Here is a 72,089-nt window from a genome sequence, read left to right as displayed (position 1 = left end):
TCAATAACCCTTGTTCTAATTCTGTTCATAATCTCACCTCCCATCCCCTGTCTATAGATGAAAAGAAATGCTTAGACCTACAACTTAAATACATCCCCCCTCCCCCTAACCCCCCCTGTGGAACTCATTATCAAATCCCATGATGCCTTGGCAAGGAGACTACAACTCAAAATGTTTTTTCAATCTTCTATATCCAACAAAACCCCCCCTTACAAAACCTCTAACCCCTCTTGGATACCCCCCTCTTTAGATCCTACACTAGAGGGGATCACATCCACTAAAGGGTATCACATCCCTTAACCTCATAAATCTAAAAGATACTCTTGCACACTACAAAACTTCCCATTCAAAATTTCCCAAATATGTCAAGCGTGCCCTTAAAACCCTTTCAGCGTACTACACAATAGTCATTAAACTGGCGGAGAAAAATCTAGGCCTTACCATCCTATCATGGGAATGGTATGAACAAGAATCCCTAAGGCAACTCAATGATCTCTCCACATACTAGCCCCTCACCCCACCACCACATAATTACCTCGCCTCCTTACTCCACTCCATCACCCTCAAATACAGTCTCCTCACCCCGGATGAAGCCACCTTTATCCTCATGCCACTCCATAAAACCTTCAAACCCTATACTATACAATTTATTCCTAAGTTACACAAACCCGTACTTGTAGCCCGTCCTATTTGCTCTTACCGGGGGTATTTGTTTGAAAATGCTTCCAAATGGCTACGCTTCCAACTTTATCATGTCCTCCTTTCACAAAAACAAAGCCTTAAAGACTCACTATCCCTCATCATCGATCTCCACTCCAAGACCTTTCCCCCCCCCCATTGTCTTCTTTTTACCTTCGATGTAACCTCCCTCTACCCCAGCATCCCTATGACTGAGGGACTCATAGCCCTCAGAAGCACCATTACTAATTTCTTTGACACCCCAAAACCAGAATTCATCATCTCACTTGCCACTCTTATTCTATCACACCATTATCTTTGCTTCAAAGATAAAGTGTGGAAGCAAATTAAAGGCACCTCAATGGGATCCAATTTCGCAGTGGTTTATGCTTTCCTTTTTCTCTTCCACCTAGAAAACCACCCTTTCCTTATCTCTAGCCCAAACGTAGCATATTACAAGAGATACATAGATGATGCCTTCGAGGTCAGGACAAGCACTCGTAAATCACTTACCAAAGCTCTCGCTTCTTACGCCTTCCCTTTACAAGAACATATAGTGATCTCTCCCATCATATCCACTTTTGAAGCCACCATACTAGATGTCCACTTCCACAAGGGACATATCAACTTGTATGGTATCTTGGATTCAAATTGTTATCAAAAACCTTTCAACTCTTACCAATATATACCTTGGATCTCTTGGCACCCTCTCCACCAAAAATTAGCCTTTATCAAGACAAAACTACGACGCTATATTATTAGGAAAAGCAATCCCGAGGTTTTCTATCATTTGAGAGACCTCTTCTTCCTAAGGCTCCTTCATAGAGGCTACCCAAGAAACTTCCTCCTTAAGGTCTTTGGATTGATCACTTACAAGGAACGAACCACTCTCCTAGCCAAAACCCCATCTCTGAAAAATCCTCCCCCTAACATCCTCAAACTCCCTTTTTCACCAGAAACTCGTAGGCTAAACCCTACCCTAATAATTGGTAAGCATATCTATACGGCTTGCAGCCTCTCCCCCACCCTTGCTCATCTTGACCAACCCATCATATGTTGGACCAATGGCCAAAACTTAGGCACTCTTCTAACTAAATAAAAAAGCAAGATTTAAACCAAATTCTACAAATGGATACTCTTTATACCCTACCCTAACTCTTACCGCTCGTTTTGCAGGATGGTTCTCAAAAGCCCAAAGCTCATCGGCAACATAGACTCCTATCCAAAAAACCCCCCCTCCTTTTTTGATCTTACAGTTCAAATTTTGTCCCCTTGGAACTGTACTCCTGGAACACCATTTTTGTGAATCAAACTACTCCCCCTTGCTCCTTTATACTCTCAAATCACCCCCCCCCCCCCCCCCCGAAGTGCACCTTACACCCACTTTTGTTCACTATAGACCAGGTTCTGGATAACAAACTCCTTTGGACTCTAATTCAACAATTTTCTTTGCGTTATTCTTAAACCCCTCCCTACCCTCTATCCCCTCATTTGTTGCTATTTTAGTTCTCCCAAAAAAATTTAACCCCTCCGATACACTTTTTGCTAACTTGACAGCCCTCAATATCACTCCACCAATGCACTTTTAGAGATACAACCCCCTTATTTTGGACTCGACGTCTTCCCCCCCCCCCTAAAATTCAATCCCTTACTACTTATCCTTGGGAAACTCTACACCTCTTTCTACCTCTAGTTAGGTAGGCAAACTCATAGCCCCTGCAAAGTACCCCCCCCCCTCCTATATAAAGAGCATCGTCTCCCCCCCCCCCTTTTCTCCTATTCCTGATCCTCCTTCTACCACTGATGAGCTCCTCAAAGGAGCAAAACGTGTTTGGTACCCCATAGCCCACCCCCACCTCCCTTCTTCCCTTCCTTTTGCTCCAGATCATAGTGCTTTGCACGCTTAAGTATAATTGCAAATTGCAAATTAAGTTTTTTTGAACATAAAAGTTTTGGGCACTTCTTCATCCCGAAACCCTCTCCATCGTTTCCTCTTAGCCCGTTATTTGATTACCCTTGCTCTTTACCCTTACGAAACCTTTGCTCCAACAATTTTAGAAGTCGCCCACCCTTACGAAACTTTTGCTTCGATTATCTTAGATGTCATCGTCCTTTTGTATTATCTTTGAATTTCGCCCGACTTGCGACTTCCCATTTACCCTCCCTTTGTCTTAGCTTTAAGTGCTCTTAGCTTTATTATCTTAAACCTTTCGGAAGTATGTCCTGAAAATTATCATAAACCTTTCGTAACTATGTCCTGAAAACCCACTTGTGACCCATGCTTTGAAAGCCTCAATAGTTGAGTACAAACATTGTACTCCCTCTATTTTAATCCTCAAGCAGCTTTGAAAGCCTTAATAGCTAGGTACGTACTCCCTCTGATATACACCTTAAGCGACCTTCTGCTTCACTTAACGGGCATTTATTTCTCTCAAGGCCTTTGGATTCACCACCCTTATAGCTTAGACTGCTCCCTCGTACCAAGCTCTGTCACCCTTTCACAAACCCCACTACGGGATCTTACCCAAGCTCAACACCCTCGATCCGCAACACAGGATTACCTACAGGTTACTTTCCATAAACCTCCCCTGATCCACTTTTAGCGCGTCACCCTACAGACTTGCCTGCTTTAGTTTTCTGCTCGTTAATAAACCTCGCACAAGCTGCTTACTTCCAACGATTCAGACTCTATACCCTACACTGCATATCATACGCACCCGCCTACAGCTTCGCTCTCCACTTTTGCACGCTACCTCCAACTTTTATCCCCTTTCCTTCTTCACAACCCTCCCACACACGCTCCCTATACACAGAGCCTGCATCTGCATACCCGCATCTGCTCAACACACTCCACCTATAGCAATTAAACTGCTCAACATGCTTCGCCTGTAGTAATAAGGTTTCTTAAGTTTTACCCTGCGCCAGTCAAAGTGACGTGATTTCACCCCTTCGACCCCCTGTGCTACAACACACTCTTCACAAGCGGCAGACAACCTCTTCACAATCTGCAACTCGGCGCCAAGCAGCCTCACACAGAGAAACCTCTCACTAAGCCGCCACAACTACCAAACGTCGGCCACCTCTTACAAAGCCTCAACTGCCAAACGTCGACCACCGTGGAGCGCTTGATCCCATAAGCACTGGCCCTCAACATCGATATGGTGCAACCTATTGTGGGTCACCCTCCTCAGTCCGTAAACTTTTCATCAATTTTCATTCACCGTCGTCATCGGAGTTTTCGAAGCAAAACAACCGACTAAGAGTGCCCACGATACACCCTCGTCACCCTCGTCATCAAAGTCGGCTCCCATTGGGCCCCTGTTTTTATTAAGGCTACAACCCTCCGACATTTTGGGAAACCTCTTCATGGATGCACACCACAATAACAGAGAAGGCCTCAAAAATAGCATGGATTCGCCAACCAATAAAAATACACCTAACCTCGATGACGGCTCTATCCCGGTAGATACCCCACCGGTCAACGACTCACCCAATAACGACAAACACTTCATGGAGACTACCCTTTCACTAGACCACATCACGCTCGACCCCTACAAAATTATGGATGACGAATTCGAGCAACTTTCAGAAGAATCTTTTGACTTCTCCCCCAACCCTCATCAAGCCGATCTTAGGGTAGAAGATTCACCCGTTCGCCTAGTCCCAAACCCCGGCACGGAGCCCTTCCCACCATACTCAAACCCTCCAAAGAAGACCCAATCCAAACTTCATATTACCCTCTCCACCATCAAAACCACACCCTCTTTACCTAATACTATGAATCCTTCCCTCTACCAACCTTCTTCACCCAAGGCGCTCCAAACCCCCCCTCGCCCAAACCCTTCCCTTACTCCCTTTCAAAACCCAAAGAGTTCAATGATATCATTAATCTCTCTCTTCTTGAATTTACCAAGCTACACAAAAAGCTAATCAAAGCTTCTTCCTACACCACACACCTAACGGAACTACACAAGAATAATTCCAATCCCAATAGCCTCAACATGAAACCCCCTCGTTTGCAACTAGAAGATACCCAAGCTCAAGCCCTTCTTAACGCCAAGTTCATCACCCTCACTATCCAATATCAACTAGATTGCACCCTTTCCCTAATCCAAGCTCAAAAACTCCTTGTTCAAAACCTCCAAACGATAGTGGGCAACTACCACCTTGAAGTAGAAAGCCGCCTCACCGACCTCGTTGACAAGCTTGCCTCTATTACTTTACCCCTTTTAGCCTCGGGAGATTGGATCGAATATCTAACCAAATGGAAAGACACCTCCCTCCAACTCTTCCTCTCTAAAATGCAATCCCTTATAGTTAACTCCCATTTGGCCTCCACCAAAGAAGAAGAAGCTTTTAAAATGAGAAAATGCACCATCTCCACCATGAAAGAAACTATCACTCACCTCCCTAAGGAGCAAACCATCAAGGAGCTCATTGAACGGGAAGTTCGCAAACATTTCCAATCTCTCCCTCTCATTAAACCCTCTATCACCACACCCACCACCACTCACACCCATCTCACCAAGTCACCCAAAAACCATGATCCAGCCAAAGCTCCCTTTTACCCCCCTAGAACCTCTCTTTCCTCATCCTCCCACCTTACATACCCTCCCACATACCCCACCAAAACCTTTAAAAAAACCGCCAATGCCTACACAATCCCAACCCTCCTCAAAAAACAAAAACCACCTCACTCTCCTCCCCATTCCCCGCCCTCCAAAAAACCTTTCTTTTACTCCCCTCCTAATAAGCGTACGGCAAACCCAAAATACCCCCTCAATTGCATTCACAACCTCTTCACACCAATTATCCTTTATTCCTCCAATCCTAAACAAAAACCAAAGCCTTTCCCCTATAACAAACTAACCACAACAATCGTTCTCATAATGTCGACGACAACACCAATTGCCACAATAACAACACCAATAGCAATGACGAGAACTACAACGACAACACCAATCACGATGAGGACAACTACAACAACACCAATCACGATGATGAAAACTACAACAACAACCACATGCGTACCCACAAATATTTGGGAAAAGGGAAAGGAAGGACGGATTAGGGCCTTCTTGTCCTACCTCTTGGTTACAGTTGCTTTTCAAAAAGCCCCCCCTCCTCCCTTATCTTTGGATTAACACTCAACACTCTCTCCCTTCCATCTCTATGTCACCACCTTCTATCCTATCCTTTTTCAACGGAGCTCCCCCCATCCCTCTTAGGAAACTTCCCACGGATAGAGGAAGGAAGAGACATAGATTTTGGCTTCCACTCATTAACCCACACGCCTACAAACTTACAGTTTTTGGTAAGCTCACTTCATGCACCTTGGTCAATAACCCTTGTTCTAATTTTGTTCATAATCTCACCTCCCATCCCCTCTCTATCGATGAGAAGAAATGCTTAGGCCTAGGATTTAAATAGATCCCCCCTCCCCCTAACCCCCCTGTGGAACTCATTATCAAATCCCATGACGCCTTGGCAAGGAGACTACAATTCAAAATGTTTTTTCAATATTCTATGTCCAACAAAACCCCCCCCTTTACAAAATCTCTAACCCCTCTTGGATACCCCCCTCTTTAGATCCTACACTAGAGGGAATCACATCCCTTAACCTCATAAATCTAAAAGATACACTTGCACACTACAAAACTTCCCACTCAAAATTTTTCAAATTTGTCAAGCTTGCCCTTAAAACCCTTTCAAAACGGACTACACAATAGTCATTCAACCAGCGGATAAAAATCTAGGCCTTACCATCCTATCACGGGGATGGTATGAACAAGAAGCCCTAAGGCAACTCAATGACCTCTCCACATACCAACCCCTCACCCCACCACCACATAATTACCTCGCCTCCTTACTCCACTCCATCACCCTCAAATACAGTCTCCTCACCCGGATGAATCCACCTTTATCCTCACGCCACTCCATAAACCCTTCAAACCCTATCCTATACAATTTCTCCCTAAGTTACACAAACCCGTACCTGTAGCCCGTCCTATTTGCTCTTACCGGGGCTATTGTTTTGAAAATGTTTCCAAATGGCTACACTTCCAACTTTATCATGTCCTCCTTTCACAAAAACAACACCTTAAAGACTCACTATCCCTCATCATCAATCTCCACTCCAAGACCTTCCCCCCCCATTGTCTCCTTTTTACCTTTGATGTAACCTCCCTCTACCCAAGCATCCCTATGACTGAAGGACTCATAGCCCTCAGAAGCACCATTACTAATTTCTTCGACACCCCAAAAACAGAATTCATCATCTCACTTGCCACCCTTATTCTATCACACCATTATCTTTGCTTCAAAGAGAAAGTGTGGAAGCAAATTAAAGGCACCGCAATGGGATCCAATTTCGCAGTGGTTTATGCTTGACTTTTTCTCTGCCACCTAGAAAACCACCCTTTCCTTATCTCTAGCCCGAACCTAGCATATTACAAGAGATACATAGATGATGCCTTCGAGGTCTGGACTAGCACTCGTAAAGCAGTTACCAAAGCTCTCGCTTCTTACGCCTTCCCTTTACAAGAACATATAGTGACCTCTCCCATCATATCCAATTTTGAAGCCACCATCCTAGATGTCCACTTCCACAAGAGACATACTTTCAACTTGTATTGTATCTTGGATTCAAATTATTACCAAAAACCTCTCAACTCTTACCAATATATACCTTGGATCTCTTGGCACCCTCTCCACAAATTAGTCTTTATCAAGACAGAACTACGACGCTATATTATTAGGGAAAGCAATCCCGAGGGTTTCTATCATTTGAGAGACCTCTTCTTCCTAAGGCTCCTTCATAAAGGCTACCCAAGAAACTTCCTCCTTAAGGTCTTTGGATTGATCACTTACAAGGAACGAACCACTCTCCTAGCCAAAACCCCATCTCCAAAAAATCCTCCCCCTAACATCCTCAAACTCCCTTTTTCACCATAAACTCGTAGGCTAAACCCTACCCTAATAATTGGTAAGCATATCTATACGGCTTGCAGCCTCTCCCCCACCCTTGCTCATCTTGACCACCCCATCATATGTTGGATCAATGGCCAAAACTTAGGCACTCTTCTAACTAAATCAAAAAACAAGATTTAAACCAAATTCTACAAATGGATACTCTTTATACCCTACCCTAACTCTTACCGCTCGTTTTGCAGGATGATTCTCAAAAGCCCAAAGCTCATCGGCAACATAGACTCCTATCCAAAAAACTCCCCTTCATTTTTTTATCTTACATTCCAAATTTTGTCCCCTTGGAATTGTACTCTTGGAACACCATTTTTGGGAATCAAACTACTCCGCCTTGCTCCTTTATACTCTCAAATCACCCCCCCCCGAAGTGCACCTTACACATAATTTTGTTCACTATACACCAGGTTCTGGATCACAAACTCCTTTGGACTCTAACTCAACAATTTTCTTTGCCTTATTCTTAAACCCCTCCCTACCCTCTATCCCCTCCTTTGTTGCTATTTTAGTTCCCCCAAAAAAAATTAACCCCTCCAATACACATTTTGCTAACTTGACAGCCCGAAATATCACTCCACCAATGCACTTTTAAAGATACAACCCCCTTATTTTGGACTCGACGTCCCCCCCCCCCCCCCCCCCCCCCCTTTTGCTATTCATAATCCTCGTTCGACCACTGATGAGCTCCTCAAAGGAGCGAAACGCGTTTGGTACCCCATAACCCAACCCCACCTCCCTTCTTCCCTTTCTTTTGCTCCAGATCATAGTGCTTCGCACGCTTAAGTATAATTGCAAATTGCAAATTAAACTTTGCAAAAGTCTTCTAGGTGGTTGTCATAGAGTTCTCCAACGTGTATAGTTGATGATGCAAAGGTTTATAAATATACAAATTGATGTCAAAGAGACATGCTAAAGCTACCATGCTAGCATGATGGACCCTTTGTTTCTATATTATTGAAGAAGGTGTGTTGGACTTGAAAATCTACCATCTGCTACCTCTTCAAGGATGCTAAAAACTATATCCCTTTTTATGAAACTCTCTTTAATATATACATGGATCTCAAATATCTTATTGATCTTAGATTTCCTAGCATTTCACCTGATCTCATGTTTATATAGATTTGAGATTAACATAAAACTCAAAGCTAACTTGGTTCAATCAATCGGTAGTCTCATGGTGGTACATAGTAATTTCTAACTTCAATCTGCTCCAAAGTATTGATAAAGAAGAACTATTTGAGCAATTTTCAAAACATTTCCTTAGCTACAGCAAACTCTCATGTTGATTATGATGAAGGTGAAGACCACTCCTCTACACTCTCCTAAAGAGATTTGAGAAAATATAATTACTAATAGAAATTTTCAAGAACTTGTTCTTGCCAAGTTTCTAGCACCAAAAGGTATAAAGCTCTATAGTTCTCAAGATGCATAGAGAAAATATGTACACACCTTCAAGAATCATTCAAACTCACAATGATACAAGTATACTTAAATTAAATGATCAAATCACATCAAAAGGCTCAATCAAGGATGAGCCTACTTAGTTAGGCACAACCAAAAGAATGGAGGTGATTGCTACAAAAGAAATAGATCTAGATACAAATATGCCAATAACACTACAAGAGGTACTTCACATTAGCGATGCTTGCAGTGCGACGCTTAAAAGTGAAAATTCATGGCGTCACTATCATCGTCGCTATGGGCGTCGCTATTTTATTTGTTAAATAACGACGCCTATAGCGATGGCGAGACAGGGGTAAAAAATAAACCGCGACCCCAAAGAGTAAACACTAGTTACACAACAATATGTATATTCCCATCAGAATCTGACACCTATTAACTCACACACTAACCATATTCAATTAGCCGCGAATCACCACATGTTCAATTAGGTTAGATTTAAGATTAGATTTTGGATTGAGTTTTTATATTAGAGTCTACCTTCGAAATTATAGTTTAAAAATTAGAGTTAGACAAACGGTGATCCCTCTCTTCCTCTCTACGGATGCGACCTTAAGTTGGAAAGATTTCAACGGCATGATACTCAGATTGGAAGCCAACATGTAATGTGATAAGTAATCCCTCGAACAAAGATCTACTATGAAAAGATGTAAAGATGTTGTGAAATGCTACAGCTAGAGAAGAGGCAAAGGGGTTTTGTCCACTACAAGAACTATCATGTAGAGATGGGTGTGTAGATTTCTCTTACCCACAAATATAGGCATTGACCAATAAAGACAAGATTATAAGCAGGTGGTTCTGATCTCCGTGCACCTATAGACCAAGGTTTGTGGGGATTGGACATTACTAGAGAATGTGAGGTAGTTTACAATGTGAACAAAGAGAGAGAGAGAGAGAGAGAGATAGAGAGAGATAAAAGACGGAGGATGCCAATAGAAGATTAAATTTATGTCCAGGTTATAAGGTTTTTACCCTCATTATGAGTAGTGACAAGGATGTGGGGCCGTCCAACCGAAACACTTATCTCTCCAACAAGGATCTTATGTCCTTGTAATCAATGCAGGCATGCTTTGCGATGGACAAGATGTGTTTCTTTGCAGCACGTTTACGAATTTGGTGAGTTCGATCCATCAATTATAGATCGAGTTATTTCCAATTGTAACTCGTCGGACTCTGACGCTGGCCAACAAGCAGCAATCTTGCAACCCAATAGACGTGTTTGCAGGCGCTTTGGTCAAGTAGCATAGGTGAGGCCACAAGATGTATCCTCTAACAGCAGCTGGAAGGATGATCATGCATACCACATTCCCAACGAGGCAATGTTTGAGCCCGAGATTGATGAAATGATCAAGAGGATCATGGATTCAGAAAAGCTTATCTATGATGATATGAAAAGTGAAGTCGATACACCATTGTATGATGGAGCACGTGTGTCTAGATTGAAGGCGCTCTTGGTTCTTCTTAACATGCAGGCAAAGTTTGGATGGAGTGACACTAGCGTCACAATGCTTTTCAGGTTATCTATTACAATGTGTTTACTTTAATAAAAAACTCTAGATGTATATGATTTGATACATTAATTACACAAGTGTATCACAATTTCTTGCTGTGTAGATTGCTCAAAGAGCACATACTACCAGCTGATAATGTGATGCCAGATTCCAGAGAGGAAGCAAGAAGGATCTTGTAAAACTTGGGGATGGATTACAATTCGATTCACGCTTGTCCTAACGACTGCATTCTTTTTAGATGGGAATACGATTCCGAGAGATATCGAGTAGATCTCCACGGAAAAAAAGTTCCACAAAAGGTATTCCGAGAGATATTGAGTAGATCTCCACGGAACAAAAGTTCCACAAAAGGTATTGTGACATTTTACTCTACTTCCTCGCATCAAGCATTTCTTTGAATGTAAGTCCATGGCCACCCTAGCATTATGGCATGAGGAGAATAAATCTTCGGATGATGTGCACGTATTCCTGCAGATTGCGCTGCCTGGAACATATAGACGAAACATGGTCGGATTTTTCCAGGGAAGCTCAAAATTTGCGCCTAGACCTGGCTATGGATGGCGTAAATCCATTTGGTCAAAGATCAACATCTTACAGTGTAGGACCCGTTGTCACAGTCAACTACAACATTCCCCCATGGTTGACTACCAAGAAGGGGTACCTGTGGCTAAGCTTGATTGTGCCGGACGGTATACAGTGAAGAATATGGATGTGTATCTTCGTCCACTATTGGAAGAGCTACAACAATTGTGGATTGGTATAGAACTGGTGGATGTGAGCCGACACACAGGCCAACGGAATGCTTTGATCAGAGGCATTCTAATGTGGACCATGCATGACTATCTCGGACTAACAGAATGCTCAGGTGATTTACACTCAAACTCAAACACTGTAACTCTTGGTTTTTCTCAAGCTTATCTATTGTCATGTATATACATGCAGGGCTGCAAACAAGCGGATAGAGAGCATGTGTCACATGTGGACCTAGAATGAATGCATGTCAGGCGCCCTCATTGAAGAAGCGAATCTACGAAGTTCATCAAGTGTATCTTCCAAAGAATCATGTGTTATGCAATGGCTTTTTGGGAAGAGCACCATTGAGGATGTTTGCACGGGCATGGTTAGAGCAGAAGGAGGTGTGTGATGACGGTTTTCCCCCAGGGATGAAGAGACTCTCTCTATGGTACGTGCTACCATATTGGCCTCGACTCATGATCAATCACTTGTTCGATCCAATGCACATATTCAAGAGTGTGAGTAATCTGCTATGGGACCATCGGACCGGTAAGAAAGATACTTTGGGAGCCAAGGTTGACCTTAGAAATATGGATCGTATGGAGCAATATTGGTTGCAGACAGCATCCGATGGATTGATAAAACTCCCTTAAGCGCCATGGATTTTCACATGAGTCCAATAACGCAAAGTAAAAGAGAACATTCGATTCTATGCGGACCCTCACTAGCGTGATGCACTCGCTCTGAATGTGTTTTAATAAAGAAGTAAAGCTTACTGGTTTGAAGTCACACGACTGGCATAAAATGTGTCAGGTATGTTTGAAGTGGAATATATCATAGTGGAAGTTGTGTAACAAATTCATGTGTGGAATTTAATATCATTGCTAGATGTGTTTTGCAGTTTATTTTACCAGTGGCCATTGAGGGATGTTTATCTCTTGACGTTCATAACATAATCTACAAACTTGCAAAGCTGGTGCAATGGATCTCACAAAAGGATATCAATGTAGACTCCATACCATTGGCCAAACTAAACATTGTGGAGGTTGTGTTCATGTTTGAGAAACACTTTCCTACTACCATGTTAACCATTCAGGTGGATCTTCTTGTTCACATAGTTGATGAGGTGAAAATAGCTGACATAGCATATTCCAGATGGATGTTCTGTTTAGAACGTTTCATGAAAACACTTAAGGGATATGTGCATCAGAAGGCACGTCCGGAGGATAGCATGGCAAAAGGTGGGCTCGTATCAGAGTCCCTAATTTACATTGGAGAGTGGCTAGACACATTTGATAAAGCCTGGGACACGCTATGGCAAACCATAGATGATGAGCGCATATCTGGGATTGTCATGTGCAATCTCTGTGTTGAGAAGAAGATGACGGAAGATCTAGAGGCTAAAATCAATCGATTTTGCATGCTTTACAATCCAGTGATGCAAAAGTGGATTTCACAATACGAGGATGCAAAGCAAGAGTGACAAAGTGCACGAATCGAGTGGAGACAGGAAAGACGACCACCGATGCATTATCCGACGGGTCTAGAGAGCCTACCAACATTCATGAGCTTAAGATGGTTGCACAACCAATTGAAAAGCGCACGAGTGCGGTGAATAAGTGACTGAGGAGGAGTGGGAGTACTCTCGGGGTTGCGCGACCAAGGTAAGTTTGCAATGTACGACTTGTGACTTTCTAGATGTTTGAACGACCACTCATAATCTTTGTTGGTTGTAGTATAAGTCATACACAGCAGCATGGTGTAAAGGTCAGCATTTAGGGTTGAGCGGATTGCCAAAAATAGTTTTACTCAAGATTGTGGAATCATGGAAAAATTTGAACAGTCTAGTCGACGACATTCCTCTGATGCAGTTCCTTTGGTGGTGGAACTCACTTACTTCAGCACGCTACAAGTGATTTTGAGGATCGACTATAGAGGATTTTTTGTCGACTTGTTCGACGTGCAATGGTTCAAGATAATCATGGAGGGTCGCAACGCTACTGTACATAGAGGAGAGTATGGTTTCCTTGAGGTGGATTCAATTAAGAAATGGACTGACCTGAGAGACACTTTTGTACTACCCGAGCATTGTGAACAAGTAAGTATGTAAAAGGTAACATCCAATTTTAGAAGTTATGTGCTTGAAATCTCTCATGTAAGTTATGTGGCTCTGGCAGGTACTATTTCATCCTACAAAGTCTGCATCAAACTGGTGGTACTTCATGGAGGTATCCCCTCGTAGTTCACGGACGTCTGAGGGCTACCATGCGCCAATCACAACGGCATCAATGGAGGAGATCGAAGAAGATGTTCAGTCAAAAGCCGCTGAGATGGTGCTAGATGAGCATCAAGCTGCTACTCTCTATGGGGTGCATGCAGAGGATCTACAAAATGAAACGGAGGACATCTGTCTAAATGGAGATATTTATATCGATAAAGGAATTTATGCTGAGCTATGCGAGGATGAGAGAGAGACCTCTTAATGCCATAAATATTTTATTTGAATAATTTTGCTCCGTTTTATAATATATATTGTATTCACGTGATTTTTTGTCCATTCCTGTCTATATGCATCATTAAGTCATTGTATTTAATCATCATTGCGTCCACTCCAGGTACGTATGCTCCATGTATGTTCTCACGAGTAGAAATGACGAGCACTATGCTCCGGGTGCGATGGAGGCTGAAGCTGCAATCGCGAAGGAAGTGATCTGTCTCTACTCATAGATGCTGCTCATCCCACCACTAGATCTAGTTGATCGGTTACGAGCAGCATCTGTGAGTAGAGACAGATCACTTCCTTCGCGATTGCAGCTTCAGTCTCCATCGCACCCAGAGCGCAGTGCTTTTACAAATTCACAAGAACTTCAATAAAATCTCTCTACACAGGAATCCCTCCCCCTTTATGGGTCCTCTCTCTCTCTCTCTCTCTCTCTCTCTTTCTCTCTCTCTCTCTCTACTTGTCCATATTTTCTTCTCCATTCATTCAATATTAAGATTAAATGTTCGTGTGTTTAATGCAGGTATGGATGATGATGAGTTTCTTTCTTCTTTGTCACCCCAGCAGCGGAGGTGGTATGAGGAGCATCATCGCTCTGGAGAACCATCACGTTGTTCTACTCCTTCAGCATCTATGAGCAGAGATGGATCACCTTCGTGATTGCAGCTTCAGTCTCCATTGCACTTGAAGCGTAGTGCTTTTACAAATTCACAAGAACTTCAACAAAATCTCTCTACACAGGAATCCTTCACCCTTTATGAGTCCTCTCTCTCTCTCTCTCTCTCTCTCTCTCTCTCTCTCTCTCTCTCTCTCTCTCTCTCTCTCTCTCTCTCTCTCTACTTGTCCATGTTTTCTTCTCCATTCATTAAATATTAAGATTAAATGTTCGTGTGTTTAATGCAGGTATGGATGATAATGACTTTCTTTCTTCTTTGTCACCCCAGAGCGATGACGGAGGTTGTACGAGGAGCGTCATCGCTCTGGAGCACCATCACGTCCTTCTACTCCTTCAGCATCTCCCTCTGTTTTGAAGCATTCAGCACACTCTGAAGCTTCCCTGTCGACGAGATGATCTTCACACTCGTCTAGGCACCGACGCTCTAGTGGTAGCGGTGGCGGTTGTTGTGGGGATGCCGCCGCTGATGTCTCGACACCGCCTCGTATTCGACAAGGCTCTTTATGTTAAATATGGAGCTTGATTTACCTCTTATAATTTTCTATGTTAAAAATGCATATTTGTAAGGCCCCCTTTTCGAGGAGTAGCCATTGTGCGTGAAGAAAAATAACTCGCCGGAAACCAAAATTTTCACGTCCAATTTCGAGCCTTCATTGGAATATTCCTTTTCGCAGGAATATTACGGTCGGACGACGACCAAAAAGTGGTTGGAAAACAATCGGTCGGTTGGCCAGTTGGTAGGTGGCCGGTAGTCAATGGCTGATGGCCGGTGGTCGAAAGTCAATGGCCGGTGGCCGAATTCAATAGCGGACTTGTCTTCTCGATGGCGGCCACACATTGGCGGATTGGAGGGTTTGATTTGGACTTATCTACACAAGGGCGCCTACACGTGGCTGCCTCTCATGAGAGAGGGAAGCCCTTTTGGCCTATAAAAGGAATCCATTTTTACACACATTTCATAGTGTGAAGTTGATGCAACAAAGTGGGTGTGAGGTGGTGAGAGTGAAGCAACGCGGGAGCTCCAAAATGGTATAATCCCTTTGTAACCTACTTCTTGTTTTGAAGTAATAAAGCCATTGAGTGGCTGCTTTCCCGTGGACGTAGCCCACATTGGGTGAACCACGTATATCGTTTACTCTCACTCTATAATCTCTTTTGTGTGAAAATTATCTCTCTCCATTAAGTAAGCTACTCAATTATCTACTTAGCTATGTCATATCTCCTAACAAATGGTATCAGAGCAAGGTTTGCTCGTAGCTAAAGTATTTCAAGGAAAGGATTCCTTGAATTGAGTGGGAGTTATGGCGGAGGAAGGGAAGCTCAAGATTGAGAAGTTCAATGGCAAAAACTACCAACATTGGAAGGTGCAAATTGAAAACTATCTCTACCAGAAGGACCTCTACTTGCCACTAGGCGGTCTTGCAAAGAAGCCCGCAACGATGGCAGATGAATCATGGATTGTCCTTGATCGAAAGGCATAGGGAACAATCCGGTTCAGCTTGGAGTCAATGGTGGAATTCAATGTTTTGGAGATGAAGACCACGGAAGACTTAATGAAGTCACTTGACGACTTCTACAAGAAACCTTCAGCATCCATTAAGGTATTTCTTATGAAGTGCTTATTCAATCTAAAGATGGCAGAGAATGGTTCAGTTTGCAGAACACCTAAATGACTTTAACACCTTTGGCTTGTCACTTTAAACAAACCAAGGATATGTGTCCAAAGACACAAGAGAAGATAGCCTATATGTCTAAAGTTCCATATGTTGCAGCGGTAGGTTCTCTTAGGTATGCTATGGTCTAGACAAGGCCAGACAGTGCACATGCAGTGGGAGTTGTAAGTAGGTTCATGAATGACCCAGGTAAAGAGCATTGGCAAGTTGTGAAGTGGATACTTAGGTATCTAAAAGGGATAACAACAAATGCTTTGTATTTTGGAGGAGCTGATATTTTTCTAGAAGGGTATGCTAATGTAGATATGGCAGGCGGCAAAGATACTCGAAAGAGCACTAGACAACATAATCCATAATCCAAATAGTGGTTCTAAAAAGCAAAAAGGAGCAAGAAGATATTGCACCACGGTATCTGATTAAGAATTGTAAATTAAAGCTTAAAAAACACCAAGGAGCAAGCTCTATATATGCAATTCAACAAATAGAGCTATATAATAAACACAAATTTAAGGGTGTTTCTCATAAGATCATCGTGGAGCTTGCATGACAATCCAATATTATGAAGAAAGTGTCAAAATTGTCTCATTAAGATTCAAGAAGCAAGTGGAAAATGTCACAAGGCCCGACCTACCATGCAGTCTAGCTGGGAAGGTCCATAACCTCTGGCTGTGAGAGTTCGTGATGAGAGTCACAAACACTTTGTGAGAAAGCATTTGTGGAGAATCACCAACCCTCTTTCTAAGGGTGACAAGAAATCTAAGAGCGTTCGTGAGAGCAAAGTCACAAATCCTCTTTCCTATTGTGCTTGGAGTCTGCTTGTTCTTGTAGTCGAGATTATGATGAGAGGATCACCAAATCACATTCAATTTCACTTAAAAAGACCATTGAAAAACACTAATGTTTCATCCATGAAACCTCGATGCTCATACAAGCACAACGCTCAATCAAAACCCAAACCTCGTTCATGGTATCATGTAGCCTCGTCCCCAATTTCATAGTCGTAACATCAAACAATTGAAAGTAATGCTCAAGCTTCCACCTTCACGATGAAATTTTTTTATTTTACAGAGATTTTTGAGCTTCTAAAGTGAAGTCCACACACCATTTTGAGAATGGGAAACCCTAATTCACTCCCTCACAAGCTCAGATACAAGATTGCGAAGAGGCGGGACTGCAACACACATAGATTGGGCAACCATGGAAGCTATTACACATTAGTGATAAATTGCAGGTTTTTTTTGTAAAAAGCATCCAGCTCTCTCTTCCCCATGCCAATATGAGCTGATGTGTCAAATTTTGGGTCATTTTTCCACTTTGGACCTAGACTAGGTCATTTTCAGCTCATTTTTGAACCAAAAAATCCCAAACGGAGTTTTTAAAATCCCTAAATTTGTGGGATCACTCGCATAATCATAAAAATCATAGATATGCATCATTTTCTATCAATATACCATTTTGGGTTACTTTCCATGCAATGCTGCTTACGGCGCCTCTTAGCTGCTGTTTTTGACAGTTTTTGCCCGCATGAGTCTTTATAGACGAGATGAGTGTGCCACCATGAAACACTTGGACTAAGTACATTGTCAAACCAAATTAAGCATCTTATCAAGTGGAAAAGCATGCAAATGCGCCACATCCAAGGCCGCGACTCCCCGGATAGGTATGTACATGATAATGACCGCAGTAGACGCTTCAACATATTGTGTTAATATTTACATGATTGCTTTTGTTTTCATACATCGAGAAGTTTCAAGAGTGAGGTGAATGTTTTTATTCGATACTATGTACGTGCCACGACACGACATCCACCCCCTCTGAACCTGCACCTCCATCGGTATGTGCCACAACAACATTTGTAGAGCATTAAAACTCATGGTCAGACACCATATTCTCACTTTCATCCTCAGTTTGCATATAGTTGGCTTCATCATCCTCTTCACTTGATTGTGCATCAAATGGATCATCATCTCCTCTTCTTTTGAGTACTTTAATTCTTTTTCCTGCAATTGGATTTTCAATTTTGTCCCATCCAGTTCACGCAAGGTGTAAGTTACATTTCCATGCACATGTTTGACAACATAAGGACCAAACCATCTCTTTGCAAGCTTCCTTATTGTAGAGTGCTGTTTTTCAAGGATACCATTGTACACCAACACCCAATCACCTTCTTCAGTGTCTTTTGGTCTGAGCCTATGCATCTTGTCAAATCTGTCTTTGTTTTTCAACCTTGCATTCTTTAGTCGATCTTTTGCCAGCTCAATGTCTTCAGGCCTTCTTTCCAATTTCCGTATGCATAATGCAAGAAGGTCTTCTCTACTCATTACATCTTCCCATGGCAATACATTCCATGTAAGAACTACATCTTCAATTGGCATCACAAGTTTTTCACCATACATTAATTCAACAGGCATATAGCCAGTGACTGAACTATTTGTTGTACGGTCAGCCCACAATGCAAATGGTAGTAACCTTGGCCACTCTCCAAGCTTACCTTCACAAGACTTAGCTAAATCTTTGATTATTGGAGGATGCCCTCTTTCACTTTTGCCATTTCCCTCTTGGTTATAAGCACAAGTTAAAGCTAGTTTGATGCCCATTCTAGAGAAGAATTCCCTTCCGTCATCATCATCCAATTCTCCCATATTTGCAGTTATATTTCCCACACACCCATAGCGACAGATCACATCTTCAAGAAGAAATTTACATACAGCTTGTGTACTTTTTGTCCTCAATGCACGCCCTTCAACTTGATTAGACAAATGTTCTCTTGCAAGCACCAAATACCTCATTTGCCAAAGTCCCAAAGGCATTATAACCAAGTCCACAACCCATTTTTAATGCATGGCTAATGGATAAGTAGGATGTAGTCCATCACGATGCCGTACATTTGAATACATTTGGCATGTCACACAAGACTCCACAAACTCAACCACATCCTTATACATCCCTTTCCACCAATACCTTTCTTTTACCTTAGCAATTTTTGCCCATAAAATTTCATGGAACTCCTTGATGATTTGTTGTTGAGTAACCTTATCGCATACTACGCGCAATGGCGTTCCATCTCTTTGTTTAGGATGCTTCCATAAGTAGCCATCCCTCAAGAAAAATCCATATGCTTTTTTTCTTATCCTCTTAAATTCTTACTCAGTCCAATCATCCTGCTTCTACAGAGTACTTACATAGCGACCTATCAAGAGCCATTCATCCTCATATAGTTCCTCTGAAAAGGACTCAAGTGAAGACACAAAACATGCATGACTACTCTTTGCATGATCAATAGTGTAAAACTTTTCACCTACATCATCTCCCTCAGTAATCATGTCATGTTCATCTTCATACCTTGCCCTAGATAGCATATCTGCCATTGGATTGTCTTTACCTGCAATATTCTTGAACTCAAGATTCAAGGACTTTATGTACTCTATCCATCGCAGCATTGCAATATCAGGAGTCGAACGGTTTGTGATCATTCCAAGAAGAGGCAAACAATCAGTTTGTGATCATTCCAAGAAGAGGCAAACAATTAGTTTTCACAACCACTGGTACCCCTATCAAGTACTCCTTGTCACACCTCAATGTTGTTACCACCCCCCATAGTTCCCTTTTTACTTGTGCATAATCACGTTGGCGAGAACTCAGAATCTTGGCTCCAAATCTCACCACATACCTTTTTCCTTTATCATCATCTTGCCATACTGCCCATCCTATCCATGTAGGACTCGTGTCCACTGTCACAATGACAGGCCTCTCACATGCATAGTCTACCTTCCTCAAGTTTGGCGATGAAAGAAGTAGCTTCTTTAGCTTTATCATGGATTTTGTGTGGTCTTCTTCCCATCGAAACTTCTAATTCTTTCTCAACAACCTATAAAGGGGATCTGCTACATGTGCATAATGTGGTATCCAAATAAGATAGAAGACGCAAGCACCAAGAAATCTTCGAACTTCAGTTATAGTTGTACATGTTTCTTTCATGTTTTTGATTGCATCCATCTTTTTTGGACAAGGCCTTCTACCATAAAGACCACACATATGCCCCACAATCAACACTTCATTAGCACCAAATACAGATTTTTGCCCTGACAGGGTAAGATTAACTTCTTCCAGCTTTGACAAAATCTTCTCACAATCTTCGATATGGTCTGCAACAAACTTACGGCACTTCTTGAATCCATACATTCATCTTTATCTTTGTCCTCACATCCTTTGATGGGCACATCATCAAGAAATGCCATTTTGATTTGAGGTATGAAGTCACGCAGAACCTTGTTCATCCCATTCACCATATGTGCAGCTAAATTTGTTGCTCCTTGAGTTAAGGTACACATCCTTACCAGTCCCAAAGGTGTTTTCATAGTCGTCGGATCTCTACTCTCAACATCTAGCTGAAATTGATCGTACCATGAATAGGATCTCCCATTGAGTAAATTGACCTTCCTGCAAACACCTCTGTAAATTCATCCACTATAGTTCTTGTACCCACATTCCTGATAGTAACCTTGTTTATAGGTTGCGTATCTTGTATGAAACGCAAAGCTCCATTCTTCTTAGGCACAGTGAACCACCTGTTTGAATATGGCGCACAAGAAGGCTCCAAGATACCCATTCTAATCTTTTCATTGAGTAGTCCTATTAACTTTGGCATATGTGCTTTCGAAACCGGAATTGGGCGTAGGTTCCATAGTACATGAGGGATAGTGAAGATCACCATAGGTGCAACAAGATTAGGATCAACACGCCCTATCTCATGTGGCTGGAAAGCAAAAGACTTACCATGTCTTGAAAGAATTTCTTTAAAACTCTTCTTCTCTTGTTCTGTTAAAAACTCTTCACAACCAACTTTTATCTCTTTTAGGGACTCCATTGTGAACTTGTGTCCAGTTCTTTTTGGATCCCTGAGACTTGGCTGCAAAAAAGCTTGCTCTAGCTTTTTCCAGCAATCTTATGGTAAAGGTAAGCACTAGTCTCACTTTCTTTGGCACCGTTTTGTACTTGGTCTCCACATGCACTTCCGGTCCTTCATTAGCATTGATATCTTTTTTATCTTCAAAAGCCTCAATCACATCATACATTTCCATAGAGCATACTTCCACAATGTAGGTTCCATCTTGCATGTTAGAATCCATTATAGCTTCAAGCTCAAGCATAGTATCTACATGAGAAACTTGTTCAAAGAAACCTAAAATGTGTTCACTATCCTCTATGAAACCATTTTCTTTCATGTATTTCTCTACACTATATACATATCGTCACGCACTTCTTTTCATATCCTCAAGATTTATAAAACATACTGACCCATGCTCTGTTAATCCTTGGAAACCAGTAGAAAAAGCTTATTCTCGCTTTGGGTCAGGCGAGAATCTTTTCCTTTTGTACCATTGCAATCCCACTTCACAATGGTACATGGCCAAAACCCTTTGTCTCCCTATACTCTTTGAACTCTTTGTTCGCTTATGGTAGAGGATACTCACAAAGACTATTGCAGTTCCTCTCGTGATTCACACACACACTCAAAAATTGCACAGCTCGCTTCCCATCTCTGCTCTTTACCCTAGCATAAGCAGAACCATCTTCCAAGACCTTTGTTTCCATGCGAACGATTGTGATGTATGGCTACCCAAGGATAAGAGGAGGTAGGTAGACATCTCCTGCACAAAGAAATTTTGCTCATCCTTCACATTACCAATCATCACTTTCACATTTGGACAAACCCCATACAGCTCTCCTGATGAGTTATTTCGAGCTCTAAGTATCCACCCATGGTCTATGTCTATCGGACACTTACCCTTCATGTAAAGACTCTTGGACATAAGATTGATCTCAGAGCCATGATATATCAATGCAACATATGGCTCCTCAAGATCACCCAGCTTGACTAAGGTTTCTATTGTAGCTCTTGCCCAATGACTTTTGGAGGAGTGGCTTTTATAGGAGGCTTCATCATCATCATCATCATCTGCAAATCTAGCATGTGCATCTCTTTGAGAAGACTGGTAGCATCCTACAACATTTTCATCACAATCACTCTCTTGGACATGTATTCTATGTGTCTTAAGTGACTCCCCGTCACCCTCAGATTGTGAAGGAATAGACTCAGTCAGAGTTTGCCTCTTTCTTTTTATGATATCTAAGATTTCTTCATGTACCTCGCGTTTAGAAATGCCAAGAACCTCACCCAAGGTAAACTCAACTTTGCTATTTAAAATCCTTTCCTCCAATGTCAAATTGTAGTTTGAATGCAGGGCCCTTTGCTTTAGCTTTTCCTTGCTCTTTCTTCTTCCTTGTAGATGCCTCCTCCATAGGAATCTCAAGAGGAGGAGGCACATGTGGTGGAGCCTCATAAGGTCATGGATACTTTCTTCCACCAGCTCTTGTAACCCTCTTTGAAGTAGAAGGACCTACATCTTCATTCTCACGCCTGCGCTTCTCTTCCACAATTGCTTCATTGTTATAGCATTTTGCAAGATAGTCATGCACTGATAAAGAGTCCACAGGGTCATCCCAGCCTGTTATATGGCGTATGCAATCACCAGCTTCATGTAATACCTATTTAGTTACCTTCCCTTTTTCGACTAAGGCTACTGCATATGGCCACAAGCTATCAACCTCCTCAAAATCATGTGGAGTATACTTTAACACTTTCTTTGGAATTATCTCTATCTTTGCCCCATAGGTAGTAGCCTCCACTACAGAAATAGCATGACTAGTCGCCATATCCTCCACTTACTTCCGCATGCCTCCTTTTCCAAAGTTAGTTCCTAATGGAATACCTATCTCCGGCAGATGGATATTATCATCCTTAAAAACCACAAGATCACTTTTGAAGGATTCACTAAAGCTATCACAATCCCTTTTGCCATGGTCTGTGCCATCCCACCATATGCATCTATGCACAAATTCTTCTTTGCTTTGGGATTTTTGTCATGTAGCAGGTTGTCCGTTCTCTTCAAGCTTTATTAGCTTTAACTTCATTTCTCGCATGCCCTTAACAAGCTCATCAAGCATTGAATTATCACCTTTTGGACTCACAACAGTAGGCTTTGGTGGAATCTCTAACGTGCTAGGAGGAGAGGTAGTACCATTCACCACCATCTTGTCCCTACGATGTTGCCTCTTAGCAAGCAATGAGACTGCGTCTTCAACCTCTTTCCACTCAGCCTTTAGTCCTGTTTTGTATTCTTGTCTTCAAGGAGTAGCTCTAGATTTTCTTTGAGCTCATGACCTGCAGCTTGAAGGAAAAATTCAGTCTTTTCACTATCCAAAGTAGCCCGCTCTGTTCCTGACAGTTGAGCATAGAGCCGCTCAAACTCTCTCAATAGTTCGGTGATGGAAAGTCCTTTTGGCTTTGCAACCCATTCCAAGGTCCTTTTTGTAACCCTTTTAGATTCCTCCATGAAGTATTCCTCCTTTATGGCTAATTTGAATTGCTCCCAACCTTCTCCATGCTCCTCCCTGATTCCCCTTACATGGTCTCTAATCTCAGGGACCACATGCAACAAGCTCAAAACTACGAATCATGTCCATCTATGGAACCCGTTGTAACTCCATCTCCTTTACATAACCACGAAGAAACTTTGTGAAATCTTTCCCTTCAAATGGGTCCATTTTGTTCACAATAGCTTGAAGAGCTTTGGTTGTTGACATCTCCCTTCTTTCTGCAACCTATTGTTGCATAAACATGGCGAATGCTTGAAACATTTTCATTCTGCCTAGGATCAAAACACATGCCTTGTTGCTCTCGCTGATCCATAGATTGAATTATTTGTAATTAAACCTTTCAAAACAAGTATTTGAGCCCCCACCCCACCAGCTTCACGTCAGGTTCACCAAAGATGTCGGAATGTGTGTGGTCTAGCTGGGAAGCTGCAGAACCTCTGGCTGTGAGAGTTCGTGATGAGAGTCACAAACACTTTGTGAGAAAGAGTTTGTGGAGAATCACCAACTATCTTTATAAGGGTGAGAAAAAATCTAAGAGCGTTTCTGACAGCAAAGTCACAAACCCTCTTTCCCATCGTGCTTGGAGTCTGGTTGTTCTCGTAGTCGAGATTATGATGAGAGGATCACCAAATCTCATTCAATTTCACTTAAAACGACCATTGAAAAACACTAATGTTTCAGCCATGAAACCTCGATTCTCATACAGGCACAATTCACAATCAAAACCCAAACCTCTCTCATGGTATCACGTAGCCTCGCCCCCAATTTCATAGTCCTAGCATCAAACAATTGAAAGGAATGCTCGAGCTTCCACCTTGACGATGACAATTTTCTGATTTTTCAAAGATTTATGAGCTTCTAAAGTGAAGCCCACACACCATTTTGATAAGGAAAAACCCTAATTCACTCCCTTACAAGCTCAGATACAAGATTGCGAAGAGGCGGGATTGCAACACACATAGATTGGGCAACCATGGAAGCTATTACACAGCAGTGATAAATTGCAGGTTTTTTTCTATAAAAAGCAACCCTCTCTCTTCCCCACATCAATATGAGCTGATGTGTCAATTTTTGGGCCATTTTTTCACTTTGGACCTAAATTAGGTCATTTTCAGTTCATTTTTTTATGCGAAACATCCCAAACAGAGTTAGAAAAACCCCTAAATTTATGGGATCACTCGCATAAGCATAAAAAGCACAGATATGCATCATTTTTCATCAATATACCATTTTGGGTTACTTTCTATGCAATTATGCAACGATGTCTCTTAGCTGCTATTTTTGGCAGTTTTTTTCCGCATTAGTCTTTATAGGCGAGATAAGTGTGCCACCATGAAACACTTGGACTATGTACATTGTCAAACCAAATTAAGCATCTTATCAAGTAAAAAAGCATGCAAATGCGCCACATCCAAGGCCACGACTCCCCGGATAGTATGTACATGATAATGACCGTAGTAGACGCTTTAACATATATCACAATATATACATGATTTCTTTTATTTGCATACATCAAGAAGTGTCGAGTGAGGTGAATGTTTTTATTTCACACTATGTACGTGCCACGGTACGACAGCGGTGGACTCGATGCAAATAACTCCATGTCTATAGAGACAGAGAATGATTAAATTTTGGGCACGGGAAGCGCATTTTAAAAACAAAATCCCATTGAAAAATCTTGTAGTGTGAAAGCGTCCTTGTAAACTAGTAGGTCCTTATAGATATAAGGTTCACTTGATATTCACTTTTTTATGCTCCCACCACACCCCATGGCATGCACAAAAAAAATTGCCAAGGAGCATCCACTCGCCAATACAATTGTACACCAATTTTGAGTTATTGTTCGCGGACTGCGTACATACCTGAAAAGCAACTTTCACTTTTTGTTTTTGATTTTCTAATAATTGAAAACAATTTTGCAAAAACTACCCGTGCGAAGCACTGGAATCAATGTGGTCTAAAACTTTGCAAAAGGAAGTTTTTTCAGATTCTACACCGATTTTGAGTTATCGTTCACAGACTCCGTACATACCTGAAAAGCAACTTTCGTTTTATGTTTGGGATTTTTCTCTTGATTGAAAACGATATTGCAGAAACTATTCATGGGATGCACCGGAATTGATGTGGTCTACAACTTTGCAGATGAAAGTTTTTTCAAATTCTTCACTGATTTTGAGTTATCGTTGGCAGACTGCGTACATGCCTGAAAAGCAACTTTCGTTTTTGTTTTTTGATTTTTCTCCTAATTGAAAACGATTTTGCAAAAACAACCTGCGGAGACACTGGAATCGATATGGTCTACAACTTTGCAGAAGAAAGTTTTTTTCAAATTCTGCACTGATTTTTAGTTATCGTTGGCGGACTGCATACATGCCTAAAAAGAAACTTTTGTTTTTGGTTTTTTTATTTTTCTGCTCATTGCAAATGATTTTGCAGAAACTATTCGCTTGAGCCATCGGAATCGATGTGGTGTATAACTTTGCAAAAGAAAGTTTCTCTAAGCAAATTTTACTTTTTGCTTTTGATTTTTCTCATAATTGAAAACTTCTCAATTATATTTTGTCTTCATCAATCATATATTTGTTACTGACGTAACTTTGCTGCAGAAGCCAGTTACATATCGTTCCGATTAAAGTGAGCCGTTGATGATCATCCAAATTCTATCGAGCTACTGTTGGTACATGATCTTTTGTTATATGATATACTCGTTCATTGATTCTCGTATAATTATTCTTGTAGAAATATAGTTTACACCGTTTTATTGATAATCTCCTGTTGATACCATAGTGATTTTCATAGTACCATGATGATGTTTTGTTAGTACTTTCTTTGGTCATGGTGATTTTCGTTGATACCATGATGATATTTCGTTGATACGATGGTTATTCTCGGTGATGTCATGATGATATTTAACACCATGGTTATTCTCGTTGATACCATGATATTGTTTCGTTGATACCATGGTTATTCTCAGTGATACCATGATATTGTTTCGTTGATACCATGGTTATTCTCGGTGATATCATGATGTTGTTTTATTGATACCATGGTTATTCTCGGTGATATCATGATGTTTCGTTGGTACAATGATTATTTTCGATGATACCATGATGATGTTTCATTGGTACAATGATTATTTTCGGCGATATCATGATGTTGTTTCGTTGATACCATGGTTATTCTTGGTGATACCCTGACGTTGTTTCGCTGACACAATGATTATTCTATAATGATTTTCGTTGATACCATGATGATTTATTCATTTTTATTGATACAATGATAATATTTTGTTAATAATTTGATGATAGTCATTGATATCACTACGTTGATAAAATGTCGTTTTATGTAGTATATACACATGTCATTTGCATCACGTAATCACGCATCTTGTACTTTACGTTAATACTTATATGTTATCGTGTGTATATATGTCGTCAAAAAAGTGGCGTCGCGAACCATCTCTTATGGCATTGTGAATGTAATTTTTCAAACGATGCTAATAATTTTCATGACTATGTTTTTTGAGTCCATGATCTATGTAGGATTGATCAAAGAATTGATTTCATGAAGACAAACTTGGTGACAATAAAAGATTTATATATGAAGACATGTTTGGTGATGTCATATTGATGACAAGCTACACAACAGATTCACGAAGACACTTCTGATTACGAGCTAATCAATAGCCTTTAAACCTCTTTATTGAACCTTTGTATTCATTATTGTATTTGATAGGATAGGAGTAATGTAACTCCTCATAAAACATTCACTATAAAAGGAGTGATGTAGCTCCTCATAAAATATTCATTGTAAAAGGAGTGATGTAGCTCCTCATGAACATTTGTACATTCAATGATTTTTATAATATAATGGTGGGTGTATATAAAGCTGTGGGTTTTTTCTTTGATCCCCCAAGGGTTTTTTCATCCACAATTAGGGACCCTTATTTGAGCGGGGTTGTTGAGCTCATATGCGAAGCTACTCAATATATGGCTTCTCTATATATAGCACCCAAGTCTCCTCTATATATACATCATCTCATGTGTGTATTCTACACACTTTGGGGTTCTATTTCTGTGCTCTCTCTCGCTCGCTCGCTCTCTCTCTCTCTCTCTCTCTCTCTCTCTCTCTCTCTCTCTCTCTCAACAAGAGCCACCATCAATGATGCACATAAACATTGAGACAAATACAAAGCTACCATGACAGCATGCAAAACTAGCATATAGACATTGAGGGCCACTGGAGGGCACGAAATTTCCCTTTGGGATGGGAGCTCTAGAGCACCCACAAAGCAAGATAAGGAGGAAGAGAGAAGGCTTGAGGAGGAGGAGCTTGTGAAGGCACGGAAGCATCTAAACTACAAAAAATTTTAGTTCTTCACAAATCCGAAGTGCAGCCCACCACGCAATATGCAAGTCCCTCTCAACCCCCCTCAATAATCCTAGAATCATCGCAAGGTTGCAAGGGAATTTACATAAATACAACACTATTAGAGACTATAGAGTTGCTCATTCATCGAGCCTCCTTTGCTCGAGTAGTCAAGGAAACTCTTCAAAGTTCTGACAATCAATATCGAATGCAAACAATGTTGCTAGAGGCCATTCAAGAAGCTGTTGAGGCACACATCATCTATTTGCTTGAGGATACCAATCTTTGTGTAGTACAAAGAGTGACAATACACCCCATATGAACCTTGCATGCCGTTTGAGGTGAGACTTTGAATATAAGGCAAAGTGCATAATATCTTTTTGTATTTACCTCCCAACTCTTGTAGTCTTGCAATCCAATCAAATCTCTCTCTCTTTTGTACCCCGAATGATTATTGTAATAGAATCAAATTTTGTCTCTTCAATGTAAAATTTTTGAGTTGTTTAGCTTCTGAATGTTTAAAGATCCAATCTTATCGTCTTGTGCAAGTTTGTGATTGTTGTCTTATGGTTAGGAGGTGGGATTATTTCCATGCTGTGTTGGTCTCCCAAGGGGTAGAGAAGAAGGTTTTGGATTGAAATAGTAGTGGCCACAAGGGCACGCAGATCAATCAAACAAGGTTGGAATATGGGTGACCACAAAGGTGTACAAACCCTTATTTGGCTTACCTGCGTGCCCTTGTGGCCACTACTATTTCAATCCAAAACCTTCTCCTCTACTCCTTAGGAGACCAACACAACCTGGAAATAGCAAGATTTGATGTGTTTACGCATCCTACCCCTCCCCTCTCCCAACACACCCGACATCCTTCCTTTGCTCAATTTTGCAAGGAAGATTTTGAACAATTCTACAAATGTCAGTCCATACTTTCTCACGTTTATAATATTATGAAGCATAAATACACAGTATAACACAAGATAAATAGGTAGCTCGGTGGATTTCATTAATACTTGAAAGAAGAGAAATTACATCATTCATGGGGTGTGTCCAAAATCTTCTTTGCTGTGTGTTGGCCTCTTTCTTGGGTATTGAGCAACTCACCGTGCATTACAAAATGTACAATTGCCTCAGGTTCTATAGACCCAAAAGAGGCGGGGTTCCCTATTTGGGCAAAAAACTTGTTAGAGGAGCCTCTCCTAGATGTACTAGATGTTAAGAATCTACACATAAGAAACATGACATGGGCAATTTGGGCAATGATGCTATGGTATTCAATGACCACGTTGTGATGTGACCTCATGGAGTGAAATTGTGTAGAATAGTGATACCACCAAGGGATAGTTGTCCAATGTAGTGTAAAGGGAGGACTGTGGTCCAAAGGCCGTCCATTTATTGTCAATCTTTGTGATCCAAGTTTTCCAAGCTCCAAAACATCCTATCATAGACGAAGTATGGGTTAGGAGATAAGTATTAGAGTCTAGAAAAGGACGAATACAGCACAATGTTTTACCTCCTCCTTGTCCTCCTCCCTATCCCCCTTGTATGTGAGTCAATGCACGACTTGGCCACATCCAAAATCTTGGGCTCCTTAATAGGGCAAGGATTGCACCGCATTGGCTTCTTGGCATCCACAATCTTGGCTTGTGTGGCTTGAAAATCTTCCTTTGCCACATCCAATTTCTCAAAATCCCCTTGCAAACAAGTGTGATAATGTCAACGATGGAGTCGTTGAGGGATAGGAGCTCAAGAGCATATAGAGTTTGGTTTAGCACGGCTTAGCATTGGTGTTCTAAAAACACTCGTCCACAATCACCACTCAGTGACAAGCGGTTCATTGTTACTTTGGAGATGGCCTCATCCGACATAGGAACATCCTCTAGAGGGGCGCTAGTGGTAGCCGCAACTAGTGGCCTTTCTACCAGATGCTCAAGTTCCCAAGGGCACTTCAGCAAAATTACATGCCCTCGACGACATGGTTCATGGGGACAACCTAGAGCTCCTTGCCATCCTTGGTTTAAGGAGCCAATTTATAGGTGTTTCAATCTTACCTCCTCCGAATAGATTTCCTCATCGACAAGACAGATGAATGTCTCTATTTGAGAGAGGTATTCCACCCCAATTTGCACTACTTCAATGTTAGCACCCATATAGCTTGCTCGTTAAGGAAATGCCCTACATTATCAACAATTTGTTGAAACTAGTTTGATCACTTGGAAAACGGACGGTCTCCCAAAACTTTGCATGTGGAAAGGTAGAGATGTACACTTTTCTCACTCTTCTCCCCAAGCTTGCCGCATTCACAGAGATTGCAACGTTCATGGAGGACTTATATAGATGCTTTCTACACTATGATGAGTGACATGGAAGTTATGGGTGTGTAATGCTTAATCTACTAACAGGAAGGGTTGCGTACAATATTTTTAAGGGGCGTAGAAGAGGGGAGGAGGATATGCGTTAAAGGTCTTAGGGCTACCTTGAATGCGAGTGCTTGCCAATATTTGTGAAACATACGCAAGGATCATGTTGAGTTTACTACAACCAAAAACTTCTTCAAAGCTGTGACCTTATGTGCATTAATGTCCACTCTACGACAAAGATCCTCATTGCAAATAGTCACGCTTTTTTGTTCTTTTTTTTTTTTTTTTTTTTTTGGGTGGGAGGGGGGGGGTTTTCCATGTATACATCAGATCATCTGAACATAACGATATTTTACATCCATGAATATCTCTAATAAGAATGTTTAAAGCTGAGCTGCAGCAAAGTGTCCGACTGGACATCCGATTCTGAGCTGCAGTCGGACGTGCATATTGTTGACGTGGCTTTCTCTCTATGTAGCCCGCAGCCCTGCAACCTGGCCCACTGCAGCTCCTCCACCTGCAATAAATTAGCCGGCCACAGTAAGCAGCAGCTGCATATCGTCGTCATTAATCGTCAATAAATACCTCTTTCCGCAGTTTGTCGTTCTCCCTTCGCAGCTCCTTTTCCTGCACTCCGCCATCGCGGCCAGCTTATTAAGTAACACCATCAATACCCATACCCACATAACCACACCCACACCTTCATACCTTCTCCAGGCCGGTTTCCTCCTCCTGTTTCGCCCTCAGCAAATCCTGCAATATTTCACATCATCATCATCATTCAAATCCTACTATGAGTACTCGCCCCCAGTCCCAAGCTCATCGGCCTTACCCAAGACCAATATATAACATCAGCCAGCTCCAAGTACATGAATATTGTATAAACATGCCTGCCTTTCCCGGATGCTACTCAAACTGCTCTCCACTTCTCTCTCCAAGCACACCAGCTCCTCCATTGACGAACGCTCGAGTGCTTCCGCCTCTCCTCTCCTCCTCCTACATCGTGGTTCTCATAAACTAGTTGTTACTGAGCAGCTTTCCAGAGTTTGATGCCAGATGTACAAGTGTTAATTGTAATTTAGCAGACGAATATCACCTTTCCTGATTTCTGAGACTTTCCACTTCCCTCTCCACGTGTTTCAGTTCCTGTCAAGGTAATCATATCAATAAGATATTGATGAATGCCTCAAATGATAAGCCATGCTATTGATGTTCTATGCCCATGCACCATGACAAATCACAGTTTGACATGCGAAAGATAGTGAGAGGAGACATGAGAGCAAAGAGATGGAGATAAAATGAACAATAACATAGCAGACAAAGAAGCTATAATAGAGAGAGAGAGAGAGAGAGAGAGACGTTCATAATGCCCAAGATGTAAATGTGCTCTGAATCTCTTCCTTCCAAGAGGGCCATGGCAAGAGAGAGAGAGAAAGAGAGAGAGAGAGAGATGTTCATAATGTCCAAGATGTAATTATGCAACAAACGATTCTCCTGTGAGTGAGAGAGAGAGAGAGAGAGAGAGAGAGAGAGAGAGAGATGACGTCAAAAGTGGTGGCCTCAGTTATAATTCACACGGGCATGGATGGGGAGATGGCCCCAACATCAACCAAGTTTTACCGTGAGCACCCGAGATTACTTTTGCCCAACAACACTTGCGCGTCAAAAACCGTGAGACACTAATACTTCCTGAAGATGTGCCCAAGCGCCATGGCTGGTATGTATATTTCTTAAAGCCATTATGAGACACCAGGTAACTACACATGCCACTCTCCATCCAACCTTGCCATATATAAGCTCTTAGCTTGCTAAATATAGCACCCCTAGACCACATGTGGATTCTAGCACTTGGCCTAACATTACTCCCCCCTTTGAGAAGTCCTTTCGTCTTCGAAAACATAAGTGGTGATGTCTTCTTAAGATCACTAATGTTTTCCACGAGGGCATCCCTCACTCGGGCCAACTTTGCATTTGTCGGATACATGGTGCAATAGGAGGTTCAATGAAACCAAAAGAAACATCTTAATTTTTCCAAATTGTTAAGGATTTTCCAAAACTGGATCAATACAATAGTGTGTAGACTCAATTAATTACTCACTTGAGTAGTGTAAATGAGTTACCGCGGCTAAGAGGTGTCGAAATGCATAACTAGGTTTCAAACTTTCTCAAGGTATAAGAAGATGTAAGAATGCCTCGTTGCAACTTTTCAGAAAGTAGTATGCTTACGTAGGTCATCAGTAGAGACCAAGTCCTTGATTTGTTGTCGTTTCTCCGTAATAAGCTACCTCATCAGAATTGATCGTCAAGGTTGAAGATTGACAGTAACATGCAAGGCTAAACCTAGTCGCAGCATGCTTTGAATCATGATGAGCAAAGTCCAAACTAGAAAGATAATCTTTGATAGTTGGGTTGCTTCTCGCTAGCATATATGCTCTTAGCATATAATTTAGCACTAGGTAGATACTTACCTATTGGCCATCTGTCTTTAGATGAGTGGTAGTATGCATGTATTGTTGTTTTCTTCCCAACCATTTATAGATAGTACTTCCAAAAATGATTGGTAATTATGAATACTCAATTACTCACAAAATTGTGGAGCAATTCATATAAGCTATATAGATTGTGATCAACCAACTTGGTTAAAGAGGGTTAAAATTTGATTGAAATTAACTTATACAATTTAAACAATCTATCTACAAACACCCGTATCGGTAGATCCACAATCAATCTCATAGAAATAGTGTACCTATGGTGCAATATGCTTCGTAAGCTATCATCTCTATGAATTTTCATGCTGTCCCAAACAAGACAATACTAAACACTAGGACCCATAACACCAAGTGTGCATGCATTTAATACAAACCTATCCGAACCTGCATTTTCATGACCAAGCTTTCCACAATAACTACATGAAAACTTGGTTCATAATAGAATGTGAAATCTAATCATATCTAGGTACCAATAATAACACTTACATCAATTGAAGATAGTCGTGCTATATATGTAAACCACCATTCGTTGAAGTTGTTTATGGTACCTGTAACCTTGACAAGTATGTACTTAGTACTTGACAAATTCTGGCCATTGAGATTACTCCTGATACTACGTTCTCAAAATGGTTTAATAAACGGATGTGACTAGTGCCTAGGGAATCTATCACAACACATCATTAGGAAACAAGCGTCAATGTTAGTCCTAGAGACTCATATTCTCCATATGCAGAATATGTAAAAAGTGACATCCAACACGTGTAAGCTTACATTTGTGTGGAGTAAACTGCAAACACTCAACCACATAAACGAGAGGGATCCTCATGAACCTCATTCCATACTAGCTAGACAAAACTCCTTGATTTCCTAGACCATACTACCCACCTTGTGATTAGCGTGTGTCCAACAAAACCGTACCGTATAGGCCTATCACTGCGAAGTGAAATTTTTTCTCGTACACCACTTTTCCAAAGTCTTTTGCTTCATCATGACTTTGTCATGTTTTTGATCGACGAGCAAAATGGAAAAGAGCCGCATTGCAACATATACATTTTATTCTGAAAACAGTGAATCAAAGCATATACAAACAGGAAAAAACAACCAAAGTACATACTGAGATTAAGCTAGAACCATATCGGGGAGTACCAAAGCCCTGCTTCAAGGTTCCTAATACTAGATGATCAGCATTTTCAGCCCAAGTAGCCAGCGTTTTCAGCCGAGAAAACCAGCATTTCTAGCCCAAGATACTGGCATTTCCAGCCTTCGATCGCTATAGTAGATTCATCCTAGCCTAGTTGTGGTTGCAAACCCCTTACCACTGACCTCGCTAGCAGTTCAACATTCAGATTTAGGCCGATCGTTGTCATCATCATCGTCGCCATCATCGTTGTCGTCGTCCACATCGACTTTGACATATAGACACTAGTACCCAGCATCAATAGCCTCAGTACCATTAGCATCATCATCTCAACATTAAGTCATTGTATAAGCATTGTGCAAGAATAAAGAAAGTACTTGCTGTACTGTGGCAACTGAGCGAGAGGATCCTTGAGGATGTGGGACCCAACATGCCGTGTCCCCTCTCTCTCTCTCTCTCTCTCTCTCTCTCTCTCTCTCTCAATTCAGTTCTTTCAAGTGAACTAAAGTGTCCCTTGTGTTTGTGTGGAGTACTACGAGCATAATTCTTAAACACTTTTTGTTGCACCTGACATTGGTATCAAAGCTCTGTGTGCTGTGCACTTGACATTGATATCAAAGCTTTGTGCATGCTTCGGCTTTGCGAACTCAAGGGAAGAACCAAGAACCTCAAGAACCAAGAAGCCCAAGAGCCCAAAAGAACCTCTCTCGGTTGTTTTCCTAAAAGAATCTTTGAGTCTGGACCATAGGCTTAGTAGCTCCCATCTTCATTGTCATCTCTTTAGAGGAAGATTGATAACGGATACATGAAAACCCAAATGTTGAGTATCAAGGTCTACTTTCCTCTTATGTAGATATGGAAGGAGTTGGAGACGGGATCCCTGACCGTCTTCTGCGTTTGCATTCGCATTCGCATTCGCATGTAACGTGCATCCACTTCTGTCGACAAGAAACCCTTGGAAATACCTTCGACAACCCAAGTTACCTTTTAGCTTCACCCACAATGTTTTCACGACAAGACTATTTGAGTGGTCGTACTTGCTGGCAAGGCAAAGTCAGTATGATGGCTAGTACTCTGTGACAGTAGTAAGGCTACCTGGTAACTCGTATGGTAGGTATTGACATCACACCAGATCTACATCCACAGTAACCACATGTTCGGAGGAATCTTCATTGGCTATGCATTCACACGCATCAGAAGCATTCATCATCAGAAGTACAAATAGAAGTTCGGTAAATGTACCTCACCTTTAACAGGGGGATGTCACATGCGCACTTCACTTGCGCTACGTGGACAAGTCCTGACAGAGTCTAGATCCAATAGTAGAACTAATCTTGGTACCTCTATGAGCCTCCAACAAGACATACATACCCAGGCCGATCACACTTGCATACCCTCTCTTGGACAGACAACATTTTTAGCATATAGGTTTGTGCCACGTGAACCTTATTTTATGTGGACACTTAATTAATAAGTAACTTTTAGCAAATTAAGAGAATCATGGAATCCCTATTAGCCAGCTTGACCCAGCATTTTGTGGGTATATAAGTAGCCAGGAGGTAGCGTTTGTAAGGCAGGAAGCAAGAGGAAGAGCAAGTAGAGTGTCTCCCTTAGATTTCCTTGGCTTGATCAATCAGTAGCCCAGTGTTTTCTCATATCCATGATCAACATTTTCAGTCCAAGTAACCAACATTTTCAGCCTAGAAAACAAACAATCTCCAACCCAAGATAGCCAACGTTTCCAGCCTTCGGTCCACAGCAGATTCAGCCTAGCCTACTCATGGTTGTAGAATCCTTACCACCAACCTTGCTAGTAGTTCCGCATTCAGTTATACCATGATGTCGTCGTCATCATAGACTTAAATATAGAGCAAGTAGTACCCAGCATCAGGAGCATCAATACCCAACATCAGTACCCATTAGCATCAATATGTATCATTCAATCACTGTATCAACATTGTGCACCCAGGAAAAAGAAAGTACTTGCTCTAGCAACAGAGCAAGGGGGGCCTTGAGGGTTTCGGATGCGATATTCCATGTCCTCTCTCTCTCTCTCTCTCTCTCTCTCTCTCTCTCTCTCTCTCTCTCTCTCTCTCTCTCTCTCTCTCGTCTCTCTTTCTTTCAGTTCAGTTCTTTCAAGTGAAGTAAAGTGTCCCTTATGTTTGTGCAGATGACTAGATCCGAGATATATTCATAAACACTTTAGCTACACCTGACATTCATATAGTGGAGCATCCTCACATGTGACTAAATAGTAAGATTAATATAGTTCTTGAAAGTCTCACCAAGAACCCCTCAGTGTAATTTTTTAGAATAATACTAAATGTCCCAACAACACGGTCTAAAATAATTTTTTTGAAAATCGAGAAGAATATGCTCTCAAATGATGCAATCATTGATAGTGGCCTTGAAGTTTGTTTCAAGAAAATTGGAGCAAAATTTTTGGATTCTGAAGGCAACCCAATGAGAAAAAGAGTAAGCTACAACAATCTTTAAAAGTTTTTTGCACTTACAATAACTATAAAAAAAGGTACAACTCAATTATGGCATGAGAGATTTTGTCACCTAAGTATTGATGTGCTAAAAGAGATGCAGAGATCTGGTATGGTTGCACACGCCTCATCTCTTAGATATGGATGAAGTATGTGTGATAAAATATCTACTTCTACTTTGGACGGATCTTTCTATTTTTTGTTGTTAATCGACAAGTTTAATAGAAAGACGTAGGTGTATTTTATTCATGACGTTTGAAGCTCTTTAAAAATATAAAGTGTACCACAAGCTTGTAGCAAATGAAACAACAAAGAAGGTCAAGAAACTCTGCACAGATAGAAGAGGAGAATTCATTTCAAATAAATTCAATAACTACTACAAGAAGCATGACATCTAACATCAGCGTACTATTACTTACATACCACAACAAAGGGGAGTTGTGGAACATCACAATCGGGCTATAGTAGAGATGGTGTGATACATGCTCAAAGCCAAAGATATACTAGATTCTTTTTGGATTGAAGTAGTAAGAGCAACATTTTATATCCTTAATCAAAGCTACACAAAAGCTGTGAAAAAAAAAACATCTCAAGATGACTATTTTGATATGAAACCTTCAGTCTTGCATTTCAGAACTTTTGGATATTTTTGTTATCTACATGTTCATGATTCCCAAACACAAAATTTAGTAGCCAAAAGCCAAAAGTGTGCATCTGTAATATATAATTAAGATTATAAGATATTCAAACTTTATGATCTAAAGACAAAGAAGATCCTCACTAGTCGCAATGTGGCATTTAAAAAAGGGCCACATTTAGTGGAGAAACCAAGTTCATCCACTTTCTGATCAACAAAAAAATAACCCAGCTTGTGTCCGATCAAAGTCTAGTAAACATTCAAGAGGAAGAGTTTTTTGATGATGATAACTTAAACAAAACTAGCCAACATGTTGTAGCATCATAAGAGAACTCACTATGAAGGTGAACTCAATAACTCTTTTATGTTCGAAATTCTCATGTTCATAATTCTCATAGAGAGGAGGTTGCTTTGGAAAGGTAAAAAAAGACCAAACCTCCAACCATGAAATTAAAATTCTAGAAAACAACCAAGATCAACTCAAAACTCTTGTGTGTGTGATGATTTGGTGTAGCCTTGCTCCCAATTGCACGGATGCAGTGCTCTTTCGCCTTGATAAAAACCCTAGATAAACGTTTTAATTCTTCATTGTCTCCATTTAATGGAAAAGATTCAGAGCCTCATTAGACAATACCAAGTGATTATTTGAAGAGGAGAAATCCTAATTGGTGTCCTCACAGCCTAAAAGCACAGTGGAAATAACGCGGAACTACACTAGTGCACCATAGAAGCAGACTAGGTATCCCCTTCACTGAGGAACGTGAAGTGCCGGTATGTTCTTCAAAAACTCTCCCCCAACTCTCATAGTCATGGCACTGTGGTTGATGTGGCATTTTGAGCCATTGTTCACCCTTTTGGATCATTTTTTATCATTTTTAGTCAAAAAATGATCTTCTTTGCTCGTAAAAAGCCCAAACAAGCTAAAAATTATCCCTGAAACTTTGGAAAAATCCCCTTGAACTCAAATCGCATATTGAATCTCATTTTTCTGATCGGAAAGCACTTTAGATGCACCGTTTACAATTGCGTATGAAACCTACTATTTTTTATCATAATCGTCCGCACTAAACTTTCTAGGCAAAACGAGCATGCCACTTCAAAACACTTGATATTTGTACATTTCTAAAGCAATCTAGGAATGTTTCAATGTGATAAAACATGCAACATTGCCATGTCCAAGGCCTCGCCGTCCCGAGAAGGTATATACGAAACTACAATCGTGGCTTCCATTTTGCATGTATCACACTATGTACGTTATAGTACTTAGTCCCACATGACAAGGCATTGAGAGCGAGGTAGATATTTTTAGTTTCACATTATGTACGTTCCACGGCATGATTCTCTTCCTCTAAACCTGTAAATCCTTTGACATGTGCCACAGATATCTTTTGCAAGTTCAGTCTTCATTTATTAAGTCAACATATATATCAATCCCATTTTTATCTTCAATAAGGTCCAATGTATTATCATCTCTTCTCTCATTCTTGTCCATAACATTTTCAAAGATTCCTCTATAAAATTGTACCCAATATTTCTTGGATCCCTGAGATTTGGCCACAAAGAAGCTTTTTCCATCTACAATCTGGTGGTAGAGGTAAGGTTGTGATATAAAGTTGTCTAAGACTAGGAGATAGGGTAACATCTCCAGCCCAAAGAAGTTTTGCTCATCCTTTACGTTTTCTATTATCACCTTCACATTTGGACAAGCTCCATAAATATCTTCAAGTAAGTTATTTGTTGCTCTAAGCATCCAACCATGGTATACATCTATTCGCCACTTGGCCTTTATGTAGAGGCTTTTGAACATTAGATTGATTTCAGAGCCATGATCTATCAATGCAACATATGGCTCCTCAAGGTCACCAAACTTCAAAAACGTTTTTGCTCTAGCTCTTGCCCAATGGCTTTTGTAATAGTGGCTTCAATAAGTGGCTTCATCTTCATCATCGTCATCCACAAATTGGACATGCTCTTTGATTTTCTAGAAGAGTGAAAGAGCCCACCACACTATCATCTTCACGTTTCTTTGCTTGAACATGCATCTCTTGTGTATTCAATATCTCGTCTTCATCGTGTAGCTATGAAGAACTAGATTTCATAAGAGTATGCCTTTTTTTTTCTTTATGATATCAATGCTTTCCTCGTGGATCTCATGCTTAGCTATGCCAATGACTTTAGCCATGATAATCAAGATCCTTTCTTCCAATACCTTCTTCAAGTATGTAGCAGCTTCTATGTCAAATTGTAATTTGTAAGCAACCCCTTTGGTTTAGGTTTTTTCTGTTGCTTCTTTTTTTATACTTCCTCTATAGGTACTTCATGTGGTAGAGGAACTTGGGATGGTGAAGCCTCTTAAGAAGGTATCGATTCCTTTATTTCTCCACTTCTTATAGGCCGCTTTGATGGTTTATCATTCCCATTATCAAGCCTTCACTTTTCTTCTACAATTGTTTCATTATTTTGACTTTTGGCAATATAAGGATGCATTGACAATGAGTCCACTTCTTGAGTATACTGTTGTCTGTTTGATAAAGCACTTCTTTAGGTACTTTCCCTTTATTAGCCCCAATGAAATTGCATATGGCCAAAGACTATCATACCCTTCACAAACATCTTCAACATGTTTTAACCCTTTATCTATGATATACTCGACCTTTGCCCCATAGGTAGCGGTTTCTACTACGAAGATGGAATGAGTGATTGCCGTATCTTCCATTAGCTTATGCATACCTCCTTTTCCAAAAACAATTTCCAATGGCAAACATGTTTCCTTCAAGTGAATCTCACCAACTTTAAAAAAGACAAGGTCCTAAGGCATTATAAAAAATATCACAATTCCTTTTGCCATGATCAATGCTATCACACTATATACACCTATGCACAAAAGCTTCTTTACTTTGAAACTTTTCTTGATGTTTGATCTTTATCTTCCAATCTTGTAAGTTTGAGCTGCACCTTACGCATACCTTTGAAAAGCTTATTTAGCATGGAAGCCTCATTAATCCTTTGATTCATAGTAGGAGGCTTGTCTACGTTCTCTAGACTAGTATAAGTAGGAGTGACATTGTTTATCACCCTTTTATCCCGTCTATGTTTCCTCTTTGCAAGGAGTGAAACTACGTCCTCGACATCCTTCCATTCTATCTTCAAGCCCTATGTAGTACTATTATATTCCAAAAATAGCTCTAAGTTCTCTTGGATTTCTACATGTCACTTGTAGAATCAATTCGACCTTCTCAACATTCAAGCTAACCTACTCTGTTGTTGAAAATTGTGCATATCAACACTCGAACTCTCTTAACAATTCCATAGGAGATAGTCCTTCCTTTCTCAGAGCAACCCATTCAAGAAAGTCCTCTTTTTTACTCATTTGGAGTACTCCATGAAATATTCTTGCGTAAGAGATTATTTAAAAGATTTTTAGTCTTCACCATGTCTACCCCTTACCTCCTTTACATGTGCTTGAAGCTCACAAACGACTACAAGCTCAAAACATGTTGCCCTGTCAATTGTAGGTATCCTGCTTAACTCCATTTCTTTAACATAATTCCTTAAGTATTTGTATACACTTTTACCACTACATTGATTCATTTTGTTCACCACTGAATGAAGGGTTTTCGTTGAAGAGAGTTCCCTCCTTTCAATAGCTTGTTGTTGCTGCATCAACTTGGCAAAGGATTGAAACATCTACATTGTGTTATCATCGAAGCACATCCGTTGGCATTCCATAGATTGAATGGCCTTTATGAAGATTCAAATTAAAATTTTGAACCCTCACCACAATTGGTTTCGCGTTGGGTTCACAAAAAGCATGTCAAAAAGTTCAAGTGGGAAGGCATTGGGCCTCTAGCTATGAGAGTTCGCAGCTTGGCGTATGAGAAACACACTTGTTTCAAGAAGAAAAACACTCAAAACTCTATCCATGGAAGCTCTACTCTCAAATGAATACAAGATCAATACAAAACTCAATTTTCTTTCACCGAAATATGTAGCTTTGGACCCAATTGCACAAGTACAATGCCAATTTACCAATCAAAAAACCATAGAGTATTCCTTTGGTTCACCATCAACTCACAACTATGGAGGATTATGGACTTTCACACACACTTTATAACACCATTTTAAGGAGATCAAACCTTAATCAGAAGCCTCAGATGCTCAAAATAGGAGGAAAGTAGGACAGGAACAAGTGCTCGACCACATTGCACTAGGTCTATCAACATTCGTAAAGCATAATAGGGATCATTTACATTAGAAAAGCACCTACAATGTTGCATCCAGGGCCTTAACTCTCCGTTAAGGTATGTACATGATAGCAACCGTTCCCACACATAGCACACTATGTATATGATGGCAATTGTTCCCAATGATCCAAAAGGCATAGAAAGTGATTTTTAAAGACATTTTCACATTGTATGTGCTCCACAGCATGACAACGCTGATGAGTTTTTAATTTATGATCGTGGATGGTATAGAGAAAATTGTTTGGCCATTGTGTGTGAGAAATAACTCGCCAAAAACCCAAAAATTCATGTTCGATGCTCAAGAACAAAATTAACAAAGTATTTCTTTCTATTAAAATAACTTGGTCGTACGCCAATCAAATGGCCAAAGGTCAATGGTTGGTAATAGCCGACTTTAAGGTGGACTTGGGTATACATAGATCCCTCTACATGGACACATGGACGACAGGCTCTCATGAAAGAGGGTTAGCCCCATGGTGGATCCTTTACATCTATAGGACACCATCTTCATGAACCATTGAACATTCCACATTCAAGGGAATCCATATTGAAGGATAACCAATCCCTTGGACTTTGATCACGCTACCTGCTTGCTCTAGTAGTATATATCACCATCTCAAGTCTACCTTTAGAGTGCATGGATGGATAATGCCACCACTTTGTAATAGTGTTATTTTAAATTTTTGATTTACTAATAATTTACTTTGCATTGTATACCTCTCTACTCTTTTTGCTACAAGATCCAATTTTGTTTCACATTACTTACACTAAAAAACCTCTAACATATGGTGCATGTGCTCTATTTCAATCTTGGAGAACATGATGATATCGTCACAAAAAGTACCCACAAATGATCGGTACTCTCAAAAATCCATGTCCATCATTCGATTGCGAGGGTACAAGAGCATTTGTGAGACTAGAAGATATCAACAAATACTCACACAATCCAAAGGACATCCTTAATGCGGTCTTGTATCATCTCCAGGAGCAATCCTTATCTAATGATAGCCACTTTTCAGGTCGATTATGCTAGAATATGTAGAACCCCGTAGCCTATCTAGTATGTATCAATCATGGGTATTAGAAACATGTTCTTGATGGTGAATTCTTTGAGAGCTCTATAGTCCATGCACATTCTCCAAGGTCCATATTTACCACCATGTATGGACATTCTATTTAAGGTATAACATCGCCCTTTGTACCTGTAGTTCTCTAAGTAACGCCCTTTAAAAACAGAACTATCAAACTGTTGGATAAAAGAGAGGGCTCTTTTGGTATCCTTAAATTCTAAAAACATATTGGACTTTAATATTGTACACCCTCCTTGGAATCCTTGGTCTTCATGCACTTATCCTCAAGGTAATCAGATTGGTTGGCTTGATATAAATAATTTCTCTTTGTTGCATACATCTACTCAAAAAAAATCTAAACTCTTGAAGGATGAGGAGTCATCATCCAAACTCTGAAAGTGATTTTGAGATTTTTTGCAAGGTCTGCTCTTCTTTGTCTTCTTCTTGTCTTTGTAAGCGCTTTCAAGATTTCTTGCAAGATTTGATCTTCTTTGCCTTCTTCTTATCTTTGTTATTTTTCGAAGTCTTTCTTTGCTTCATGTCCTTTCTATCTGCATCACTAAAGTCATCGAGGAACAAGAATTCTTTGAATTGTCAAAAGAGAACTCTTAGTAAGGAGCTAGATCATCCTTAAACCGAACACCTTTCTTTGGATTGTTGGTGGCCTCAAAGATAGATTTGCAACCCAAGTAGCCGGGATAGTCTATTGCTTGACTCATTTACCACAAATGCATCTTGGTCTTCATGAATCTACTAACCAATTACTCCTCACTCTACATATTCATCAAAATTATCCTCTAAGTACACCCATTGTCTTGGTACCATGGAGTAGGTTTCTTCTTTAAAGCCGACTTGAGAGGAAAATGGATGGCGGCATGCCATCACGAGGGCACCTCGTCAAGTGGATGATTTGCAAAAACCTTCGCGTATTGGGGATCCTTGGAGTACCATATCATGTGTCCATCACAATTGTCAATCTACTATTGATGCTACATCTCCATTCCTACATAAGTTGCAAGTGGAGAGAGACTGTACTCTTCTCAACTCATAGAAAGCAGGTCGACATCCGGTGGAATCCCCGTTGTTTTCTTTTGTTCTCGATTGGTTGGGTATAATTGTTTCCTCCTGGTAGGATTCGTTGACTAAATCCATGTGTTCTTCAAGTAAAGGGATTGAATCCTTTGTAGAAGAAGAATCATTTGAGCTCTAATACCACTGTAATAGTCTTCGACGCCCCAATCCGAAGAGCTGAAACAAACTAAGAGAAACAGACAACATGGCATGATGGAGTCCCATGTCGAGAGGTATTGGTCCCAAAGACTGGAGTTCCTTCTTTGTATTTCTTTATTATTTTGCTTCCACAAGTAATAGGTCCAAGAGTCCTTTCTCTCTCCATAATGCTCCAAAGCTAATCTATTGGTTATGGAAAAAATAGTTCTATGGTCTTAAAAATTCCCCATCATTTTTATTATGTGATCGACCCCAAGAAGTAGTTGTTTTGAGTAAAATGGAGCAATATTACCTTTAGAGGCTTACCAAATTAAATGGCAAGAAATTTTGAAGGTTACTCATGTTTTTCATAAGTAGTAGTCTCTTGGCCTCAAGCTCAAGAAAAGATTTTGCAAGATGGTAAGAAATTTTGAAGGTTACTCATTTTTTCCATAACTAGTAGTCTCTAGACCTCAAGCTCAAGAATAGATTTTGCAAAACAAACGAGTCTAATACGAGAAATATAGTTTTTTGAAAAACACTTTTATGTCCTATTAGGTTGCCATCCTAGTGCTAAATTAGAAGATCCATATATTACACTCATAAATCATGAGTCAGAGAGTAACCTCATGTTAAAGAGTCTATATCAAAAGGGAAATGGCCAATAGATATAGGTCATGATGATGATTCATGCAATAAATAACTCATCGGGGGAGCTATGTGGAGATTTTTAAATGTGAAGGTGACTATACGGATGTGAAAAATGACCAAACTTCTTTGTACAGGAGATGTCTACATATCCTCTTCTCCTTGGGTATCTATAAATCGTTGCTACTTGTATAGAAACAAAGCTAGTGAAAGATGGATCAAGTTATGCTAGGATAAGAAGTAGGGATGGAAAGTGTGTGGTGAAATTCCTTCCAATATGTCCCTAGATATCAAGATGAACGTCTGATCTATGTTCAACCAGTGTGAACCAATCCCTACGTGTGAACACACCCTTAGTTCAAGGGAGTTTGCAAAGGGCGGTTAAGAAGTCCTATAAATAGGACTAAGGTCTCCTTTGTGAGCCACCTTGTGTGATCACCACACTTAGACTCTAGGCCCTTGGCAACTCTACCCACATACCCTCTTTTGGTGGTATGGGACAAGAGCCCTTGCAGTACAGGTTGGCTCGTTGGTTGTAGGATCCCAAGCTTGAAGGTGAGCATGTATCGGCTCTATGATTGGGATGTGACTTTAATTTCTACTCTCTATGCTTGTCTTTGCTTGAGTATGGCTTGTGTCATGTCATGTGTGCAGGATGGATTTGACGAGAGACTAACATTGGTATCAAAGCTTCTTCATGCTCTCATGGCAATGTGCAAAAACCATTAGAGCATGTGAGGTTGTGATGTCCTAGATTAATAGGCTCTCTATTCTCATGCATAGGGTGGTATGAGATTCTACTAGTAAGAGAAGAGAGCAAGGGGGGAACATGCAAGCTGATGGTGAGAATCTATGGTAAGTCTTTTTTTCCTTTTTTTGATTCACACATGGGTTCTCATTTATTGAGGTTGATGCTAGCGCCAATCATATGAATGTTGGGTGTGTTTTTCAAGCTTTAGCTTATTTGTCAGTTGATGGCTACTCTTCATATGAGTGTGTCCTTGGGAGCTTCCGCTCTAGGACATGGAAATACCCTCCATGTGCACATCATGGTAAGAGGGATTTTACATTCTGGAGTATGTTTTCTTGCAAGATATTCATGGAGAATATGGAACAAGAGATATGTTTTCCAAATACATTTTGTTCTATAAGTGGAAAATTTCTTGGAAAGCTTCCGCTTGAGGTGGTTAAGCATCAAGGGCAATTAATCCTTTCCATAGAATGCTTCCTGGGAAGCTTCCCCTTGAGGAGGTTAAGCCTCAAGGGTGGTTAAGCATTCCATCTATAAAAAGGAGCCAGCAAGTAAGAGTGTAATCACTTTTTTCACCACAAACTCTCACCCACGCACAACTCTCTCTCTCTCTCTCTCTCTCTCTCTCTCTCTCTCTCTCTCCACTCTATCTATTGTTTGATCTTATATCTATTATCATCTCTCTCATCTACCCAAGTGCCTTGGGTATTTTTCATAAGAGTGCCTCTACTATATACTCTAGAATATTACTATCTATCTACCATGGCATCACACAATGTATATTCGCACGAGATTGGTGCCCCTGTAGACTTCAACCCAAGAGGAAATGCTAGTTTCTCATCTCGACTCTACACGCACGCACATGCATAATCTCACAAGCTCTCCTCCATCTCCTGCCACTTTTGATGCCTCTCTGATAGCTGTGCTCCCATGCTAGCTAGAGGAGATGCAGAAGCAACTCTTGGAGATTTTCACCATGCCAGTCTAGTTTTTTCCCATCACCGTGAGCACTTTGCCTCTTCAATTCCATCCCGACCCCTTCAAAGAGGATAGAAGGAATATGAAGAGACCACCGTTGGCTCTTGCCTGGCAAAATGGATGGCCAACTTTAATTTGTATCATTTTACAGATACCCAATGCAACATTTAGATGCAAATCATGCTGCAAGTCAAGGCCTACATATGGTGGATAGGGTTATGTCCTCAACCAACAACTTGGCCATATTCTCAATCGGTCTTTTGTGATCCCTTTGTGCAAGTGGAAAAGATCAAATGCTACAAGAGTGCGTTCAAGTTGGAGATGGAAAAGAAAGATTTGGATGCTTACTCACAGGAATTCAAGGACCTTGTCCATAAGACAAAGGCCCTGGAAGACCCAAAAATCAGTTTAGAGGTGGTGCATATATTTGGATTTCCATGAGCATGCCAAAATGAGGTATTTTGCAATCCCATTGCATCATTGGAGGACATCTACAAGCTCACAAAGAATTATGGCAATACTTTGGTTGAGTCAACCAATGGAGGGGAAGGCCTCTAACCAAGGCACTTCTACATCAAGTTCTAAGCGCTTCTCTCCATTAGCAACCAGAAGTCAATCAACAAAACACTAGCGGAAGCAAATTTTCAACACACCAGCCACTTCCGTAGCGCATGAGATTGTGTCATGCAAAAGACAATGGTATGTTCTAATCCTCCAAATAATTCTTTCTTTTGATTCAAATATTTTTCATGTTATTTAATACATCCAGACGCCTAAGTGGTTGCATAAGTAATGCCCTATTTGGCCCACATGGGCACACTGTAACAGATATTAATTTCCATCATCTCTACTCAACATCCATTTTTTTCTCATGTGGCATGGCATTTTAAGCTCAACATGCACCTACCGATCATCCTTAGCGGTCCATTTGGTAGATCATCAAGACTCAGATTGATGGACTAAGGTTGTGCTCGGCTCCACACCCCGATAGTCGATGAATTCCTTTCCTCTGTGACTACCATCCTTGATATATTTCCTTTAGTAGATCTCAATCATTTTGTGTAGTCCGCTCAAGGTACTATGCCAATGCTTTTTTCCCGTAGCTATCTTGATTCTTGGTGACCTTATGGGTTTATTCGATAGAGGATGAGACGTTGGTAAGGCACCTTTAACCTTATCTCGCAAGTTTCTACTTGTTTACCTTGGATTGATAACTCATGGATCTCAAACATTTTATAGTCGATGAATTCCTTTCCTCTGTGACTACCATCCTTGATATATTTCCTTTAGTAGATCTCAAGCATTTTTTGTAGTCCGCTCAAGGTACTATACCAATGCTTTTCCCGTAGCCATCTCGATTCTTGGTGACCTTATGGGTTTCCTCGATAGAGGATGAGACGTTGGTAAGGCACCTTTAACCTTATCTTGCAAGTTTCTACTTGTTTACCTTGGATTGATAACTCATGGATCAACTCTTATGTGCAAGATATTCACTAAGATTAATATTCAATCCGATTGCAGATACGGATACACTTGTGTGGTATCCCAAGAACCACATTTTGGAAACGATATGGTTATTACCAACTTACTTATTCAGAGCCGCACACTCGAGGAGCATTTGCAACACCTTCACCTCAAATTAAGTATTTTATGACAAGAAAAGTTGTATGCAAAACAATCCAAGTGTGAATTTTTCACACGGAGTTGTTGTATGTTGGTCATGTCATCTTGGTGGATGGTGGCCCGTTTTATGAACCATATGGCAAGTGAAATTTTTCTTAGGTCTCATCGCATTTCTCAAGAAATTTATCAAAGACTAACCCAAGATTACTAAACACTTTCTAGGTTTGCTAAAGGGTGTTATAAGCAAGTTCCACAACATAGCATACCTTCCAACATCGACCAACTTTTCTTGCACCATCATTGTCCACTCCCTAGTTCAGCATTTTTGTTCAACCACAAACATGTTTATTGCATCTAGAAAACCACAAGACCAAACTGGAAACCAAAAGCACTCCAAAACTACAACCATATGTACAGAGCCTGACACCTGTCACTCGAATCCTTTGCTTAAACGGATTGCCCAACTCCCTGCTTCACCGGATAGCTTGCTCCTTGGTCAAACACCTGACTCTGATTACTTTTGTCTGCCTGCAGCACCTTACCATAGTTCCATACCCATGCATCTAGCCAATCATCCACATAAGCTTCCCTTGGCATACTTTCATCACCCCAAGCACCCATAGGAAAAATGTCCGCTTCAAACGCATTACCGCTCGCATCAGACATAGCATCACTCACACTGAATATCCCATGTCTTTCCTCCCAACCATGCAAAGTGATATCCTCCTTAAGCAAATCATGTACCTGCTCGACAGCCCACTCCACAACTACATTTACCAATATACCTTTCAACCGCCACACAAACCTCCCTGGAAAGCTTGGATACAATCCGGGATTTCATCTCATCTACCTTAGAGCATACATGTGGGTGAAAGCATGTTAATGTGTCACACTTTTTCATGTCCTCGACAATGCTGACTAGCACAATTTTGACATATACTAACTAGTACAATAATATGAGCTACATCTCCAAGATCTATGATGTATCAATGGAAAGCTCTTGAAACAAGGAATCCAAATGTACAATCTCCGACAAATTTTGATCATTAGGAAGAGAATGGGGTGTAGGAGTGCCTCTTTATTTGGAAATTTAAGGGAGTCAAACGTCTAGTATTATGAAAGAAATTAAAGAACAGTTTTTGAATTCAAACAGGAAAAACAACTAGTTTATTTGAATTCAAATTTCCCCCCAAACATGAAATTCAAAATCTAACAGGCAAAACCATATCGTGTAACATATCTATGGAAAGAGCTCGACGTGTAGATTACGGATCTATATCTTTGCTCAAATAGGAGATAGTATGTAGAAGTTATAAAAGGCTAAAAATCATAAAGTTGTTTCCCTCTTTTTTGGGGAAAAAAGTGCATCCTTTGACCACTGTTACAACTCTCTTACACACCCACCATTCTTGTACACATGGCATGAACCTATTTGTCAAAATGCTAATCACTTCCATGATATCATGGAAAATAAAGAGGCCCTCCTAGACCCCATCCTCTTCTTAATGATTATTTGTAAAACATTTACCGAACGCCCAACTTTTTTAAGACGTGTGAACTTGAAAATGCTAACTAGCACAAAAAGCACGACACATTAACATGCTTCCACCCATGTAGATAATTGGAAGTCCTTCCATCTTTGGATCCATATGTACCTCTTCACCCGCCAAGCACTCAGTTCTAGCATCATCGAGCCCCCCATCTTCAATTGGCCCTCCAAGATCTACCAACAATACTTGCTCATAAGGATCTACCACCACTTTTTGTAGATCAACCACATGTACCTACCTTTCAAGTTTAATCTCCTTATCTCGTGGTGGCGATCAAAGCACATGGCTACCTTTAACATGCAACGTGGCTAAAGACTTCTCAACAAGCACCTATCATTCTTTATCCATCTCACCCACTTGGTCATCAAACCCCCAATCATCCTCATCATCCAAGCATACCTACTCAAAAGAACCTATACCCAAGCCATATCTCGTGCAATCCATATTCAATTGCGGTTGCCCTTCCCTTTGGTCAGCATCCAACACCTCTTGCCCGCAGCCCACAATCGCCTTCAACCTGTTCTTCTTCCATGACCCCAACAGCTCTCTCCTCCTTGAAAAACCCCCATACCAGCTCTACAACCAAAGCACACTCCACATCTACCTTGACAAGCATCATCATCAACATCTGCATGTCTTCATAGCACCGGCACTCTTACCTGCTCTTCATTCATAGTGGCTACCATCAAATCTTCATGCATATAGCAAGGTAGCTTAACCTTTACCTACAATAGCTCGTCGAAATCTGTCTCCTCGACATAGAATGTGGACCCATCATCGAGGCTACTCTCTCTACTTGTCTCTCAAAAGCAAGAATTGCTACTCTCATCATCATCACCATAGTTGGACTCGGTATCAGCATCCTCATCCTCTAGCTTCTCTACCAAAGCTTGACCATGATCCTGTCCCCTTTCATTATCCAGCCCCAAGCTCTTGGAACCTACAACTTGGCCACAATCTGCTACCCTTTCATAGAAACACTCCACCAAAAAAGATCCCACCTCTTCAAGCTATGCTAGGTATTTAGCATCTACTACTTCCTCCGCATACATGTCTTCTTCAACAAAAGGCTCATCTTCGTTGATGAGCTCCTCCATAATCGGCATAGACACCTCACAAATAGGCAAATTCAAAGGAACATAACTGCTCAAAGGCCTTACGGCCTTACCCTAGCAGGCTTCACACGTCACACATTTGACACCATCCTCGATTGGTCCCTAGAACATCGTGATGCCGCCATAGGTGCATAATCTATAGGCCTCAACAAGCCTCACTCCAACTTTCTCTTTATTTTCTTGCTCTTTACCTTGGCAACTTTGATAGCCTTGGCATAGATTCCCTGTTCTTCATAGTTGACCTTCTCTTGAACACAAGGATGCAGAAAAGATAGAAACTTCTCCAGCTTGAAACAATCTACATTGGCCACTTGGGTGACAGCAACCAGATCCCCTGAACAAGCTTCAAACTCGTCGACAAAAGCATCAAATATTTGACTTACTTTTTGTCGCAACCCCTTGATCTTTGCATTCGCTTCAACGACCGACACTACCTTGCAAAACCAACACAAAAATTTCCCTAAAAAACTAGCTCAATCTTGCTTATCCACAGCTTTTAGACCGTCGAACCATACCTTTTCTTTTCCTCGCACCACCAATGGCACCATCTACACCTTCTAATCATCACTCCGCATTTGCAATGACAACATGAACATCTCAAAATCTACCAACCACTCAGTTGTACCATGGAAAATGAGACCCGAACTCTGCCACATCTTAAATCACGAACTTAACCTCAGGAGCAATCAGTGTGATTCTTAGTGGGGGCACTAGAAGATGGAAAGGGGTGTTAAGTATGCAGACTGATTTACCCCTTGTAATTTTCTGTGTTAAACACGCACATTTGTAAGACCCCCATTAGGACGAGAAGCCATTGTGCATGAAGAAAAACAACTCGCCGAAAAATAAAATCAATCGTTGGAAGACAATCATGGAGCGAGCACGAAGCATGGGCTACATGCAGGCCTACCGCTTGAGCTTTGGGCGGAAGCTGTAAGTAGGTCTGTGTACTTAATCAATCAGTCATCCTCAACAACATTTCTCAAAGTGTTTGGGTGTGAGGCTTTCATGCACATAGATAGAAGCCTAAGATCAAAGCTAGATGCAAAGTCCAAAAAGTGTTTCTTCATTGGCTATGAAGAAGGTGACTTTGGGTATCGCCTATGGAATCCTGAATATGGTAAAATCTTAAGGAGTAGGGATGTAATTTTTAACGAACAAAGTATGTACAAAGATTACTTGGAAAGAAAACAAACAAAAGAAACAGCTGATCAGTACATGGAGCTTGAGGACAATGAAGACTCAAGGACTGCAAACGGTGACAATGTGCAACAACGTCAACCAAATGAGGAGCCTCAACCTATTCCCCAAAGATCTACAAGAGCAAGTAAACCTCCTGAAAGGTTTGTTCCTTCCTTCAACCATCTCGTGATCTCAGATTCCGGAGAGCCAGAATCATACGAAAAAGCTCTACAGCACGAATCCAAAGAAAAATGGATGAAGAGCATGCAAGTGGAGATGGACTCACTACATTGCAATCAAACATGGGAGTTGGTTGAGTTTCCTAAAGGTAAGCGGGCACTTCAAAACAAATGGGTGTACAAGCTGGAGGAAGAAGAAGGTGGGAAGAAAAGGTACAAGTTTAGGCTTGTTGTAAAAGGGTTTTCTCAAAAGAAAGGTACCGACTTCAATGAAATATTTTCTTCTGTTGTAAAAATGAACTCAACTAGGCTTGTCTTAAGCCTTGTGGCTGCTCATGATCTAAATCTTGAGCAAATGGATGTAAATACGGCATTCCCTCACAGTGACTTAGAGGAGGAAATTTACATGCTTCAATCAAAGGGGTATGAAGTAAAAGGTAAGGAGAAAATGGTTTGCAGATTAAAGAAAAGCTTGTATAGTTTAAAGCAAGCATCAAGACAATGGTACTTGAAGATCGATCGATGGATGTTAGATCATGGATTCAAAAGATGAAACTGAGATCATTTCATCTACACGAAGAATTTGGGAGATGGGAAGTTCATCATCCTAATGTTGTATGTTGATGACATGTTGATTGCAAGTGCTAGCATGCAGGACATCAAAGACCTAAAAGAGGAGCTGTCTAAATCTTTTTCAATGAAAGATTTAGGTGCTGCAAAGAGGATACTTGGTATGAAGCTATCAAGGGAAAGGACGAAGAAGACAATAAAGCTATCTCAAGAGGATTACATCAAGAAGGTACTAGAAAGGTTTGCAATGCAAAATTAGAAAACGGTTTCTGCACCTTTGGCTTATCTCTTTAAACTAAACAAGGATATGTGTCCAAAGACACAAGAGGAGATAGCCTATATGTCTAAAGTTCCATACGCTGCAGCAGTCTCTTATGTATGCTATGGTCTAGACAAGGCCAGACATTGCACATGTAGTGGGAGTTGTAAGTAGGTTCATGGACAACCCAGGTAAAGAGCACTGGCAAGCTGTGAAGTGGATACTTAGGTATCTAAAAGGGACAACAACAAATGCTTTGTATTTTGAAGGAACTGATTTTTTTCTAGAAGGGTATGCTGACGCAGATATGGCACGTGACAAAGATACTCGAAGGAGCACTACTAGTTATGTCTTCATGGTTGGAGGCACAACAGTAAGTTGGGCTTCAAAGGTGCATAAAGTGGTCTCACTTTCTACCACAGAAGCAGAGTATGTAGCAATGACGGAGGCAAGCAAAGAAATTATGTAGCTTCACAGATTCTTAGAAGAGCTTAGATTCAAACAAAACAATTATGTCTTGTACAATGATAGCCAAAGCGCTATTCATCTTGTGAAGAACTCAGCCTTTCATTCAAGGACAAAGCACACTGAGGTGAGATATCACTTCATACGCACTCTTTTGGAAGAGGGACAACTAAAGCTAGGAAAGGTGCATACAAGTGAAAATCCTGCAGACATGCTTACAAAGGTGGTCAACAAGGAGAAGTTGAGCTTTTGCTCATCTTCAATCGGCATTCAAGGATATGAAGCCAGGATGGAAAGTAGTCACAGGTTTTGTTTGGAGATCAGTCTCCAAGTGGGAGATTGTTAAGTATGGAGCCTGATTTACCCCTTGTAACTTTTTGTGTTAAAAACGCATAGTTGTAAAGCCCTCATCATGAGGAGAATCCATCGTGCTTGAAGAAAAACATAGCCGGAAAATAAAATCACTCGTCGGAAACCAAAATTTTAATGGCCAATCTCCAACATAAACACAATCACTCGCGGGAATATTTCTTTTCACCGGAATATTATGGCCGGATGATGACCGGAAAGTGGTCGAAAAACGATCGGACGGTTGGTCGATGGCCGGAAGTCAATGGCCGGTGGCCCGTGGACGAATTCAAAAGCGGACTTGTCTTCTTAAGGACGGCCACACATGGGCGGATTGGAGGGTCCGATTTTGACTTATCTACACAAGGGCGGCTACACATGGCTGTCTCTCATGAGAGAGGGAAGCCCTTTTGGCCTATAAAAGGAGGCCGTTTCTACACACATTTTATAGTGTGAAGTTGATGTAACAAGGTGGGTGTGAGATGATGAGAGTGAAGCAAGGCGACAGCTCCAAAAGGGTATAATCCCTTTGTAACCTACTTCTTGTTTTGAAGTACTAAAGCGTGGCTGCCTTCCCGTGGACGTAGACCACATTAGGTGAACCACGTATTGCTTGTGTACTCTCTCTCTCTCTCTCTCTCTCTCTCTCTCTCTCTCTGCTCTATAATCTCTTTTGTGTGTAAATTATCTCTCTCCATTAAGTAATCTACTCAATTATCTACTTAGCTACGTCATATTTCCTAACAAGGGGAAAGAGGACACACACCCAGAACACACACAAGTGCCTCTCTATAGTCTAGGATACACAGAGCACCCAAATCCACTAGGATTTAGTTTCAAAATCTGCACAATCTCACTCACACATACCCGTCTCGGAGTACCAACTCACACACACGCTTCTCTCAAATCTCAAGCACATGCCGCACCCACGCAAAAAAAATTTACACCGCTAAGACACACCAACCCTCTCTCTCTCTCTCTCTCTCTCTCTCTCTCTCTCTCTCTCTCTCTCTCTCTCTCTCTCTCTCTCTCTACCCACACGGACCTTGGCTCGGGGTTGCACCCCACACCCCACCACACCTACATCGGCAAGCTACAACACAGAACAAAGCACGACAGAAAAGAAAGAAGAGTCGAGAATCATCACAAAAAAATTGGGGACAATGGCGAGCTCTTCATTCTACCAAAACCTGTTTACGAAGCACCTACATGTCGTGGCAAGGCACACACCTCCTACGCTTCTCTTCTCCACCTTCCCAAAGGCTCCTCAACCTTGGCTTTCCAAGCGATGGATTCAACAAGCCCCTACACAAAAAAGCACTTGGCAATAAAATAAAAAAAAACCTTTATATGGAGCTACATATACACAAATACAAAAAAATGGGGGTTCATTTTGCCGTACAGCTTTTGAGCAACTCACTTTGGTATTTTTTAACATTGTACACATATGTGCACACCCTATTTAGAATATCTTGCATGCCTTTACTTGCTCGGTCAACCACTTCCAAGTCCAACTGCATGTGAAGCACCTCAACTCTCAAGGGGCCTTTTTTGGTTGTCACGGAGCACTGACAACCCAATGGGACCCCCCTCCCTTCAATTAAAAGTTTTGAGTTTGTATAGACACGGGCCCCGCCCGTTATCAAGCTATTATGTCATCATCTGCATCTCATGCCAATCCACTGCCACCGTTGCCATCGGACGCCTATTTGCACCACCAATTGTTGGAACCTCCACCCGCAGCACGAGGGCGCTGTCTTTTGGTGATATATCCCGCTTACCCGGCTTCAAACTTTGCATGCGAGATAATAGCATGCCACATGGCAGCAATGGAGAACAACACCCTCTCCAATCTTAAAAAAAACCCACAAACACATTAAAAAGTCCATTTTTTGGCCCTCCTTCACACCGTTGTTACTTAATTCTCAATGGTCCAGTTGCCAAGTCGTCAAGTCACACTTGTAGCCATGATCCCCGGCTACAACTTAGCCCCCGATCCCGCCATACTTTGATATTCTTGAGCCCCAAAACGGGAAAAAAATCTTTGGGAATCATTGCATGTAAATGTCGTCCAACTTCAATAGGCCGTAACTTTCTGTCCTGGCATCCAATTGACAAGCAACCACCTCTTGCTAGCTCCTCAATCAATCACTACGTCTGAAAACCTCATCAAGATCCAAAAAGCATCTGATGGCCAAATCATTTAAACCAACTCAAAATCGACCCTCGTCAAATCTTCAACTGCCACTTGCTCAACTAGGATCCGATTCTCAATTTGAAAGGATCGACATGGCAGGAAACTCAAGTGATTCACGTTTAACTACTAAAGCAAGCGATGGCCATCTATCCCCATCTACCCCACGTGTCAAAGATTTTCAATACCTTCCACCTTTAGACAGCCGTATCTTGCCCACTGTGGCATGTTTGATGAGCCCTCTCGACCATATCCCTCAGCATCTCGAACACTACATTCCTGGGCACTAGCACATCACTTTGGACACTTGGACCTGCCAACTCATTTGGCCCTCCCGAGAGCCCTCCTAGCCTAAAAACCTGCATTGGGCATACATTTTTGTTGCCACCTGTCTACGTGGATCTCTCACACCGTCTTTATCCCTCTATCCTGCAATTATTGACAACTCTTGCACAACATAGCACACCTTCCAGCATTGAACAACTTTTCTTGCACCATCATACGTGCTTTGATGAGCTCAATCAATGCTTTCAAGCATTGAAACAACTTGTTACATGTGCAATGATGTTGGATCCAGACAAACCCTTTGTGCTGAAAACTGATGCGAGTGATTATGTCATGGATGTTATTCTCTATTGAGACGGTCAACCTATAGCATTTAAAAGTGTCAAGCTCACCGCCATAAAGATCCGTTATCCAATATAGAAGATAGAAACTCTCAGCTCACAAGATTACTACCGAGAAATCTCTTCATCTCATGAGCTATAGAGAGTGTGCCGGGGTGGGCACACTCCCTAACTTGATTTGGGCTCCTTGAGTACCATTCAATGGCTTCAATGAGAGAGAGAGAGAGAGAGAGAGAGAGAGAGAGAGAGAGAGAGACCTATGGATTGCACAAAAGGGATCAATGCATTGTCAAAGGATACTTCCCGGGGCCATGTGTACACAACGAGAGTGAATTTTTTAGTGCCAATCAACTTTGAGCTTCTTTCCCTTCCCTTGGAAGCAGTCATGCCCGCCCCTTTGCTCAATCAAGAGTCTTTTGTCTTCTTCTCCACGCCTCCATGGCTCAAACACATGCAAACCTTCCAAAAAGTCCATATTCTTTGATTCCAAAATTGTTTTGATACCAGTGTGGGTTCTTGGGCTCTAAAACCTCTCTCCTCCTAGCCTCTTGCCCCTTTTATAGGAAACCCCCAAGCTATGGCTTCAGACTAGACCCTTAGCCTAACATCTATCCGGTGCTCAACAATGTGAGGCAGCCAATTAGAGTTTTCTCTCTTCAAAAAGACATTTGGAATTATCTATTGAAGTGATTAAACTTCCATGGATCAACGGTCTTGATAAGAAATTGAAGTGAAAATTTAGAATTTCTAATAGGGAAAAATAGCACTTTATTCGTGCAACTAGGAGGAAGGCTACACCAACATTACACTCGCAAGAGTTTTGCATTGTTCTTGGTTATTTTCTAGAGTGGGGCTTTAATGGCTGAAGTTTTTTTCTTTTCAAGAGTATCGTTAGCTTCAAAGGCTCTACACTTCATTTAATTTTGCTTTGAACTCTCACATTGAGAGGACCGACACATTCCAAGCCACACTACTACTCTTGATAATGGGGAAGGGGGTAGGAAGGGCACCATAAGGGCATGAGACGCCTGAGAGAGGCATCCCGAGGGGGAAGATAAGAGATAGGGCATATATCAGCAACAAGTTGTATATCCAAGGCTTTCAGGTATATGCATTAGACGAACATCTTCATGGAGTATTTCATGAAAACTCTCAAGGATTTTATTTTTCAAAGAGACAAGCATAAAAAAGGTATGGTTGGGGCATAGAAACAGGGGACGGGGGGACGCGGCCCATTTATGCGGGGACGGGGCGGGGGACACCGGAACGGGGGACGCCGGAACAGAGACGGGGACTCCTTTTTGGGACATGGGGACGTCCCTCACAGGGGACGGGTGGCGGGACGGTTCCCGGGACACGGGTCCACGATGACACCGCCGGATGGGACGCGGACAGGGGGCGGGTTGCTTTCTACTTAAGAGCACCCAAGCCTCAAGGTCACTTCCTTGAAGTTCCCATTGCCCAAGCCTTGCAAGACTCAAGTGCCAAGAGCCAAGTTTGAAGTTGCCCTCCGACTCTTCGAGGATCTGCCCTTGAGTGACAAGTCTCTTGACTCTCGAGTCTCTTTCTCCTCTCTCTCTCTCTCTCCCTCTCCCATCTCCCCTCCTCTCCAAGTCGAAGGCTTGAGCCTTAAATCCTACCCCTCTTTCCTTCTCTTCAAGATTTCTCTAATATCTATGTACATCATTATGTTTTGCCCTTTGGCCAAGATGATTGATGCTTGATCACCACACCAATGGTGTATTGTGTCGTGCACGCCGCACGCCCTTTGTTATATTTTGGTATTATGTAATATGAGTGCAAAACACACTTTTTCTTTGCAATCTTGTGCTCTTAGTGTTAACTGTTGTCTCAAATTAAATTTGCAAAGAACTAGTGTTTTTTAAAGCACGTCCCCCATCGCGTCCCCCATCCCCTGTTTTGCCACATCCCCATCCCCAGGACCCTCCACGTCCCCGAGACCCGTCCCCGTCCCCATGTGACTATGGGTTGGGGGGTGGCTCGTGAAAAAGTCAATGGTCTTAATTACATAGCTCATAGGGTCATCAAATCCTAGCATGCCTGGATTGTGGTGTCACACATTGCTAATCAACATTGTGTTGAGAAACAAACTCAAGGCCAACGAGTAGAGAGGAAGATGGATGAGAGCTTGCAACACAAGCTTATGGGGTTTTCAATCATCAACTTTGATACAAGATAAAAATGGCTTCAGAGGTATGAAGTGGAGAAACATGAGAATTTGCATGAGCGATCCAGCTTGATAACAAATCATGCCACCATGAATTTTCCATTGTCGTAGCACCTTAAGCCTCTTCCAAATTTTCAACATGTATTTAGCTATGCATAGAGTTTTCCCAAATAGAACGAACTAGAGAGATTATACCATAGCCTAGAGAGTATGAGGATCTTGCCCTCATCTATAATTGGCATATAAATTTCATGTCCTTCATCAATTGGTAACCTTTTATTTGTGCTCATCTTCTTGTTGAGAACAAGGCTGTGGTGGGTGATGGCGATGAGGATCCATGGCATGCAAGAGTGTGTAGAAGAAGAAGGAACGAGCGAGAGAGAGAGAGAAAGAGAGAGAGAGAGAGAGAGAGAGAGAGAGAGAGTTGACATCATGTAAAAATAGAACAACGCCTCTATTAATTTTGTGAAATCCTTACATATATAATGTGAAAAACTTGCCATGCATACTTCTAAAAGAAGTGGAGTGCATTTTCATGCTCTACATGCTCCAAGAGAGTTCTCCCACGGGTAGAGGGCTTGAAACCCAAAAATAACCTCCCTTAAGCCTGAACTAGATACACCACTCTCATGATACCTCGAGTTTTTGGTGTGCTCGTCAACCGCGAGTTTTATATTCTCTCACAACCAAGCATTTTGGTGTACCCATAACTTGGTGCTACTATTAAGCTACCAACCAATGGAGTTTTTTGGTTTACTTCCGAACCTTGGGTTTATAGTGTACCCAATAACCTCATGAGAAGTGGGTCAAGAGGCTGAGAACATATGTTTTGGGAGGTCTCACCACTTATGTGTGGCAATGTCTATAACCCGTACAAATGTGTGAGACATGGTTGTAACTCACAATTAATAGGGTAAATTGACAAAAAATATATGATATTGTTGATAGTAGACAAATTTTCAACAAAAATATAACACTAGACTAGTAAAAACAGTTTTGAAATGTGCAAAGATCGGTAGTTGCAATTGAGAAGATCTAGGTCAGAAACATGTTCAAATTTTGAAAGCCTTTGGAGGCTTGGAAGCCAAAATTCCTGAAATTGATGATGTAAATTGACTTCATTTGTCAAAATTGTTGAATTTCGATGCCGTATTTGAATCTTCAACTTCATACTTTCCATGGTGATCTGCTTACATACACAACAATTGTTTCATAAATTGTTTCATAAAGTGTGTTCAGCTGCCATTTGCAAAATTCTTTTAGGGGCCAGTATATGTGAAGGCTATTTGCGAGTGAAGGAATGTGGTATGAACAACCACTTGCTTGAATAATTTAAATTTACTATGGTTTCCTTGAGCAATCGATTACGTCTTGGAGACTTTACTGCTCATGATGTTGTGGAAAAGATTTTTGAGATGCCTAGCTGATGGAGCCACGTAATCACCCTGCGGAGGAGAAGAGAAACACCATGGATGCCAGTGTTTTGAGAAGCACCATCAATAGCTGTAGACCACGTTTTGATAAGATTGTCAAAGAGCTTCCACCCGCAACCTTGGACCAGTAGTGTTTTAAAACACAGTTCAAAATTGCATGAGCTACCTCTCCAAACTAGAGCGGTAGCGTTTTGAGATGCTCAGTCTTTGCCTAGGCCTAGAAGTTATTTCCACCTTGGAGACGTAGCGTTTTGAGAACACCCTCTGTGGATTGTGCTTGCGCCACCAGCTTGACCTAGAGATGCACCTTTTTCATTGCCTACAACATCATCTTAGAATGCTTCCCTACCTAGCGCCTAGGGCCCTCTCATGGGCTCTGATACCACTTGTTGGGAACAAGGCTATGGTTGGTGATGGCAATGAGGATCCATGGCGTGCAAGAGTGTACAAAAGAAGAAGGAATGAGAAAGAGAGAGAGAGAGAGAGAGAGAGAGAGTCGACACAATGTAAAAATAGAACGCCTCTTATTAATTTTGTGAAAACCTTGCCATGTATACTTTTAAAAGAAGTGGAGTGCATCTGCATGCTCCAAGAGAGTGTTCCCACAGGTAAAGGGCTTGAAACCCAACACTTCCAAGGGTAAGTTTTCTTGTGTTATTTTGCCTTGTTACTACAAGTACACATAATCTTATTCCCTTTGTCAATTGGTGATCATTTATTTGTGATCCTCTTCTAATGGTGAGTTTGCATGTGCTTTTATGCTTAGTATTATTAGTGAGGGCCAATTTGGTTGCACAACTGGTAGTTTCAAGTGTATAGGATTAACTAGCACCTGATCACTTTCTACATAAGCATTTCTATGAGCAAGACCTTGTGATGAGAACGCGTAGGTTGGGTACGATGCAGGTGATTCAAGTTGGTCACTTATGTTTGCAATGCATCTCTACATGAAGAAAAGTGATGTATCCTCCAAGTCAACTCCAAAATGGTTTGGAGCAGTAGAAGAGACATTGTGTTGTTCTCGTAGAACATAACACTAGTTTGGCACCACAACCAAACATTACAATGTCCTTTTTGGATCATTTTGTAAAAAATACCAAGGCAAAATCGTAATGGCTTTCTACCAATTTACACAATGTGTGACTTGCCCCATCGGTATACTACATAAGAAAAACACTACCAAGTTGTTTTGAGAATCACTATTTAACAAAAAAAAAAGGTTCTTTACTACCATGTCTAAAAAAGCGTTTGTGGATTCTAGTATGTGTTGCACAAATCCTATATAAAAAACAATTGCCTCTGAGTTACATGAATATGTGGTTTTTGTAAGTATATAAAGTGGCACATAAAGTATTGTGACAAACAAAATTCATTTGATCTAAGAAAAAAATTATTCAATATGAATAGATAAAATAAAAACATGTAAAAAACAGAACACACTGATGTGTCCATTCAAATTGTTCTAAAAAAAATTTATACAAAAAATTGACTTATTCTTGTATTTTTAAGTTTTCCTCGCAAGTAGCTTTCCCACAAAAATCCATTTGACATTGTTTTGAGCATAGAAATGACGTATGATTTTTTACAAGTTTAAGGACATTTCAATGTCCAAGTACTAAACAAGTGTTAAAAGGTCAAAAAAGTTTGAAGTTACAAATTATAAGTGAAGTAAACTACTCACAAAAATACAAAATGAAGAGAAACAAGAAAACGAATGAAAAATTAATCAAGTTAAAAATTAGAAGAGAGGTAAAATATGCACAAAAACACAAAATCAAGGGACACAAGAAAAGAAATGAAAAACTAAATCTCTTTATTTTTTTATAAACAGTATAGATAAACATTTACTCACTTGGAAACTAGGAATCGACCTCTTCATACTACGATGAACATGGTGTCATGCCGCTATGTGAGCACGGTGTAAAAACACATTCAAAGCATGATCTTCTTGCTTTATTATTCGAGGAGCCAAAGCATGTATTGGTGGTACCAAAAAGGGGTGTCTTGGACACACTTTTGGTAGCACTTTACAAGCTCCATCTTCATGTGTTACATGTAAAATAAACTAACATGTTATATATCAATGGATAGATTTTTTTATGTAGAATCTAAAAGTATAAACTCCGACAAGTTTTGAGTTTTTTGCAAAAAAATTTGTTGATCCCCACTTTTTTTTAAGGGTACCACCAAAAGGTGCAAAAAATGGTACCACCAATACATGCTTTTACCCCTAGGGTCAAAGGTGTTAGTTTAGCCACTCCCTATTGTGGCTACAATATGGATGGTTGAAACTTTTAGGAGTTTTAGCCTATTTTTGGTATTTTTGGACATTGGTTTTGTAAATAAATCCAAAAAACATTATAAACCACTAGAAGAGACCTTCATGCATAACTTTAATTTCTTTTCAGCAACTTTTAGAGATGACATGCAAAAAACAAAGACTCCCAAGTTTGCATCACTAGCAATCGCAATTTTAAGATGGCAAGCACTCTAGACATAGAAAGAGGAGGAAGAGAGATCCTGGAGAGTTATGACCAAACGTCCTAAAGACATCTTAGAGTTTTACCCCTCTTTGGAATCCAATGGAAGCATGATATTTGCCTTCGGAGAAACAGATCAAAAGTTGGAGTTTTCAATGACTTTTGGAGCTTTTTACAACTAGTGATTCCAAATTTCTACAAAAGAAGGCAAAAGATTGGAAGGAAATATGATGCTAGTTGGGATGGTTTGTTTGAAGAATCTATTAAGGAAGAAAGCTCAAATTAGATGGATTTTGAAATCAAGCACATTGCTTCTAAAGAGACAGATAATCTACACGATTTACCGAATGTAAAACTGATACAAGTACCAAGCTATGCAAATGTTTGCAAATAGGTTTGAGCAAGGCTAGAAGCTAGTGTAGATGAGTGCCTTCTAAAATATGTCAACCTATTACAAGCTAACAATGAGTACATACTCACAATTTTGTATGCAAAACTATGTATTCCATATTCCTTACATGCGTAAATTTGATCTCGTGTCTTTCTCCCTTTTTGCTATGTTTTCTATTGCTCCTCATGTTGCTCGTGAGCAGGGTAAAGCATTTTGATCTTGTTGTGTTTTAGCATCATCATCTTCTTCTTTATCGTTCATTAGTTCTTTCAAAGCTTTGCATATGTAGATGACAATTCAAATGCTTTGGTGATCAATTTAATGTATCGATGTATGTCTTTGTATCTTGCAGGAGTTTTGAGTCCACTGCTACAACAATTTTTATGGTTATCAATTTCAAGTTGGTCAAGTTTCCTGGTGACCTCAAAAATACACAATGAATATGAAGATGTATCTACAGATGCTTTATAGATTGAATTGACATCAGAGTATAAAATTTACGATGATGGACCTTGTTCAAAGGAGACATGTGATATGGGTATTGTTTCCAATCCGTGTGGAGATGCAAACAAAGCTACTTCCCATGAAGTGACTACTATAATGGGCTCCACAAAATATATATTCACTACTTACATAGTGCAAGTCTCGTCTAAGTAAACTCTAAAGAGAAGAAAACTTTAAAGGAAAAACAAGCAAAGAAAAACACAAATGTATCAAGCTGCACTCGACTATCTCTATTTATATTTATATGGACACAAAAAGTCTTTTGACTTTCCACTTCTATATATAAGTCTTTTAATTTCTAAACTTACCCTTCACTAATGCACTTTAGATGTTTTGAAAGGATTTTTATTTTTTCAAGATTGGGGAGACCTAATGGGCTCCAGACATAGAAAATATTCGAGGCATAAAGGAGATGATGATACCGTATCACAAGATAGCTGCAAACAAATGTATGAGCACCATCTACTGCAGATTGGGAGGATCCATATGGTGATGAATTAAAGAAAGGTAAAAATGAAATCTTTATGCAAACATTAAAATTACACATGTATAATGTTGATTCTCTTGTATGTGGTTCTTATTTTAGTCATCCCTCTTTCTTGGAAGATGACGTAATTTCCAAAGATACGATGCTTATTCACAGAAGGTGCAACAATTTTGCAACCTCTTATGGATAGACATGAGTAGAAGGGTTGTGGTGATTTTAAAAGAGGAAGTGGATGCTATATATCAAATACATACAAAATTCTAAGTAGGAGAGGCGAAATAGTACTTGAAAGAATGCGAGACTATTCAGTATTAGTTTAAGGTATATATTGTCAGTAATCATGTTACATGTGATGACGATTCTTTGTACCATGATCTACAGCTAGTACAAAGGGTTTACATAAATATAAACATGACTCAAGATATCAAGAGGACGACGATGTTGAGTTTATGCAAATGTTAGATGAAAAATGGATTGAAATGAACTATGAATTCTTTTCAAGGACGGATCTATGGGTGAATATTCTTTCGATGGATAGTAATGTTTGATACTATTTTCTGTATGGTATTTTTCAAAATTACTTTATGATCCAAGTGGAGTACTATATACAAGTTTATCATCGTTACAAACACTAATGTGGTATGTATTGAGGAATATGCATACAACATATGATTTCAAAAGCTAGAGGATGCCATGAATTTCTATCTTGAATGTGCCAAGTGTCTCAAAATTTCACAAAATTTCACGTTAACCCTTACAATCCAAGTTTAAAGTTCTTTCTTGTGATGCCATGGGGTTGGCTTATCAGTGGGCTCATATGGGATGTTCCAAAGCTAGAGATTGCGAATGATTTAAATTACATACAAATATTATCCATACAAGGGTGGACTAATTCAACTTTGATCATTGCGCTTGGCCACTTTTATAGCCACATCTTTCAAGAATACAAAGAGACTAATGGATCAAATGCGCAAGCCCTCTACATGAGGGGAATGGGATCGTGCTAGCTAGGGTGGATGAAAGACAAGCATCGTATACAAAAGTGAGGTGTAGGCTAGATTGTTACTCAAGCGAATTAGGCTCCGAGCTGGATTAACTTTGTCTCATAAACACTCAAACTCCAATAACTCTAGGAAAAATCTCACACCTTAAGCAATCCTCCGTTTGAGGTTTGAACTAGGACAATACATTAAAGATTCTTTATCCACTAAGGATGACATATAGTATCCACACAAGATGTCAATACATATCCACTAAGAATGATAGATCCATAAAGGATGACAAAAATTCCTCCCATTGGGCTTTGGGTTACAACTTGATAAAGAAAGACAACACTCTAATCCTGAAGCACAAACACCATACATTACCAATCCAAGAGAAAAACAACATAACACTCCAATCCAAGAGCAAAACCAACGCTCTAATCCAAGAACAAAATCCTGAAAAATGTCTGCTTCACTCCCCAACCCAAGAGACAAACAACATAACACTCCAATCCAAGAGCAAAAACAATGCTCTAATCCAAGAACAAAATCTTGAAAAATCTTTGCTTCACTCTAATCCAAGAGCACCTTCTTCTTCAATTCTTTGCCTTAAACTGCTTCATGGTCTTTGTCTTCTAGCGGCACCTTGTTGGTGCCAATGATGTCGATGTTGCGTTAGCTTTGTCTTGAGCTTTATTGAAACAACAAGTGAAATGAAAAACTACTGATGAAAAGGAACTGCTGGTGCGGATTTTGATTATGTTGTTGCCGATTTTCCCTCCCCTTGAAGTGAGTTTTGAAATTTCCCCATGGGCCTTGGAGCAGTCTTTGCACTTGGAGCATAGCCACAAGGGACGCGTCAAGGGACGGGGATCAAATGGAGTTCTAGTGTGAAAAAGAGGACGGGATGGCAAGTAGAGATGGAAAAGTGAGGACAGGAAGCCCAAAATTAGACATCTCGTGTGACTATGACTTGGAGACTCTCCAAGGCCAATGTTTAGACTACGTATAATAGCACAATGACATTATCCTCCTTAATGATGGATGTAGTGACATACATTGCAAAAATTGTGTTTGGCTGCAAGATTTTCAATTTTAATGAGTTCTTTAAAATTTCCCTTCAATGTGAAATACCTGTTCATGTAAGTGGTCACCTTCAAGCAAAAAATTGTCTTCTTTGATAACCTTTTGCTTTGCTTGAGGTTGAAGTCGAGGCTTGAGACAATGCTTGGAGTAATGAAAGGTTCTCTCTATGAGATAAAAATATGAAGCTTTAGAACCTTTGGAAGTTGAACTTTGATGGTTTTGGCATTACTGCAGGTCAATGGGAGCCTTGGTACAACAGGGTTGTCGGATTTCCCTCCTCACAAGGGGTCGGGCTCCTTGGCTTAAGGGTGAAGCTCACAAGAACTGGTCCTAACAGACCCAAATCCGCCTTTTAGAATAACTTGAAGCGGCCCTTTACGTACGGCTAAGGATTTTAACACCGTGGGAACCACCACCTATGGACCTGACAAGAGCATAAGGTGTTTTTTTTTAATGACACTTTTGACAACTGGCTGTAAGCGCACGAGCACACGAGAGAAGCCATGGGAAGAGGCCCTTGCAAACCCGCCCGCGATCCAAAGTTACAATGAAAACCAATTTCGGATCCACACGCTCCCCCCAAAAATGGGCTAGGGTATCGAACCCAAGAACTGTGGGTCAATGTACTACTTATGGTGAGCTAACCACTTGGCCCACGAGGCCACATTGTAGGAGATCTCTGAAAGTAGTAATGATAAGCCTTCTCTTGCAGGGATACGCACACATTACACACACCTAATAATTGGTAAAATTGAGCAATGGCAAGCAAGGTGTTCTTAATCTTCAATTTTGATGCTACAGAGCTCGTTGGAGAGCTTGTAATGAGAGCTTCAAAGTAAAATGATCAATGCTTTGAAAATGCAAGATTAAGGAGATTAATTGAGGATGAAAATCACTAAAAAATCAACACCAAAGCAAACACAAAAATGGATAATCCTCTCCCTAATCAAGCATACCTAGCCATGGAGGGTAGTGGCCTCTTGGGTGTGCCCACGCATAGCTAGATTTGGTCTTAATTAGTGAGAGATAAAACTAGTTATGAAAAAATGCTAATGGAGCGTAACGGTGATTAAGAAAGTACTAATCAATCTAATGGAGATGCTACTCACTAACACACAAATGTATTACAACAATCCTAGCTAGAACACCATGTAGCTCTGATACCACTTGATGGGAATGGGATCGTGCTAGCTAGGGTGGATGAAAGACAAACATCGTGCACACAAGTGAGTGTGTGTATGCTAGATTGTTACGTACTCAAGAAAATTAGGTTCCAAGATAGATGAACTTGCACTCATAAACACAATCTTGAATAGTTTACTAACCCATCACAAGCTCACCATAAACAAGAGATATGTAATGAAAACATGGAATGGATTTGTCTATTCATGAAATGAGCTTTAAGTAGCTCTATAGCCTTGCACCACTACATGCGGGATAATTCCATCCTTTTTCTCCTTGACTCATACTCTAGTGACTCTAGGACAAAGCTCACACCTAAACTACACCCCATCTTAGATTTATAGAACCAAATAGAGCAAAAGAGATACATTGACTCAATCTCTAGGAGTAGTCTTGAAAGAAATCAACTCTTCAAGATGGGGATGATTAGGAAGATCATACTCCATGCCAATCGAAGAGCTTCTACTTACTTTTTCTAGATCAAGGCTCAATGAGGAGAACTCGTAGACAACAACGAGCTTGGCAATGTCCTTGTGCACAATCTAGCCCTCTCTAGGCTTTTCTACTTCAACAAAGGGACCAAGTTTGAAAGTAAAGACCAGGGACTCATGGTGTCATGAAGACCCAAAGTGAATTCAACTCAAAGGAATGTTTAAGTATGGAGAAGTCTACTTGAATCTTTCAAAAAGAATGACTCAACCCTTGAAAAAAGTCCATGAAACCACTCACTGTATTCAAAAATTCAAATACAAAGCATTGTATAATCAATATGGATATATTTGTATTCTAATAATGTATATGGATATAATATATTCAAATACAAAGCACTCTATAATGAATATGGATATATTTGTATTTAAGCACTTGCACCTAAAACCGCTTTGGTTTGCTGAGCACTTCAAACTTGTTGAACCAAGGATATGCGCGGGGGCCGACGAGCAAGGAGGCCCTACCTAGTAATGCTAATCCTAACACATGCATGCATCATCGCATGTTACGGTGGACTTCTATAGGGTGATTCTATGCCCCTTGTGTGGGTGGAGCTTAGGACTACATGGGGCTAGGGACAAGGACGGTATGCTAGTCACCTATGAGAGATTGTTGATAGGCGCCGAGTCCAACTATGTCGATTGACAGGAGATTTAAGAGCAATTCTCCATTCAAAAGGGCTGACGAGCATGGAACCCCTACCTAGACATGCTAGTCCCAATTCATGCGCCATAAATTGTGACACAATGTAGTTGAGTTGTATAGGGGGGCGCTATCCTCGGATGTGGGTGGAGCTTTGGACTACGTAGGGATATAGATGGCGTGCTGGCCAACCATGCCCGAATGGTGATGGGCGTTGAGCTGGGCTATGTGGACTGAGATAAGAAGTTGATAGTCCCACACTAGAGGAGTCTCGAGAGTGGCATGGGGACATTTTGAGACACGTCTAGTAGGAGGCCCGCCTCCGTAATGCATGCATACTTGCATCCCAAGCTTGAGTACCTAACACCCACCACGCCTTTGACAGACGTGCTCTATCCAAGCTTGGGTTTCCTGGAATCATAAGGGGATAATGGCAAAAACTACAAACCAAAAAATCTTCACACACACGCGCGCACACACACACACACACACACACACACACACACACACCCCCCGGGAAAAAGAAAAATGTGAAGTAAGACAAAAGCGGTAGTTATGGGCAGATGTCACCCAGATCCGATTGATCTGGTGTCTTTGTTTCATCGCCAAATTTCATTTTTTATCCCCTTTTTTCCTTGCACAAGTTTCCTATCGTAAATGCATTATACCATGCCACCCTAGCCCTGATTTTGCCGGTTAAAAATATACTTGCATACCAGGCTCCTTCTCAGATTTATTCGCTGGACTCTTCACAGATTCCACCACAGCTCTAATTCAATTATCCTCTGCATGTGTAAAATTCGAAGGCGTGTATGGAAGAAACGTGATCGATCTCGACACGTGGCAGAAACGTGCGTCGAGGGAGACGGTCGCTGCATGAGAACAGCGGACCCTTGATTTAAACAGTAAAAAACCTTGCGCTGGATTGCTGTCTCCTGCATAATTTGTTCTCAGGGATGCGGCCCTGGCTGCCTTGCCCTGCGAGGCGCCGCCAGCTTGACCTGCAACGCCTTCCTCCGAGTCCGCGGCGCCTCATTCGCCAGAGCGTCCTTTTGCTTTCAATCCCACGGCCAGCATCTACAGAGATTCTTGCATTTCGCAGAATAATTATTCGGTTTGATCTGTCCTTCTCCTAAACCATTAATGATGTCTCGCACACAGTGACCGCAGCCTGCAGCACTCTGGAGCATCGTGTCTACGAAGACAAACATTTCAAAGAAGTATGAGAGGTCGAGGGGGAGAAGAGGAGTACTCACAGCTTGAATATTGGTGCCATTATTCGACGTAGAAGGTAGAGATCGGAAATCGTTGTGAGTAGCATCCCAGTATGCTTCAAGTATCTCCGGCATGCTCCTTGCAACGCACATCCACAATACTTATATATTAGGGTTCGCCATAGCCAGCATTATAATACTAGATAGCTGTAAAAACATATATGTTCTGCGTACCGGTCTCCCGAGTACTGAAAGAGCCTGCCAGAGCTGGAGAAGACGATGAGGGCCACTTGCGCATCGCACAGAATGGAGAGCTCGCGAGCCTTCTTCAACAGCCCCACGCGCCGCTTGCAGAATGTCACCTGCCGGTTGCTACTGTTCTCGATGCGCTTCATCTCAATCTTGCCGCGACCCATCGCCACAGAGAGAGAGAGAGAGAGAGAGAGAGAACCCAACTATCGTGTGCGCAATAGAGACCGGCAAGACGACGCTTTGCGCCTCTAAATCGACTGAGTCAATTAGACTAGTCTGTATATCGGATTTCAACTCGTCCGGACAAGGAGTGTGTACTGGGCGATGACCTAGAGGCATTTACACACAGCCCTGCAGCGTTTTGGCTGACGCAGGCTATACTGTCTTCTTGCTGCTGCGGGGTCATGGTACGGCGGTGCGTATAGAGCGGCGAGCGCATTCCAGTGTTCGGGGAAATTCCTTTTTCAATGACAAATTAAATTCAAGGACGGGTGGGTTTCCGGAATCCTTTCTAAGATGCAAACCCGAAACACTAGTGGAATTTTCCAAAATTGCAACATTTTAAAACTATTTTCTAGTAGATCTTACCATTTTTTCTTCCCTTTACCATGGTTTCAAACCAGCTACTCTTGATTTTCAATTGGCTCAAGGTTAAGCTGAGGCAAATCTTTCCTGAACACTGGCACATTCGTCGCCGCAGGCCGTTTTGTTGTTCCTATTAGTTTCGCTCTGTAAGCATTGTCCTGTTCTTCTTCATTGCATCCCAAAGGATGAGAGAAGGTAGAGAGGGAACGGACTCAACCTCTTGGTTACATCTCATATAAATGCTTAAAATTATACCAAGTTTTAGGATTTTGCTACCTATCCACAATTGTTGATGTAGAATGAGCCATTGGAGTGTATTGTGCTTAATGGCAATAAAGAATGCTCAAGCACATTGAAACTGTGCTACCACTGTTTGGAGCTCCAATTTAACCCCCGCCTTGAGTTGAGCCTTGCTTTAAGAGTTTGGTTGAGATTTGGGCTCCTTGAGAACTGAGAGTAGATCTGCTCACAAATCTTTAACATATTGAAAGAAGCCCCCACAAAAGTAGAATCAAAGGCTCTTATGCACCTTTGAATCTTGCATACACAAAAAGTCAACAAGCCATGAAGATAGCTGAAAATGATTGGCTAGGAATCCTTTAGAAAGGAATCAATTATCCCTCTACTCTTATTTCCAGCATCTAATTATCCCTTTTTTGATGCAGATGTGAGCTCTTATGGAGGTGTCAAATTCATCTTTTCTAAGGTGTAGGCCAAACCAAATCTTGTTGTAAGCACTCCTTAATATGTAGAGGGGGCTTCCATTTAGACTTCAAGGAGAACCAATCATTCCATAAGCTATAGACAAGAGTAGAGCTTGTAGGTCTAATTTGAACATGAGTGATGAGGACAATTTTAAATTTTTGAGATTCTTGAGGATTGGGTTGCAGATTCTTGAGGGCTCTTGTCTTTCCTTCTTTTTGTTTGAGTGAAAAACTATACTCTCTCTCTCTCTCTCTCTCTCTCACACACACACACACACACACACACACACACACAAGCTTGTCCTCTCTCCTATCTTGTCCTTTCACACACAAAGGTATTTTGCTCTAGGGAGAGAACTTAGGTTGGGTTGCAGATTCTTGAGGGCTCTTGTTTGAGTGAAAAACTATACTCTCTCTCTCTCTCTCTCTCTCTCTCACACACACACACACACACACACACACAAGCTTGTCCTCTCTCCTATCTTGTCCTTTCACACACAAAGGTATTTTGCTTTAGGGAGAGAACTTAGGAAATCGATATTTCACTTATATGAAAATCTTTAAGTCTTTATCGTGCTGTTTTATCGCGTTTTGTAGAGAGAAGGTGTAAATTCAATGAGAGAAACAAGAGAGAGGGGGGGGGGGGCCAGGGGGGGGGGGAGGTGTGTTTAAACTATTACTGCGAATTTATACGTTGTTGTTATTACCGCGCTCATTGTCGTCGTTCTATCCGTTGCCCACATTTAGCGCCTAAACTTTCAAATTCTGAATTAACTCCCTCGCCCCCGTCCCCCCCCCCCCCCCCCCCCCCCCGCCCCCTTCAAATTTTGGTGTTTCCCTCCTCTCAATACAAATTAAAGAATATTGTATATAATTTTCAAATATAAAAAAGAAGAGAAAGAAAGACAGACAGAGAAAGAGAAAGAGGGGGGATAAGGAGGCGAGGGATATAAGGCCCGGTTCAGACGTTGTCGTGGCACGTACATAGTGTCAAATAAAAACATTCACCTCACTTTTGACACTTCTCGATGCATGGAAAGAAAAGAAATAATGTACATATCGTGATATATGCTAAAGCGGCTACTGTGGTCGCTATCATGTACATACCTATCCGGGGAGTCGTGGCCCTGGATGTGGCTCATTTGTGTGCTTTTTCACTTCATAAGATGCCTCATTTGGTTTGACAATGTACATAGTCCAAGTGTTTCATGGCGACACACTCATCTCGCCTACGAAGACTGTTGCGGGCAAAAACTGCCAATTAGACACTTTGTTAGCCATGGATGAAAATCAAGAGACACATGGGATGCACTTTGATC

The 72,089-nt window shown here is 41.0% G+C and overlaps 1 protein-coding gene across 2 annotated transcripts; it reads right to left on the bottom strand.

Moving 5' to 3' along the window:
* Positions 1-29,006: 29,006 nt before the first annotated feature.
* On the bottom strand, positions 29,007-69,666 carry LOC147435970 (truncated transcription factor CAULIFLOWER A-like). 2 transcript variants are annotated; one of them, XR_015185052.1, is made up of 8 exons: positions 69,464-69,666; positions 69,272-69,368; positions 31,480-31,529; positions 31,274-31,379; positions 31,092-31,136; positions 30,969-31,010; positions 29,537-30,900; positions 29,007-29,461 (listed from the first exon to the last, which is right to left on the bottom strand). XR_015185052.1 is itself a non-coding variant. In XM_086488075.1 (7 exons), the coding sequence occupies exons 1-7, from the start codon at positions 69,643-69,645 to the stop codon at positions 30,754-30,756; spliced, it is 669 nt and encodes a 222-aa protein (XP_086344201.1). In that variant the 5' UTR covers positions 69,646-69,666; the 3' UTR covers positions 29,007-30,753. The 2 variants fall into 2 exon arrangements, 1 of the variants encoding a protein (XP_086344201.1); XM_086488075.1 differs by having other exon boundaries at positions 29,007-30,900.
* Positions 69,667-72,089: the final 2,423 nt, after the last annotated feature.

Source organism: Adiantum capillus-veneris, chromosome 18 (genome assembly GCF_014529385.1).
Source record: "Adiantum capillus-veneris isolate H3 chromosome 18, ASM1452938v2, whole genome shotgun sequence".
Classification (NCBI taxonomy): domain Eukaryota; kingdom Viridiplantae; phylum Streptophyta; class Polypodiopsida; order Polypodiales; family Pteridaceae; genus Adiantum; species Adiantum capillus-veneris.
This window is presented reverse-complemented; position numbering and strand designations above follow the sequence as displayed.

Coding starts and splice junctions, on each gene's coding strand:
- LOC147435970 (XM_086488075.1), bottom strand. CDS start 69,645: ATGGGTCGCGGCAAGATTGAGATGAAGCGCATCGAGAACAGTAGCAAC. Junction 69,369..69,463: donor TTTCAGTACTCGGGAGACCG/GTACGCAGAACA, acceptor GTGCGTTGCAAG/GAGCATGCCGGAGATACTTG. Junction 31,380..31,479: donor AGTCTCAGAAATCAGGAAAG/GTGATATTCGTC, acceptor ACCACGATGTAG/GAGGAGGAGAGGAGAGGCGG.